General features: G+C 45.1%; 5 protein-coding genes across 8 annotated transcripts in view; 1 reads left to right on the plus strand and 4 right to left on the minus strand.

Annotated features, from left to right (window-relative positions):
- The window catches only part of LOC135509297 (otogelin-like protein), a 51739-nt gene extending 43859 nt beyond the window's left edge, over nucleotides 1–7880 (minus strand). The window contains exons 1-14 of the mRNA XM_064929830.1: nucleotides 7675–7880; nucleotides 5046–5088; nucleotides 4781–4826; nucleotides 4327–4405; nucleotides 4095–4187; nucleotides 3105–3381; nucleotides 2634–2839; nucleotides 1944–2068; nucleotides 1564–1670; nucleotides 823–929; nucleotides 607–732; nucleotides 418–526; nucleotides 295–341; nucleotides 1–78 (exon numbers count right to left, since the gene is read on the minus strand). The exon at nucleotides 1–78 is cut by the window's left edge and continues 65 nt beyond it. Coding sequence (XP_064785902.1) covers nucleotides 1–78; nucleotides 295–341; nucleotides 418–526; nucleotides 607–732; nucleotides 823–929; nucleotides 1564–1670; nucleotides 1944–2068; nucleotides 2634–2839; nucleotides 3105–3381; nucleotides 4095–4187; nucleotides 4327–4405; nucleotides 4781–4826; nucleotides 5046–5088; nucleotides 7675–7759 — 1528 coding nt within the window. The 5' untranslated portion in view covers nucleotides 7760–7880. The remainder of the gene's footprint in view (nucleotides 79–294; nucleotides 342–417; nucleotides 527–606; nucleotides 733–822; nucleotides 930–1563; nucleotides 1671–1943; nucleotides 2069–2633; nucleotides 2840–3104; nucleotides 3382–4094; nucleotides 4188–4326; nucleotides 4406–4780; nucleotides 4827–5045; nucleotides 5089–7674) is intronic.
- Nucleotides 7881–8311: 431 nt separating this feature from the next.
- Nucleotides 8312–12705, minus strand: LOC135509298 (synaptotagmin-1-like). Its single transcript, XM_064929831.1, has 9 exons — nucleotides 12641–12705; nucleotides 10735–10879; nucleotides 10376–10539; nucleotides 10089–10211; nucleotides 9713–9880; nucleotides 9442–9609; nucleotides 9097–9214; nucleotides 8888–9021; nucleotides 8312–8772 (listed from the first exon to the last, which is right to left on the minus strand). The coding sequence occupies exons 2-9, from the start codon at nucleotides 10877–10879 to the stop codon at nucleotides 8566–8568; spliced, it is 1227 nt and encodes a 408-aa protein (XP_064785903.1). The 5' UTR covers nucleotides 12641–12705; the 3' UTR covers nucleotides 8312–8565.
- Nucleotides 12706–15443: 2738 nt separating this feature from the next.
- LOC135509299 (calumenin-B-like) lies at nucleotides 15444–21154 on the minus strand. 2 transcript variants are annotated; one of them, XM_064929833.1, is made up of 8 exons: nucleotides 21044–21152; nucleotides 20861–20926; nucleotides 20339–20565; nucleotides 20036–20229; nucleotides 19758–19924; nucleotides 19586–19646; nucleotides 19278–19477; nucleotides 15444–19194 (listed from the first exon to the last, which is right to left on the minus strand). In XM_064929833.1, exons 3-8 carry the CDS (start codon nucleotides 20560–20562, stop codon nucleotides 19090–19092), a joined length of 951 nt encoding a protein of 316 aa, XP_064785905.1. In that variant the 5' UTR covers nucleotides 20563–20565; nucleotides 20861–20926; nucleotides 21044–21152; the 3' UTR covers nucleotides 15444–19089. The 2 variants fall into 2 exon arrangements, with proteins under 2 accessions (XP_064785905.1, XP_064785904.1); XM_064929832.1 differs by lacking the exon at nucleotides 20861–20926 and having other exon boundaries at nucleotides 21044–21154.
- A 444-nt stretch (nucleotides 21155–21598) lies between these two features.
- Nucleotides 21599–40474, minus strand: gtf3c6 (general transcription factor IIIC, polypeptide 6, alpha). Of its 3 annotated transcripts, none has more exons than XM_064929837.1 (6): nucleotides 40386–40474; nucleotides 22920–23000; nucleotides 22745–22808; nucleotides 22454–22498; nucleotides 22244–22366; nucleotides 21599–21847 (listed from the first exon to the last, which is right to left on the minus strand). In XM_064929837.1, exons 1-6 carry the CDS (start codon nucleotides 40386–40388, stop codon nucleotides 21711–21713), a joined length of 453 nt encoding a protein of 150 aa, XP_064785909.1. In that variant the 5' UTR covers nucleotides 40389–40474; the 3' UTR covers nucleotides 21599–21710. The 3 variants fall into 3 exon arrangements, with proteins under 3 accessions (XP_064785909.1, XP_064785908.1, XP_064785906.1); XM_064929836.1 differs by lacking the exon at nucleotides 40386–40474 and adding an exon at nucleotides 32596–32714 and having other exon boundaries at nucleotides 22256–22366; XM_064929834.1 differs by lacking the exon at nucleotides 40386–40474 and adding an exon at nucleotides 32596–32714.
- Nucleotides 40475–44734: 4260 nt separating this feature from the next.
- LOC135508812 (zinc finger homeobox protein 3-like) lies at nucleotides 44735–59328 on the plus strand. The gene is made up of 7 exons (XM_064929025.1): nucleotides 44735–45068; nucleotides 46361–48179; nucleotides 48326–48918; nucleotides 49088–49319; nucleotides 50226–50473; nucleotides 51373–55440; nucleotides 55544–59328. Exons 2-7 carry the CDS (start codon nucleotides 46397–46399, stop codon nucleotides 56396–56398), a joined length of 7779 nt encoding a protein of 2592 aa, XP_064785097.1. The 5' UTR covers nucleotides 44735–45068; nucleotides 46361–46396; the 3' UTR covers nucleotides 56399–59328.
- Nucleotides 59329–70152: the final 10824 nt, after the last annotated feature.

Consider the following 70152-nt stretch of genomic DNA (forward strand, 5'->3'; position numbering starts at 1 on the left):
ACTGACACGCTCCTGGCTGCAGGAACATCCTCCCATCGAACGATGTCACAAACACGTCACCCACTACTGAACACTCCGCTGAGAGAGAGAGAGAGAGAGAGAGAGGGGGGGGGGGAGAGGGTGAGAGTGAGAGAGAGAGAGAGGGAGTGAGAGGGAGAGAGACAGAGAGAGACAGAGACAGAGACAGAGAGAGAGAGAGAGAGAGAGAGAGAGAGAGAGAGAGAGAGAGTGTGTGACATTGTATCGTCCCACTAATGAGCTGTGATAATATACTGTATGACATGATCAGCTCACCTGTACAGTTGTTGTCCGTGCAGTTCCACACTCCCCCCATACACACACTGGAAACACACCACAGGTTAGTGACACACACACACACACACACACATACACACACACACACACACACACACTCACCAGACGCTGCAGCCCTGCTCCAGAGTGTGTCCCTGTGTGTATGAGGTGCCGTGGTAGACACAAGGACACTGAGACACAGCGATACACGTCCCATTCTGCAGAATCAACCCTGAGACAGACGGACACACAGAGCGTGAGAGGGAGTGTGTGTGCGTTTCTGTCTGTGTGTGTATGAGTGTATGAGCGTACCATCAGGGCAGTAGCATCCATCCAGACAGTGCAGGTTAGTTCCTAGACACTCCTTATCAAAGGTACATGTTGGAGGGCAGCAGCTGATACAGTCTCTATGGACAAAACTCTCCTCACAGCCATCATCTATGGAACAGTCAAATGAAAGACTGACTGTAGTAATAAGTTAGCTCTAGGTTAGTTGAAGGTTTGGGTTATTAGTGTAACATTACTGACTGCAGGAAGGGAAGCTGTCTCTCCACTCTCGGACAGGGTATCCTACATGGCTGCAGGCTCGTGTGTACTCCACCAGCGCACGGCAAAACGTCTCCTCCTCATCTGACCTAATAACAGCAGACAACAGTCAGACTACACTCAGATAAACCCCAGACGACAGTCAGACTACACTCAGATAAACCCCAGACGACAGTCAGACTACACTCAGATAACAGTCAGACAACACTCAGACAACACTCAGATAACAGTCAGACAACACTCAGATAACAGTCAGACAACACTCAGACAACACTCAGATAACAGTCAGACAACACTCAGATAACAGTCAGACAACACTCGGGTAACAGTCAGGCAACACTCAGATAACAGTCAGACAACACTCAGACAACACTCAGACTACACTCAGATAAACCCCAGACGACAGTCAGACAACACTCAGATAACAGTCAGACAACACTCAGATAACAGTCAGACAACACTCCGGTAACAGTCAGACAACACTCAGATAACAGTCAGACCACACTCGGATAAACCCCAGACAACAGTCAGACTACACTCAGATAACATTACATTTAAGTCATTTAGCAGACGCTCTTATCCAGAGCGACTTACAAACAGTCAGACAACATTCAGATAACCCCGAGACAACAGTCAGAGAACAGCCAGACAACACTCTGACGATATTGAGGAATCAAATACCCTCTGACTTATAGGACACATGAATACTCTGGAGTGACTTACACACAGAGGTCGGAGACACAGCTGGCCACGTAGGGGTTTGGGTCGATGTTCTCATGACAGGACAGGAAGGGGAAGAACAGGAGAGCACTGCACTTCTCTATGGCATCCTACACACACACACGCACACACGCACACACGCACACACGCACACACACACACACACACACACACACACACACACACACACACACACACACACACACACACACACACACACACACACACACACATTTTTACATCAACATATTACAATAAAACACAGAAATAAGCACACATAACACAGGTACTTGAACAAGCCAGGTTCAAGCAACAGGGTCCCAGACAGACAGACAGACAGACAGACAGACAGACAGACAGACAGACAGATAGACAGGTCTTACGTCCATGTCAGACTCAGAGTGGCAGGGTCCAGTGAAGTCTATGTCCACTAGAGGGCAGCCTCTTTCACGGGGCAGATCGACTGACCAGCTGTTAGCAAACACTGCTGGCTCCTCTGTCTGCACACCTACACACAGGCACGCACACACACAAAACACGTACACACGGTTAAGGTTCCTCCCTCTACATGCCTGACTATAATCCAATATAATAAAACAACTGTATATTAGAAGAACGACTCTCTCCTCTGGTTTCCTCTGTTCCATCTTTTCTCATTTACCTTCATGTCATTTAGCTGACGCTCTTATCCAGAATTATTTACAGGAGCAATTAGGGTTAAGTACCTTGCTCAAGGGCACATCTACAGATGTTGTACCTAGTCAGAAGTGGGATTCGAACCAGTTACCTTTCGGTTACTGGCCGAACGCTCTTAACCACTAAGCAACCTTCTGCCCATTTCTCTGCTCTCCTCTCCTCTCCTCTCAGGTTACAGGACTAGGGCCTCCCCCTCAGTAATAATAACTAGAATGGTTCCCTGTGGTGTTGAGAGGAGAAAGGTTGTGATGGAGGGATGATTGGGTGCTGAGAGAGAGGATAAGAGATGGATGGAGGAGGGAGGATAAGAGACTGGTTGGACCCGTCTGTCCAGTCTTACAGTGGGCTTTGATGAGGTGTGCGAGTGTGTGTCTCACCGCGGGCTGTGGTGAGGTCATCATTGGGCAGGTTGTTGTAGTTCCCACAAAGGCCACAGGGGGTGCCATGGTGCTGTTCAGACATCTTCAGATATACTCCGCTCCCCCCATCCCACGCCAGAGAGAAGCCAAACACGCTCTTCACCAGCAGGTAGTCAGCCAGACGCTCTATAAACACACCTCCTATTGTCTGGGGTAGGATTAGCCTACACACACACACAGATTATTCTGTTTTTTACGATGCTTTATTATACACCAGATACGTGCAGTGAAACATATATTGTTTTACAGGGTCAGCCATAGTAGTACGGCGCCCCTGGACATAATGAGGGTTAAGTGCCTGGCTCATGGGCACATCGACAGATTTTTCAACTCGTCAGCTTGGGTATTCAAACCAGCGACCAACGCTCTAACTGCTAGGCCACCTGCCGCCCTACACACACACACATTACGAAGCACAAGCACACACACCTGCGACCCCCCTGGTGGACTTGGTATCCAGAGATGTGGATCTCCTCCTCGTTGGGGAAGAAGAGACTGAGAGCCCTGGGACAGGAGTACACACTGCCCTCACACACACGGCTGTTATGGACCCACACTGTGTACTGTGGTGTGGCTGAGCGGCAGTCCTGGGCCAGTATGTAGGAGCAGGTTCCAGGGTAGAAGAAGTAGCTGCCATCGAACGTCTCATAGTGGTACTGACCCCAAGACCTGCATATCCCATCTCTGTCCTGGCCCTGGTTAGGAACTACACACACACACACACACACACACACACACACACACACACACACACACACACACACACACACACACACACACAGAGTTATGTATGCTTATCTCAACTCTGAATCAGCTTGCAGGTGCACTGGTCTGTCTTTGTGTGTAGGAGGCTATGGAGAGGTTGGTTGCTCACAGTGCCAGCTCACTAAAAGCTGCTCAGTTCCAGGAAACCCCTGTCTCTGCACTATTCCCAGACCTGCCAACTAGACCCACTGTGTAACAGTGGTGGTGATGTGGTGGTACTTTAACCAGGTAGGTATTTGGTTAACAGGAACACTGTGTAACAGTGGTGGTCCCTGTCTGCCATACCCGGGACAAGAACCCAACAGCAACATTTCATATTACCGTTGCGCCACCAAACCCACCAAAACCAACCATAGCTGGGCAAGGGAAACACTAATTAAATTCTCAGGCAAGCTACAAGTATAGAGGCTGTACTAGATCCAGTTCTGATGTAGTCTACAGAAACTCAACCCTAATCTTTCAGACTTAATAACACACTATATGGACTAGGGGTTGTTTGTGTGTATGTGTGTGTGTGTGTGGTTATTAATTTAATGCAGCTTATTAATGATTGTTGATTGACGTGTCAGTCTAACCCTCATGTCGACACACACACACACGCACTAAGCACACACAAAAATGAGACATGCATTGTGGAGTGTGTGTGTTACTCACTGATCTGGCAGCGGTCTCCGAGGGCCTGGAACTGTGCACAGTCACACACGCCCCCCTCCTGACACCAGCCCCCATTCAGACAGCCACAATACTCTGGTAAAACACACGCAATCTTTCCTCAATCTTCTCTGGAAAGACTTTTGAGAACAAATGATTCTTTACAAGACAGACTGCTTTTCAGTCTTTTCTGTAGCCGCGTTGACCCAACCTCACCCTGTGTGTGTGTGTCTACCTGAGGAGGCATCGCGGGCTGTGTAATTATGTAGAACACTGCGAGGGAGAGCTGCTTCAGAGAGAAGAGGACTGAATGTCTGGAGAGGAGAGAGCACTGGTGAGCACACACATACATACCTACCAGTCCCAGTTTGTGAATCTGTCACACTGTGTGTTTAGTGTGTGTAGTATGTGTGTATCCAATGGTGTAGTGGTAAAGAAATAGGTAGCCTGTCGCTGTGAAAAAAGAAACAATCTGTACTTTCAATGCTATTTTTCTGTAAAAGGTGGGTAACAACCGTGCAAAACAAAATGTGGCCTTTACCCTCCACTACACCGCTGTGTATCTCTAGCCCTGTTAGTGTAGTTGCCCTAGTGTGTGTGTGTGTGTGTGTTCTACAAAGGCATCTTTGTGCTGGTCAGTGTGTTGAGTGAGTCCTGACCTCTGGTTCTCTTAGGTGTAGTGTCCCTACCTCCTCCCCTAGGAGATCCCGTTTCCTCCGCAGTGCATTAGCCCTCCTGCGTGCACACACACACACACACACACACACACACACACACACACACACACACACACGGAGAGAAACGTACATTATGAAAAGAAACATGCAAACTGAAGTAAAATGTACTTAAGACCAGTTGAATACAGCCAAACACACACCAGCTTGGTCATGACATTGAATGAATAAATCCCCGGAGGGGATGAGTCTCTCTTTTTCTTTCATCCACTCATCTCACCTCTGTAGTCTTCCGTCTGTCTCTGTCAGTTGGCTCTGAGCTTCTAAACACAACAAAATGCCATCAATAAAACATCCCACACACTGTCACAATGTACAGGCTCACATATCACTATCACAATGTACAGGCTCACATATCACTATCACAATGTACAGGCTCACCATATCACCTCCACCCTACCTGACTCCCTAGACCCACTCCAATTTGCTTACCGCTCAAATAGGTCCACAGACGATGCAATCTCAACCACACTGCACACTGCCCTAACCCATCTGGACAAGAGGAATACCTATGTGAGAATGCTGTTCATCGACTACAGCTCGGCATTCAACACCATAGTACCCTCCAAGCTCGTCATCAAGCTCGAGACCCTGGGTCTCGACCCCGCCCTGTGCAACTGGGTACAGGACTTCCTGACGGGCCGCCCCCAGGTGGTGAGGGTAGGTAACAACATCTCCTCCCCGCTGATCCTCAACACTGGGGCCCCACAAGGGTGCGTTCTGAGCCCTCTCCTGTACTCCCTGTTCACCCACGACTGCGTGGCCACGCACGCCTCCAACTCAATCATCAAGTTTGCGGACGACACAACAGTGGTAGGCTTGATTACCAACAACGACGAGACGGCCTACAGGGAGGAGGTGAGGGCCCTCGGAGTGTGGTGTCAGGAAAATAACCTCACACTCAACGTCAACAAAACTAAGGAGATGATTGTGGACTTCAGGAAACAGCAGAGGGAACACCCCCCTATCCATATCGATGGAACAGTAGTGGAGAGAGTAGCAAGTTTTAAGTTCCTAGGCATACACATCACAGACAAACTGAATTGGTCCACTCACACAGACAGCATCGTGAAGAAGGCGCAGCAGCGCCTCTTCAACCTCAGGAGGCTGAAGAAATTCGGCTTGTCACCAAAAGCACTCACAAACTTCTACAGAGGCACAATCGAGAGCATCCTGGCGGGCTGTATCACCGCCTGGTACGGCAACTGCTCCGCCCTCACCTGTAAGGCTCTCCAGAGGGTAGTGAGGTCTGCACAACGCATCATCGGGGGCAAACTACCTGCCTTCCAGGACACCTACACCACCCGATGTTACAGGAAGGCCATAAAGATCATCAAGGACATCTACCACCCGAGCCACTGCCTGTTCACCCCGCTATCATCCAGAAGGCGAGGTCAGTACAGGTGCATCAAAGCTGGGACCGAGAGACTGAAAAACAGCTTCTATCTCAAGGCCATCAGACTGTTAAACAGCCACCACTAACATTGAGTGGCTGCTGCCTACACACTGACACAACTCCAGCCACTTTAATAATGGGAATTGATGGGAAATGTTGTAAATATATCACTAGCCACTTTAAACAATGCTACCTTATATAATGTTACTTACCCTACATTATTCATCTCATATGCATACCTATATACTGTACTCTATATCATCGACTGCATCCTTATGTAATACATGTATCACTAGCCACTTTAACTATGCCACTTTGTTTACATACTCATCTCACATGTATATACTGTACTCGATACCATCTACTGTATCTTGCCTATGCTGCTCTGTACCATCACTCATTCATATATCCTTATGTACATATTCTTTATCCCCTTACACTGTGTATAAGACAGTAGATTAGGAATTGTTAGTTAGATTACTTGTTGGTTATTACTGCATTGTCGGAACTAGAAGCACAAGCATTTCGCTACACTCGCATTAACATCTACTAACCATGTGTATGTGACAAATAAAATTTGATTTGATTTGATTTGATTTATCACAATGTACAGGCTCACATATCACTATCACAATGTACAGGCTCACATATCACTATCACAATGTACAGGCTCACATATCACTATCACAATGTACAGGCTCACATATCACTATCACAATGTACAGGCTCACATATCACTATCACAATGTACAGGCTCACATATCACTATCACAACGTACAGGCTCACATATCACTATCACAATGTACAGGCTCAAATATCACTATCACAATGTACAGGCTCACATATCACTATCACAATGTACAGGCTCACATATCACTATCACAATGTACAGGCTCACATATCACTATCACAATGTACAGGCTCACATATCACTATCACAATGTACAGGCTCACATATCACTATCACAATGTACAGGCTCACATATCACTATCACAATGTACAGGCTCACATATCACTATCACAATGTACAGGCTCACATATCACTGTCCCAATGTACAGGCTCACATATCACTATCACAACACATAACAAATATATCTACAACAACAGATATCTAATCTTCAAAATGCCATTCCAGAACCATTCCAGCATATCAGTAGAATCAGTATTGCACATATTTAAACAGCATAAATAACAAGTATTTACACAACTACAGTGTATGTTGATAATATTAACAGTAAAATGATCCGATATTTCATAATGTTCAAACGTCAATAAACTTTTTAAATCGAGATCACGGATATAGCGCAGATCCTAAATTGCTGGCCTCTGAAATTAAGTTAGTAGGCTATGGCACATTTAAAATGTCAAAAGTGCTGAAAGTATGGATAAATTAATCAGCTGTAAAAATTATGAAATTGGGATTATGCGCATGTGTCGTTGGGAGACCCACCTTGTGCTGTCAGCAGCTGGAGGACTGAATACCACGAAAGAAGAAACAGTTTGACTCTCCGCGGACCGTTCATCTCAGAGCTCATCCACCGGGATGTTAACGGAACATTTCACAGGACAGACTGGGGAGTAGTGATCTCTTTTCGTTAGCGAGTTTCCCGCGGTTGACATCCACGCGCACAGAGGAAGTTGAGCGAGCCCCTCAGATGGATGATGAGTGCACTTGCGCGCAGGTGTTGGGTGTGTGTGTGTGTGCATAGTTTTTGTACCAAACAGGTGACATCAAACCAACTGAAAGACGGAAGTACTGCAACTCTCTATGCACAGGAAAATAGTGGCCTAACTGAAGTAGATATATTATCTGAGATTAGGACATTACAAATGCAATAACTGAATAATGTAGGCCTACTTTTGATTATTTTTTAATTTAGTCCTACTTTAAGGTTCAATCTGTATGATTTTCAGTAATTCAACGTTAATTTTATTATAAATGAGATCGATCGTGTGTGTGTGTAACTGTGTGTGTGCGTTATATGTGTGTGTGTGTGTGTGTGTATGTGTGTGTGTGTAAGACTTTGACTCCCCCTGCTGGCCAGTGATGTGAATCTGATGTGAGTGAAGATTTACAGAGCAACAATCTTAGAATGTTTAATAACATAGTATAATGTACAAGTTTCACAGTATTATCATGATATATACATGCTAATGCCCCAGATAGTAATGTGTCTTAAATACTTTACACAGTAGAGGAGGGGGTTTGGGGGGGGGGGGGGGGTCATGAATGGTGGATGGGTATCAGGGTTTGGGAGATTATAAGTGGGTAGGAGTCGAAGGGCAAAGTAAGTATGCATCAATATAAAGTAGTCTTCTACAGAGAGCTGCCTAGGTGACATCACTTCCTGGCAGCCAGCTCAGCGTTGACTTCATCCTCTGCTTTGAGGCCATGCCATTGAGCAATGGGCCGGCGGGGGTTGGCCAGCATGTCTGACCAATGACGGAGCTCTGTGCCGCTGCTGGCTCCGCCTAGAAAAACCTTCCCGATAGCGTCATTCTTCCCAATCTTATCATAGTCCAACACTGTCACTGCTACCTGCACCTTCTAAACACACAAACACAGACACAAACCTATGTTCGAAGGGCCTCAATGAGGAAGGATTCATTGTATTAAGGGATGAGAGAGTTTGTGTGTGTTTTTGTGTGGCGAGAGAGCATACCTGTATCTGTTCGAAAGGCACCTCGAAGCTGAAGGACTCATTGTAGTAAGGGTTGAGAGTGTTCTTCTTGATGCTGGTTTTCTTCTTCTTCAGTCTCTTTCCATTCTGCAGAAGGTGTATCTTTACATAGGGGTCTGACAGAGGAGACAGAGATCAGCCTAACACACACACACACACACACACACACACTCACACACACAGAGCCTCACCTGATAGTCCTCCTACGTCCATCTTTTTTAGGTTTTTGGCCTCGAGGACGACAATGCTTAGTTTCCCTGCTGTAGGAACGTACCTCAGAGAAAGACAGATATCACCCAGATGCTCTGACTGGAGAGAGGGAGAAAGGGGAGTGGGGAAGGGAGAGGGAGAGCGAGGGTAAGAGGTATGGGAGGGGGAATACTGACATTTTTGTTTTCTTCCTTCTTTCTGTGAATTCTTTGTTTAATTTTGTGGGGTTAAATGATTTGTAACTTTTTGACTTTCTTTCCTATTTATATATATATATATCTTCAATCATTTTTTTTGTACTATATTCCTATTTTCTCCATTATCACCTCCTCTTTCTCTGCCTTCTTCAGTTCCCGCCACTCCTGTGTCATCTGACTGAAGTCCAGGCTGCTCATTGGTACTCGTAGCGCTCCAATAGCATCGTGTTTAGAGAAACGGTCAAAGTCATACACTGTCATCACCAGAGTCCTGCCACCCAGTTCACTATACGGTACCTACACACACACATACAGTATGCACACATACACACACAAACACTTTGTTGAATGTGGAGTCAGTGTTAGGGTTTAGAGGTCAGAGGTCAGGAATTATGTGTACCTTGAAGGTGAAAGTCTCATTGAAGGTTGGGTTGAGTGTCTTCCTGTGGACTTTAGTCTCAAACTTCCTCTTCTTGTCTGGCAAAAGGTAGAGCTTAACATACGGGTCTGAACTTCCCCCAACGTCCATGGCAGGAAGATCACAGGCCTGCAGGATACCTACTACCAACTACAGACAGGGAAGGGGGATAGAGGGTAGGGTGAGGAGACGGTGAGGAAAGAGGGAGGAAACAGGGAGAGGGAGAGAGAATTTACCCACATCTATATCATGTCTCTGATGGAGTGATTTGTTGTTCCTCAGACTGGTTAATCTGCTGTTCCACTTGGTTAGCTGAATCAGATGTGTTAGAGCAGGGATTGAAACAAGGAGTCTTCACCGTGTTCTCTGTGAAGTTGTAGTCCATTGAGAACTCCAGTCTGCCCAACTTCACTTCCTCTTTAGGCTCCTCCTCCTCCCTGCCAGTCAATCCGGTCTCTGTATCACCCTCATCCTTCAGGGGCTAAAGGACACACACATATACACACATAAATTAAACCTGATACTCAGTGACCAGCAGAGACATACATAGCCTCAGTTGTAATTAGCCGCGCTTTTTCTTAAACGTTTCTGTGCAGCGCTCCACAGGGAGTTGATACTCTGCTATGTGTGTGTGTGTATGTATACCTCAGAGGTGCCTCCCTCCAGCTCAGTGTCCATGTTCAAGCCCTTCTTCTCCTTCTCTGTGTCCTTGTCTTTCTTCTTCAGACATTTCCTCCAGACACACAAACAGCATGACAACACCAGACACACACTCACCACGCATAGAGCTCCTATAGCCCATGAGGGCACTACGTGCACACACACACACACACACACAGTTAATAATACATTAATAGCAAATGTTTTACATAACACAGGAGGGTTTCACTAGCTTGTGAGAGTATTTTATTTCTCAGTTGAGTACTTCAACTGCACTTGGTTCAAAAAATGAACTTAGTGCTACGAAGGCTCTAGAAACCCACCCCTGATTGGTGGTTACTCACTGTGGAGGGAGTGCAACTCGCTCATAAACTTTGTGGAGGTGTGGCCTCCGGGCCCAGGTTCTGGGGTAGCAGAGGCATTGGGGTTGATTAACAGGTGTGAGGGGCTGGGCTGTGCCGGGGTGGCCCTACGACTACTTGTCATCATCTAGAGAGAGAAAGACACAGAGAGAAGGAAAGTCTTTCAAAAAATGTCCCTTTTTGCATCCAAACTAGCTGTCTTTAAATTTGAGTGAGTGGTTAGATTTCCCAGCCCCATCCTTCAGAATGCCAAACCAAGTGACAGGGCAGGCTGTTTAAATTACAGATTGTTCATTTAACAGTAACTCACCGTACTGCAACATTCCAGATATCTGGACAAAAATGACAAACTTTTCAAATAGACACTTATTACAAAACTAGTGTGGAATACTGTATATTAATGATCAGCACCAAGTTTTGAGAAACATCCAGCCGTATGTGTTATAGAGTGGTCATAGTTGTGTGTGTGCGTGTGTGTGTCAGACGGCCTCTTGTGTTTCTGCTGGTCTGGCACTAAGGCCAGCTGTACATAAGATACACAACCCTGTCCCCTGTCAAACCTGCTGACAACACAACACATGGGGGGGAGGTGTGGAGGAAGAGAGGGGGACAGAGAAAGGACATCATGAGTGTCTGATCTCTGGAGAGAGGAGGTGAGAATGTTTTTAGTCCAGTGTAGGGATGGTTCCAATTCACATCCTACCCCTTCACCTTGATCCCTACCCCTTCACCTTGATCCCTACCCCTTCACCTTGATCCCTACCCCTTCACCTTGATCCCCACCCCTTCACCTTGATCCCCACCCCTTCACCTTGATCCCTACCCCTTCACCTTGATCCCTACCCCTTCACCTTGATCCCTACCCTTTCACCTTGATCCCCACCCCTTCACCTTGATCCCCACCCCTTCACCTTGATCCCTACCCCTTCACCTTGATCCCTACCCCTTCACCTTGATCCCCACCCCTTCACCTTGATCCCCACCCCTTCACCTTGATCCCTACCCCTTCACCTTAATCCCCACCCCTTCACCTTGATCCCCACCCCTTCACCTTGATCCCCACCCCTTCACCTTGATCCCCACCCCTTCACCTTGATCCCCACCCCTTCACCTTGATCCCCACCCCTTCACCTTGATCCCTACCCCTTCACCTTGATCCCTACCCCTTCTGTGTTTTTCAGATCTGAGTCTGGGAAACTGACTCAGCTCTTAACCTTCATCAATGTTAGCAGAAAATATTCAATGAAGACAGTCTAGCATTCTATAACTAGTGGAAAACAACACGTGACAATATATGTATATTTTTAAATGTAATACGCAATGACATTGATATCATCATGTCACTAGAGACACAACTACACTAATCACTGTTGCTAATCAGGAAGAAAATCACTTTGGATTTATTTAGGATGTTTTGCTTGTCTTCCGCATGCTATGCTACTAATAGGTAATACTACAAGTGCATGACAAGTCACTTCCATAGTGGATTGTCTTATAACGAGTTCGTTGGCTAAACTCTGTCACTCACTCTAACCCACTCTCTTAGGTCCTCACTATAAATACGAAGTTAGACCTGCCTGATTAAATAAAGAGTTAAGCTGAAGATAACATACTGTAACATACTGTAGATGGTTCGGATATCCCCCCATTTACAACCAAAACTGGAAATGACATTAACCCTGATCCAGTCAAATATCTAACAATAACCCAACATTGTAACCCTAACATATATCTATTTCTTAAACATCATTGTAACCCTGACCGACTGTAATCTAACATTTACCCAAAATTATAACCCTAACCCAACTACACCAGTCACCTCAACCACCATCACTGACCACACCTTGGGAGAGAAAGAGAGAGTTAGAGAGGCGAGAGGGAGTCTTACCTTTGTGTGTATGTCCTGGCCTTGGTTCTGACTGGCTGCAGGGTGGAGAGAGGTATGACTCTCAGGTACACACACAAAGAGAGAGAGAGAGAGAGAGAGAGAGAGAGAGAGATGACAGGATGAGGAGAGGATCAGGAAAGAGGACGGGAGGTGAGGAGGGGTGGCAGCTTCTTGTTGTTTTGTTTTAACCTTCTGTTCATTCAGCAGAGTCTCTGAGACAAGGAGCACAGGTATGAAGGGAAAGAGGGGAATGAGAGCAAGAGAGAAAGGAGAGAGGGCATCTCTGGTTGGCTGTGTGAACGTGTGTGTATTAGTATGGGGATATGTATGCTGTCCGATGGGGTGGGTCCCAGGGGGTTGAGTCCCTCTAATCTAAGCCCTGCTCCTTGTGACCTCTGCTGCGCCCTTACAGGTCACCTTCGCTGGGACATTGGACATGGATGAATATTCATGGTTTGGTGACATGGCTTTTTATAGGCTCGTTAGCATACTGAGACTTCAGCAGGAGAAAGCATCTACATTCCAACTGGACGACTGGTATGCCTGTGTGTAACTGTGCATGCATATACTACATATGCATTACTGTTTGTATGTGTGATTGCACATGTACATACATATACTGCAAACCGGTATGCATTGTGTGTGCGTGTGTGCTTCCAGAGGTCGATACTCTATGTGTAGATGCTGCTGCCTGAATTAGAACTGTAGGATGCGGTTTCTGCAGCAACGCTGGTATCAAGTTCCGGCCCCACCCAGTTCACCTTGACCAGAGATAAGAGATGCACCAATTGACGCACATACATTAACACACACATACGCAGAACTCAGACCTCTGTGAAGCAGTATGATGTCAAACCTGTTGTTCACCTTGCCGAGTATTGTGTAGACAGAGCCATTGTATTGATTGATGAATGTGTCCAAGGTGAAGATATTCAGTGATTGTAGGTGCTATATGAGGGTCATTAGTTTAGATAAGGTTCTAAGATTCCCCAACCGTATTCTTTTTCCAGGTTCATTTTTAAAATTACATTTACATTACATTTAAGTCATTTGGCAGACACTCTTATCCAGAGCGACTTACAAATTGGTGAATTCACCTTATGACATCCAGTGGAACAGCCACTTTACAATAGTGCATCTAAATCATTTAAGGGGGGGGGGTGAGAAGGATTACTTTATCCTATCCTAGGTATTCCTTGAAGAGGTGGGGTTTCAGGTGTCTCCGGAAGGTGGTGATTGACTCCGCTGTCCTGGCGTCGTGAGGGAGTTTGTTCCACCATTGGGGGGCCAGAGCAGCGAACAGTTTTGACTGGGCTGAGCGGGAACTGTACTTCCTCAGTGGTAGGGAGGCGAGCAGGCCAGAGGTGGATGAACGCAGTGCCCTTGTTTGGATGTAGGGCCTGATCAGAGCCTGGAGGTACTGCGGTGCCGTTCCCCTCACAGCTCCGTAGGCAAGCACCATGGTCTTGTAGTGGATGCGAGCTTCAACTGGAAGCCAGTGGAGAGAGCGGAGGAGCGGGGTGACGTGAGAGAACTTGGGAAGGTTGAACACCAGACGGGCTGCGGTGTTCTGGATGAGTTGTAGGGGTTTAATGGCACAGGCAGGGAGCCCAGCCAACAGCGAGTTGCAGTAATCCAGACGGGAGATGACAAGTGCCTGGATTAGGACCTGCGCCGCTTCCTGTGTGAGGCAGGGTCGTACTCTGCGGATGTTGTAGAGCATGAACCTACAGGAACGGGCCACCGCCTTGATGTTAGTTGAGAACGACAGGGTGTTGTCCAGGATCACGCCAAGGTTCTTAGCGCTCTGGGAGGAGGACACAATGGAGTTGTCAACCGTGATGGCGAGATCATGGAACGGGCAGTCCTTCCCCGGGAGGAAGAGCAGCTCCGCCTTGCCGAGGTTCAGCTTGAGGTGGTGATCCGTCATCCACACTGATATGTCTGCCAGACATGCAGAGATGCGATTCGCCACCTGGTCATCAGAAGGGGGAAAGGAGAAGATTAATTGTGTGTCGTCTGCATAGCAATGATAGGAGAGACCATGTGAGGTTATGACAGAGCCAAGTGACTTGGTGTATAGCGAGAATAGGAGAGGGCCTAGAACAGAGCCCTGGGGGACACCAGTGGTGAGAGCGCGTGGCGAGGAGACAGATTCTCGCCACGCCACCTGGTAGGAGCGACCTGTCAGGTAGGACGCAATCCAAGCGTGGGCCGCGCCGGAGATGCCCAACTCGGAGAGGGTGGAGAGGAGGATCTGATGGTTCACAGTATCGAAGGCAGCCGATAGGTCTAGAAGGATGAGAGCAGAGGAGAGAGAGTTAGCTTTAGCAGTGCGGAGCGCCTCCGTGATACAGAGAAAAGCAGTCTCAGTTGAATGACTAGTCTTGAAACCTGACTGATTTGGATCAAGAAGGTCATTCTGAGAGAGATAGCGGGAGAGCTGGCCAAGGACGGCACGTTCAAGAGTTTTGGAGAGAAAAGAAAGAAGGGATACTGGTCTGTAGTTGTTGACATCGGAGGGATCGAGTGTAGGTTTTTTCAGAAGGGGTGCAACTCTCGCTCTCTTGAAGACGGAAGGGACGTAGCCAGCGGTCAGGGATGAGTTGATGAGCGAGGTGAGGTAAGGGAGAATAGGGAAGGGAAAATAAACTGAATGGCGATTCAACCAAATGTCTAGGTTGGCCTCAAGGTTCTAGTCTTGGTTGTCACATATGTGGTAAAATAGATTTGATTCAGATTGGTGTAAAACTATCTGATAAGGGTAACATAGCACCCTTAGAATTAGAATGATTAGTTATACTTGTATAAAGCCTCCACAACATCCTTTTAATCAGAAAAACACTTCTCCACCTGATTGACAACAGCACACACTGTCAACAAGGCAACAGGTGACAGGGTATGTACAGGGTCATCACTACTGATAGGCATGGCGCTGGATTGATCATGTAAAAAACAGCTACATCATATACATTATAGCATATACATTATTATAACAGTATTTTTTATAAAGACAATGGAAACACTTTACTGGAAACCTCTGTCATAAGACCTACATAAATAACACTGTTGAAAACATGACATAACATGTCATAAAAAGTCCTACTTCTGGTGTCAGTTTATTAAAATTGACTTTGTACCAACAGTTATGACTGTTCATGTCATTATCATGTAGCCCTGATGGCAGCGGGATTAAGAGAAGTTGAACCAGATCAATAACAGTGGTTATAGAGGGTTATACACTAAATATCAGGTGTTATACAATTATTATACAGTCTGACAACTATAACTAAGGAAGAGGACTGGACAGGGGAAATATGACTTTCATAAGCCTCCAAACATATGTAGTGTGTGTGTGTAGTACAGAAGACTATTCAGTAGATACCAAAATAAAACTAAAGGAGGCACTCAGTGGAGGGACACACACAGAAAGAGAGAAAGAAAGGAGGAAAGAGGAGTCCTACAGTGTTTCGCAACTCTGGTCCTTGAGTGAAACACCAGGGTTTTGCATTTTTGTTCCAGCCCTGTACTAACACAGGGCTATAAATATGTTGTGCTAGTACAGGTACTAGATCAGAAATGTACGACCCAGGGGGTGCCCAGACTGAAGTAAATAATACAAAATAACTGATCTAACCCCTAATTGAGCCAAGCTCCTACACGCATGTAGGAACTAAAACCTGCACACAGGGGACACGGGGACCGCCATTGGCCGACACACACCCCAGTCCCTATGGTGGTGTTGTATTGCACGCGTCCAAACAGTCTTCATGAGGCTTTGATGAGGCCCACTCCATGAGCTACAACAGTGTTTCCCAACTGGTGGCAAGCGGCCTGAGTTTTCTGAGCCAAAAAAAACATTGTCATACATAAGACTGTAAAAACACTAGGAAATTAGGTCCAACTGACTTTGATTTAAGAAATCTGTTCCCAAGTATACCCATGCATAATAGACACGTGATCGTATACAAATGTAAGCAAGGTTTGAAATTATTATGTTTTAGTCAAATGTGTGTTTGGTCTTATTGCAGTCAATTTGCAGTCTACAAATTATTTGTAATTATAAACTGAGTGGTTCAAGCCCTGAATGCTGATTGGCTGACAGCTGTAGAATATCAGACCGTATACCGCAGTTATGACAAAACATTTATTTTTAGTTCTAATTACGTTGGTAACCAGTTGATAATGGTAATAAGGCACCGCAGGTTTGTGGTATTTGGCCAATATACCACAGCTAAGGACTGTATCCAGGCACTCTGCGCTGCGTCGTTGCATAATAACAGCCCTTAGCCGTGGTATATTGGCCATATACTACACCCCATCGGGCCTTATTGCTTAATTTTGTTCTGGCCCCTCGACCGTCCACTCAATAAAAAATATATTAAAAATCGTCCCACGGCTGAATCTAGTTGATGATCCCTGGGCTACAACCACTAACCCTAACCCTGGGAGGATTGGCCACATTTGGGGAGTGGTGGGATGAAGACACTGCTAGCCAATGAAATCAAAAGAGCAGTTTGTGGTAGTGGCTTATAGAGTGGACCGTGTTATAGTGCTCTCCACCAATATTGGCACCCTTAGTAAATATAAGCAAAACGGGCTGTGAAAAAAATACATTTACTGTTTATCCTCTTGGTCTTTCATTCCAAATATTCACAAAATGTAACTTTTAATTGAAGTAAAATTGAGGAAAAAAAAGTGAAATGAATATTTTTTGACAAAGCATGTGCCACAATTATTGGCACTCCTAGATATTCTTATAGGTAAAATCTAACTGAAGTATATTCACATTAATGTTTTACATTAAATTCACCTGAATGATTAGGAACACATAAGTGGTAAGCCATGAATTCCCGTTTCACTGGGGTATAAATATGAGGTGACACACAGGTCAAATTCCCATCATCAATCAATATGGGAAAGACCCGATGGTTGAAAATGCCCATTTCCACTATCAGGTCAATAATTAAGAAGTTTAAAGCAACTGGAGAGGAGATGTTAACAATCAGCCTGGAAGAGGACGTGTGTCTATATTGACCCCACGCAGTGAGGATGGCTCGAGTGGCCAAAAAAATCTTCAAGGATCACAGCTGGTGAATTGCAGACGTGAGTTGGGTCTTGGGGTCCGAAAGTCTCCAAAACTACAATCAGACGCACCTACATAACCACAAGTTGTTTGGGAGAGTTGCCAAAAAAAAGCCTTTGCTGTCAAACTCAAGTGCCTACATTTTTCAAAACTTTACTGGAGCTTTCAATGGAACTGGGTTCTATGGTCAGATGAGACCAAAATAGAGCTTTTTGGAAACAAACACCAGAGGTAGGTCTGGCATAGACAGAAAGATAGCCATGTAAAAAGTACCTCATCCCCACTGTGAAGTATGGTGGTGGATCTTTGATGTTATGGGGCTGTTTTTCTTCCAAAGGCCCTGGACAACTTGTTAGGAAAAATGGTATCATGGACAAGTACCAGCAGATATAAACTGGGCCATGGTTGGACCTTCCAGCAGTACATGATCCAAAGCACTCCTCAAAATCAACACAAAAATGGTTCACTGACACAGAATCAAGATTTTGCCATGGCCATCCCAGTCCCTTGGCCTAAACCCCATAGAAAATATGTGGGATGAGCTGAAGAGGAGAGTGGACCTCAGAATCTGAAGGATCTGGAGAGATTCTGTTTGGAGGAATGGTCTCAGATCCCTTGCCATGCGTTCTTCAACCTCATTAAGTATTATAGGAGTCTCAGAGCTGTTATCGTGACAAAGGGAGGTTGCACAAAGTATTGAATGAAGGGGAGCCAATAATTGTGGCATACAGAATTTTTTTTTGATTTTTATATTTTTTTCAAATGATTTTACTTTAATTAAAGGTTAGATTTATGTGAATATTTTGAAAGAAAGACCAAGAGGATAAACAAATACATTTTCTTTTCACAGCCCGTTTGCTCATATTCACCAAGGGTGCCAATAGTAGTAGAGGGCACTGTACACCTCCCCTTCATAGTCCAGTGCATAGCAGAACACACACCAGGGTTGGGATCAATTCACTTTTTACTCACTTCCTGAATTGAAACCTGAAATGACCACAACATGCAGAGTTCTGCCCTTCATTGCACGCCTGACACATTGCTCAAACAAGGCTACCAAAACAAACACTAACATCTGTATTCTGTCACTTTTTACAAAAACAAAGATCTGCAAACAAAGACAAAGGAAATGCTGTATATCCTTTCCATTATCCAGATTGGACGAGAGGATGGTGGAGGTGGAGCCAAACCAGGAGGTGTGTCTTGAAGTCCAAACTCGTACACTACTTAGTACACTAGTGTGAAACAGAGTGAAACGCTCCGTCTCAAACGTTCCCTATTCTCCATTCTCCATATAGTGTTTTTAATTGGGATTTCAACTCCATGACTGAATTGAGCCCAACCCTGTGTGGGAAGTGGAAGGTTAGAATTCATCATGTCTTGCCAAGGCTTCTCCAAAGTCAGTAGCCTGGCTGCCAACGAAGAGGTCATACTTCTCTACGATCTCTGCCTTGGTCAGATGTCCGTCCTACAGAGAGAGGGGGAGAAAAAACACAATCTTTGGTTAGATGCACTCTGTTTCGGTACACGCACGCACACACACACACACACCTTATCGTTATCTGACTCGTAGACCAGGTGTTTGGCTTCTGCCTCTGCATGGTCGTAATCTGAAGGGAGGATCCAGTCTCTGGTCTCCTCCTTGTCCATGCGGCCATCTTTGTTTTTATCTCTGAACTCAGTAAACTGTTCTCGTTCTGTCTTCACCCACTCTGGCTCTGAAGGATCACCCTCCTGGTTATACATGTCACCTAGAAGAGGGGAAGGAGGGAAGAGAAGAGGAAAAGAGAGATGCTGATATGTTATAACTATGTGTCCCCCATGTACTGTTTCAGGTGTTATTACAGGTTATAACTCACCTATGTACTCCTCCAGATCTATGAAGCCGTCTCCGTTTTTATCAATGTCCTCCATGGTCTCCTACAGGAGAAGATATTGGCACAAATATGTTACTGGCTGGCTTCCTTAGACAATAAAGAAATCGTGTTTGTATTACAAAATAAATACTGTGTGTTTGGGTGTGTGACCCACCAGTACAACTATATCCTTCATATGGTCGTACTCCTCAGGATGGAGGAAGGCTGTAAACTCCTCTTTATTGGCCTTAAGGTCAGCGTCCAGGTCGGCCATTTTGAATCTCCTCTCGTCACGTGACATCATCTGTCTGTAGCTGAAGCCATCTTCTGGGTCTGGATCATCTTAGGGGCACACATACCAATTAAAAAAGTTTAAGTCAGACCTTCCTGTAAAAAAGCACTTGTCAGGTGTCGTAAGTTACATTCTTATACTCGTTCAGTGTGTGCCCGTACCCAGTATGTATCCGTATGTGGCATTCTTGTACTCCTCCCAGGACACCAGTCCATCTCCGTTAAGGTCATGACCTTTCCACTGGCGGTCCACATCATCATAGATCCACCTCTTCTGACTGTGTTTGATCCACTTCTTCATCTCCTCTACTGACACATACCCATTCTTGTCCTCATCTATACGCTCTACCAACATACTGTAGGGAGAGAGATGAAGGGTGTAAAATCCATCTTTTCAATACAAATATATTTCTCTCGCTTCTAAACAAGATGCAGCATCTGTGTTTCTGTGTGTGGGTGTGTTACCCCAATCTCTCCTTGCTCTCTTCAGGTGTGAGCTGATCGAAGGTCTTGGCCTCATCCTGTCCAAGAAACGCTTCATGGTCATAATCAAAGTTATCTGCGTCGTCATGGTTGCGGTTGCTAAGCAGGTCGTCATGAATGACACGGTCCTTCTTGTCGATGGTGGGCTTACTGGAGGCGTGCACCACGCACAGCGCAAAGCACATGACCAACGGCCGCAGCGCCATACTCTGACACATACACACGACAGACAGATGCTTACAACAATATGATTGTGTCAGTGTATTTAGTTTACGACCATCTTTAGTTTAACCATACGAATAGGAACGGCCTTAGCAAGCTAGAAATCTAGCCGGATATCAACGTGATCAGTGACAATGTGTGATGAGGTAGCTAGTTCCACCAAAGATATAACAAACGCAGTTTCCCCTACTCATCTGTGGCTCCACCGTTTCTGGCTGAACTAGCTGTGTGTGGTTTTTTTAACATGACATGGATAGCTAGTTGGCTCTATGTTAGTCTTACCCTGCTGTGCAGCCAGTTAGCAAGCAAGCTAACGTTAGCAAATAAGCATGCTTGCTAGCTCGACATCTGTTGAAATAAATGCACTGTTCATGTCAGTGTATAACTTTAATGTTACAACAATTTAGCAGGATAAAACAGACGCACTGTGAATTTAGGTATGCGTAAAAGTGATATTTTACTCACCGGTCTTTCTGAAGTCTTTCGCTTTTGACCGTCAACGTCATCTACTCCGGATACACACCCATCGCCGAAGTAAAGTCGTTTCCTGTACTAAGATTAGCTTGTTTCATACCACTCGTCCATTACTCCACTTCTAGACAGCTTCGGCCTTTTGATTGGTTAATAACCGCCACGTCCTCACGTTATGAGCGTGTAATGTTTTTAAATATTTTCCCCATTCCCCCAAAAAAGAGCAGCACTTATCAAAACAACTTTCTAACATGGACTTTTATTTCTTGTTGTGACATTAGTGTTTTTTAACTGCATCACACCAAGTTTATTAGTAGGATATGCATGAGTGCATCCCCTCAAGCTGCATGCCCATTTCATCATCAATCATTGACATTCCAACTGAGTGGGGATATTCTGAAATGAAAGAATGAGGTGATGGCGATAAAATAGAGATTCAATCAGTTCTCAGTTCCAGGCTAAATCAGGAAATATCCCATCTATTAAGTACTAGAATACGGTAATATCCCATCTATTAAGTACTAGAATACGGTAATCAAAAACAACACGTCTAGAAAGCTTCATATTTATTTCAACAACATACACAATACAAAAATATAATTACAAATCAAGAGGTAAAACCTAATTAATGGAGTTGCTGACAGTGTCCTGCCTGACCCCTCTACCCGGTCTTCTGCCCCATTGTGTGTGCTCCCCCTGCTGGCTTGGAGGTCCTCTTTGGGTTCTGGATGAAGTGAGAGAGTGAGTCCAGTCTGGCTGGGGACATTCCGTCACTCAGTGGCTGAAACTGAAAGTCTCCTGCAACAGCAACAAACAGCAACATTCAAGCATCTTCATGTCGCATAAAAAAATAAAAAGAGCTCAATTCAAGCATCTCAAAGTTTGACTTCGGCTACAAAAGGTATTGTGCAGTAAAATTTGCATTGAATGGAGTCACTAGAAGCAAAAGTCAAACTCCGGCAAATTTAATTACATTAATTATGCCATTTGGCAGAAGCTTTTATCCAAAGCGACATTGAAATACACGCATACATTTTTTACGTTTGGGTGGTCCCAGGAATCAAACCAACTTTACAGTTGTTGCAAGCTCTATGCTCTAACAACTGAGCTCCAGAGGACCCCCGTATTGATCCAAAATAGAGAACATAGCACAACAGTATGTGTGTGTGTTGGTATGTGAGCGTGAGGGCTCACTGTGTGTGTAACCTGAGCTGTTGTCTCCTTCCTTTTTCTCAGCAAGGAAGGTTCTCTGCATCATCAGTCTCTTAACGGTGTGGCACTTATAGCTCAGCTCTGGACTGGCTTCAGGGTCTGCCCCTACAACAAACACACACGAGAGAGGAGAGAGAACTTAGAGTGAAGATCAGTTCATCTCTATGAAACTCACCACTCGTCAATACTCACCACTCGACTGTCCCTCCTCGAAGAGCACACAGGTGCCCAAGGCATCTGTCAGGAGATATGGGGGAGAGAAGAGAGCCAGAGAGGGGAGACTTAAACAGACACTCAGTCTGTAACTCAGTATCACAACAGGGCACTAATAACAACGCTACTCCTAAACATGTAGAACTACATGTACTTTACTGGAAAATCTAAAGTGTACATAGGGAGAAGGGACAAGGGGTTCATTATACATTCAGCAAATATGTTATCAGGCATAAGCAAATAGAATCCACCAATAATGAATACACTTACCGTCATACTCTCCCGCAAACACGTATCTTCCCACCTGCATCATTGGCTGCTCACTGTCAATGTCCTTCAATACAACAAATAAGAAAATCAACAGGAGGAGGAACGTAGAGGTTTTATTGAACGTTTGCTTTGCTATCTACTGTAGCGCGCGAGAAAGGCAAGCCAGATCACTCACCAGTATCTTGCAGGTTCCCTGACACTTGGTCAAAAAATCTGAGTTAATTATACCAGAGAGCTCAACCACAACCAACTGCTCCTAAAAGAGAGGGAGAAAGAGAGGGGCAGAACATTTAAGAAATTGTCTTCCGTCATTCTTCCATGATAGAGGGTGTATCTGATCACAACAAACACTAGATGTCATCGTCCACCATAAAATGTGTTGGCTACGACTTTCCAGAGGTCTCTAGAATACTGTAGGAGCCATTTCTACACTACAGGTGCATCCCAATACTCTCTTATTTCTCCCAAAGTGTGCACTTGTTAATTTCCCTTCACCGATAAAGGAAATGACGGGCTGGTATAAGAAATATGGTGAAAACTCCCTCCAGCCCGACCAATCCAATGCTTTTAGATTTGTGGGAAGTCTAAAACCTTCGGGGGAGTTTAAAGGCGGTAAAGGTGGTGAAGTGCACCAGTCCCTCCTGCAGCAAAGCACCCCCACAACATGATGCTGCCACCCCCGTGCTTCATGGTTGGGATGGTGTTCTTCGGGTTGCAAGCCTCCCCCTTTTTCCTCCAAACATAACGATGGTCATTATGGCCGAACAGTTCTATTTTTGTTTCATCAGACCAGAGGACATTTCTCCAAAAAGTACGATCTTTGTCCCCATGTGCAGTTGCAAATCGTAATCTGTTTTTTTTTTATGGCGGTTTTGAGCGGCCTTTCAGGCTGAGTGGCCTGGTACCTTCAGGCGTTTGGAAATTTCTCCCAAGGATGAACCAGACTTGTGGTCTACAATAGGTCTTGGCTGTTTTCTTTTGATTTTCCCATGGATGTGAAGCAAAGAGGCATGGAGTTTGAAGGTAGGCCTTGAAATACATCCACAGGTACACATCCAATTGACTCAAATGATGTCAATTAGCCTATCAGAAGCTTCTAAAGTCATGTCATTATTTTCTGGAATTCTCCAAGCTGCTTATAGGCACAGTCAACTTAGTGTATGTAAACTTCTGACCCACTGGAATTGTGATACAGTGAGTTAAGTGAAATAATCTGTCTGTAAACAATTGTTGGAAAAATTACTTGTGTCATGCACAAAGTAGATGTCCTAACCGACTTGCCAAAACTATAGTTTGTTAACAAGAAACAAGTTTTAATGACTCCAACCTAAGTGTATGTCAAACAGTGAGCCATCGTATTCATGAATATAAAAAAAATATGAAAGAAAAGCATTTTAAGTTAGAATTTTGTAAAGTTAGTTTGGGAGAGGTGGAAAAATTGTTATTGATCAACAATGACAAACCTGGCATTGACAATTTAGATGGAAGGCTACTGAGGATGGTAACTGAGTCTATAACCACTCCTATCCGTCATATATTTAATCAGAGTCTAGAGGAAGGTGTTTGTCCTCAGGCCTGGAGGGAAGCCAAAGTCATTCCGCATGGTGCATTTCTCTAGACCTTCTACTCTTTTCTATTTTTACCGATGACCTGCCAATGGCATTAAACAAAGCCTGTGTGTCCATGTATGTTGATGATTCAACCATATACTCATCAGCAACAGTTAATGAAGTCACTGAAACCCTTAACAAAGAGTTGCAGTCAGTTTTGGAATGGGTGGCCAGGAATAAATTGGTCCTGAACATCTCTAAAACTAAGAGCATTGTATTCGGTACAAATCATTCACTATGTTCTAGACCTCAGCTGAATCTGGTAATGAATGGGGTGGCTGTTGAACAAGTTGAGGAGACTAAATTACTTGGTGTTACCTAAGATTGTAAAATGTCATAGTCAAAACATATACAGTGCCTTGCAAAAGTATTGTTAGGAAAATTATGATTAAATGACTGAACAAATCATTTTTAATGTAACTGTAACTAAGTAAACTTATACTCTATTATATCTGATTAACAATATGAGTTCATAAGAAGGGATTGTGTGATATGGACAAGGAGTAATTAAAGTTAATGAACACCATTCCAACTAGGAAGAAAGGAATGGTTTGTGGATTAAGTAAACAGATAAGGTAGTTAACCTATGGTTGAACCGACAAAACTGAGCTCTGGGGTGTTTTAGATAAGGCTGTGAGTGCATTCCTAGGTTCTGTTAATTAGAACTGTCAGCTAAGTGGTGATCGATAATGGTGAGGAGTCAAACGTTAATTCAGCTGTGTTGTCCTGTGTATGTGCTAGGGGGTCAGAATGAACTCAGAATGAACTTTTAAAGTTCCCTTTGACCCGGTCTGGAGGAGGAGATTCATTTTAGGAGCAATGAAATGACGTCATGTTATTGTATATAAACTGTTGCTCGTGGTAACGTGGCAGCGCGCTCTGAGAATAAATTTTGTTACCTATTATTGATAAGGCTGGTCTCCGGTTATTTTATGCAAACAAGAATCTTAAATTCTCATGAAATAGATTAAGAGAATTCAATTAATGAAAACACATTGGTATAATTAAATTACAGTAACAAGTATTCACCCCCCATTGTGTGTTTCCTATTTTGTTGCATTACAACTAATTTAAATAGATTTTCATTTGGATTTCATGTAATGGACATACACAAAAGTCCAGATTGGTTGAAGGTATATGTTTCAAAAAATTCTCTAAAATTTGTTGTTTTTTTTAAATTAAAAAAGTGGTGGGTGCAGATGTATTCATCCCCTTTGCTATCAAGACCCCAAATAAGACCTGGTGCAGCCAATGACCTTCAGAAGTCACGTAGTTAGTAAAAAATAAATCCACCTGTGTGGATCTAATTGGCACATGATCTCAGTATATACACACCTGTTCTGAAAGGCCCCAGAGTCTGCAACACCACTAAGAAAGGAGCACCACTAAGAAAGGAGCACTATGAAGACCAAAGAGCTCTCCAAACAGGTCAGGGACCAAGTTGTGGAGAAGTACAGATCAGGGTTGGGCTATAAAAAAAATATCAGAAACTTTGAACATCCCACGCAGCACCATCAAATCCATTATTTATAAATGGAATGAATATGGCACAAAAACAAACCTGCCAAGAGAGGGCCACCCATCAAAACTCACAGACCAGGTCTCTTTGTTGCCTCTCATTAGTCAGAGGGACAACAAAGAGACCAAAGATAACCCTGAAGGAGCTGCAAAGCTCCACGGCGAGATCGGAGTATCTGTCCATAGGACCACTTTAAGCCGTACACTCCACAGAGCTGGGCTTTATAGAAGAGTGGCCAGAAAAAAAGCCATTGCTTAAAGAAAAAAATAAGCAAACACATTTGGTGTTCACCAAAAGGCATGTGGGAAACTCCCCAAACATATAGAAGGTGGTACTCTGGTCAGATGAGACTAAAATTGAGCTTTTTAGCCATAAAGGAAAACGCTATTTCTGGCGCAAACCCAACACCTCATCATCCCGAGAACACCATGTTCTTCCATCGGCAGGGACTGGGAAACTGGTCAGAACTGAAGGAATGATTGATGGCGCTAAATACAAGGAAATTCTTGAGGAAAACCTGTTTCAGTCTTCCAGAGATTTGAGACTGGGATGGAGGTTCACCTTCCAGCAGGACAATGAGCCTAAAGCAACACTTGAGTGGTTTAAGGGGAAACATTTACATGTCTTGAAATGGCCTAGTCAAAGCCCAGACCTCAATCCAAGTGAGAATCTGTAGTATGACTTAAAGATTACTGTACACCAGCGGAACCCATCCAACTTGAAGGAGCTGGAGCAGTTATGCCTTGAAGAATGGGCAAAAATCGCAGTGGCCAGATGTGCCAAGTTTATAGAGCCATACCCCAAGAGACTTGCAGCTGTAATTGCTGCAAAAGGTGGTTCTACAAAGTATTGACTTTGGGGGGGTGAATAGTTATGCATGCTCAAGTTCTGTTTGTCTTATTTCTTGTTTGTTTCACAAGAGAAAATATTTTGCATCTTCAAAGTGGTAGGCATGTTGTGTAAATCAAATGATACAACCCCCAAAAATCCATTTTAATTCCAGGTTGTAAGGCAACACAATAGGAAAACTGCCAACGGGGGTGAATACTTTCGCAAGCCACTGTAAAATCAATGGTTGTAAAGGTGGGGAGAGGTCTGTCCACCACACTCCACAAAGTAAGTCCTGCAGGCTCTACTTTTGTCTTATCTTTATTATTGTCCAGCCATCTGTTCAAGTGCTGCTAAGAAAGACCTAGTAAAGCTGCAGCTTGGCCTAGAACAGAGCGGCACATCTTGCTCTTCATTGTAATCTTAGGGCTATATGAATACTATGCATGCCAGTCTCTCTTGGCTTAGAGTTGAGGAGAGACTGACTGCATCTCTTCTTTTTATAAGAAACCTTAATGTGATGAAAATTCCAAATTGTTTGCAATATTCAACTTACACACAGCTAGGGATTCACATTTTGGGGAATATTCAGGTGGAAACGTTCCGTGTGAATTAACAGGAAAATATAGGAATATATGGGAATTAAAGGAAATATATGCAAATTAATATTTATACCATTTAAAATGTAGAGGTTTCTTGCATTGGATATATTTACCATATCATAGAGGCAGAAACATAAACCTTATCACAAGTAGAGGTCGACCGATTAAATCGGAATGGCTGATTAATTTGGGTCGATTTCAAGTTTTTATAGCAATTGGAAATCGGTATTTTTGGGCGCCGATTTGCCAATTTTTTTTTTTTTTTACACCTTTATTTAACTTGGCAAGTCAGTTAAGAACACATTCTTATTTTCAATGACGGCCTGGAAACGGTGGGTTAACTGCCTCGTTCAGGGGCAGAAAGACAGATTTTCACCTTGTCAGTTCGGGGATACAATCTTGCGACCTTACAGTTAACTAGTCCAACACAATAACGACCTGCCGCTCTCTCGTTAAACTCATGTTAAAAGGAACCACCAGCTTTCATATGTTCTCATGTTCTGAGCAAGGAACTGAAACGTTAGCTTTCTTACAAAGCACATATTGCACTTTCTTCTCCAACACTTTGTTTTTGCATTATTTAAACCAAACTGAACTTTTCATTATTTACTTGAGGCTAAATTGATTTTATTGATGTATTATATTAAGTTAAAATAAGTGTTCATTCAGTATTGTTGTAATTGTCATTATTACAAATACATTTATATAAAAAAAAGTTTTTTTTAATTATTATTATTTTTTTAAACGGCCGATTAATAGGTATCGGCTTTTTTGGTCCTCCAATAACGGTATCGGTATTGCCGTTGAAAAATCATAATCGGTCGACCTCTAATCACAAGTAGACATAATTGCAAATGATTAAATCCATCCAATAGAACAAAAACAAAAAAAACTATTTTGTTACGAATTGAACTTTAATTGAGTTGACTCTTGACATGGGATTTCACTGAATAACAAAAGAAAGGGAACATTGAATGATCCCAATGATCCATCGAATCTCACAAAAACATTTACCATTCATCTGTAAAATGATAGTCTAGAAACTAAAGCTTTGGTTGCCTTCCTCTCAGGCTTCCATGTCTTCTCCCTGGACCTCCTCATTGTCCACCTCTAGAACATCAGACTGTGAGGCCTCATCTTCACTGTCACTTTCCAACCTAGTTGAGGATGGCTTGTTGTCAAGCTCAAAAAGCCTCAAATTTGCCCGGATGGCCACAGATTTTTCAACCCTTGTATTGGTCAGCCTGTTGCGTGCTTTGGTGTGTGTGTTCCCAAACAAGGACCAGTTGCGCTCTGAGGAGGCTGATGTTGGTAGGATTTGGAGGATGATGGAGGCAACAGGGGAAAGAGCCTCAGTCCCTTCCATCAGGTGGCTGATGAGATATGTTGGCACGACTGCCATATTGCATCTCCAACATGTACGCTGCGGCGTGTATGGGCTTCAGGCAGAAGTCTACACGCTTTTTGATGCATTTCAGACTGCAGTTTCCACTGCTTGGAGCAACTTATTCACATACATCTGCAAGCAGAGTCTGAACATCAGACAGGATGGCATTGTCTCCCTCAATCCATGCAATGGCTAAGGTTTCAGGAGTTTCAGACTGCTTACCATTCTCTCCCAAAATACATCAACCAGGAGGATCCTCTTGATGAGGCTGTCCATATCGGCACACTGTGATATGGCTATATTTTGGAGAGACTCCTTCCCCTCCAGGAGACTGTCAAACATGATGACAACACCACCCCAACGGGTGTTGCCGGACAGCTTCAATGTGGTGCTCTTATTCTTCGCACTTTGGTTGGTGAGGTAGATTGCTGCTAAAACTTGATGACCGTTCACATACCTAACCATTTCCTTGGCTCTCTTGTATGATGTCCTTGATAAGCAGATTCATTGCATGAGCAGCACAGCCAATGGGTGTGATGTGAGGGTAGGACTCCTCCACTTTAGACCAAGCAGCCTTCATGTTCACAGCATTGTCTGTCACCAGTGCAAATACCATTCTGTGGTCCAAGTCATTGATGACTGTCTTCAGCTCATCTGCAATGTAGAGACCGGTGTGTCTGTTGTCCCTTGTGTCTGTGCTCTTGTAGAATACTGGTTGAGGGGTGGAGATGATGTCGTTAATTATTCCTTGCCCACAAATATTCGACCACCCATCAGAGATGATTGCAATCCAGTCTGCTTTCTCTATGATTTGCTTGACCTTCCCTTGAACTCTGCATCAGCAAATTAGTAGATAAAGCATGTCTGGTTGGAGGGTGTATGCAGGGAGAAGAACATTCAGAAATCTCTTCCAATACACATTGCCTGTGAGCATCAGAGGTGAACCAGTTGCATACACAGTTCGAGCAAGACATTCATCAGCATTTCTCTGACCAAGTTGCTCCATTGAGTGAAAAAAGCTTATGATTGCAGAAGGACCATGAGCTGTTGCTATCGATAAGGTGTCTGATTCATCATTTTCACCTTGAATAGAAGTAGAGAGACTTTTGTCAGAGGTTGCTTGTTGTGAGCACTGAGGGATCTTTATGCACTTGGCCAGATGATTTTGCATCTTTGTTGCATTCTTCACATATGATTTGCCACAGTATTTGCAAATGTACATACACAGCGTTTCCTACATTAGCTGCAGTGAAATGTCTCCACACACTGATAGCGCCCGTGGCATTTTCCTATTAAGATTAGAAAAAAATGAGTAAAGAAAAACAAATACAATTCCATGTACAGATAAATAGTTAAGCAGTTTGATTAAACAACTCCTTTGTAATAAGTTTTAAAAAGAAACATGTATGGAAACAGGTGAATTAACACTCCTCAGTTAGCAGGCTCAAGCAAGCTAAAACCCGCATGGTAGCAAAAACTAACTAGCAGAAAAATTGTTAACAAGTTAAAAATGATTTAAACACACTGCTGTAGGTTACTATTTACTAGTTAACAAAAAAAGGTCAAATAAAATATATTCACCCCAACCAGTATTGTAAACAAAACTTACCAGAAAGCATGTAGTCCTTGGCTCAGACAGTGTAGTAGTGTGGACTTAATAGCATCTTCTTAGTGTGCAAGATCTTGAGAATCAGCTGTACATGTGATGGAAGAATGCACTGTGCATGCAGAGGGTTACAATTCCATTGAATTGGGGATAGTTTAACCAAAATATTCCACAAGACCTAGAATTGCCTTGTGTATCCCACAAAAAAAGGTTCCCTGTTATAAGCTAACCTTTTTGATGAATTCAAGCAAAATTCCCAGGATTAACTTCCCATGGAAAATTTCCCGGAAAGTTTGCAACCCTAGCTCCGACACACACACCTACCAGAGCAGACATGCCATCAGGGGTCTTTTCATAGTCCCCAAATCCAGAACGAATTCAAGAAAGCGTACAGTATTATATAGAGCCATTATTGCATGGAACTCCCTTCCATCTCATATTTCTCAAATGAACAGCAAACCTTGTTTCAAAAAACAGAAAGCAGTGGCTTTCGCAACAGCTAATGGTGATCCTAATAAAACACCAAAATGTTGCATTACCACCCCCAACTGGACTATAGTATAAATCCATTATACCTTCTGAAAAATTAAATAACAATCATTTAAAACCCTTCCAACTAACCCTACAGTCATTAAAAACCAACTACCCTATTCAATTTTCTGTGATTTACATTTCATTCTGCAGTACAGTTACTAACTATTGCTATGAATGCTAAGAAGCCAACCTTACTAAAGCATAGATCACTCATTGGCCTATCCCTATGTGCTGGCACAAATCTACTACTCACAGGGATCCCTCACCCTTAAACCATCCTCCTCTACTCTCTTCACTGCCTCAGCATACAACACTTTCTGCACTGCTCTGAGACTGACCACCTCAACCTGCCTCACTCGCACGGGACACTTCCAATCCCCTGCAACATGGGAACCCCTACAGTTGACACATAACTTCATCCACTTAAACGACATAATCCTCTGTCCTATACCCTCCAGCACACTTCCCACATCTTGGAATCTCCCTCCTAAAAACTGCTGCGACAATAAACATGGCACCTGAAACATCACAGTGGATTCTACACAACAGCTCTAACAGGATAACTGATATATCCTAACATGACTTTTTCAAGTAGAGAATCAAAAAGTCACTGTGACACCTCTGTTTCACCACACTCCACACTGGGTCTGCAGCGCACCAAACAACAGCCATCACAAACACCAGGAATGTTCAACGGCTTCACCTCCACACTTAACACTACCCCAAACATCACAGATTTCAATGATGCCCTGCTACTAAGAGGAAAGCAAGAAACAGATCTTAACCTAACTTGCGTGACAATGAGTGCCGACTCCATCTGGGCGGAAGTAACACAAAAAACGATCAGTCCACTACGGGTTACCTTCACTGATTCAACAACACCTAACTTGTTTCCCACCCACTCTGAAACCACAACTAGATCTGGCAAAGAGCAAGGATCCACTCTCTCCCAGAAATGTACTCCTACTGGACCAGATTCTTCTTTATCACGTCCATCAACGCAAGGGTCGGACTCCGAGCTCTTCACCACACCTTCCACGTCACTTAATTGGCCCTTATTAATTTCACCGCCAGAACTCAGTATGACATACGGCTCACTCTGTTTGTACTTGACAACAATCTTCTTCGACACAATATCTCTTTCTTTTCTGCCATCTTCAGATTCAACCTCAGCCTCTCATCCTCTTTTTCCCTCCATTCCTCTTCCTGAAATCCTATTAAAACGACTCCTAGAATAGAAACCGCTTTCTTGCCTCCTTGAGGGACGCCATCTATCAAAAAGCTGCATTCCCCTTCCTGAATCCCTGTTCAGCCTGACAATGTCATGTGGAACACACTGGTAGAGGAGAGGCGGCGTGCAAGAAAAAACATTAAGCATTTGTGGGAAGTAGTGAACACTTCATGAGGTAGGATAGATTATTGAGCGGCACCATTGGGGATGGGGCACTCATATGTACCCACGTGAACAGGAAGTGTTAGCTCACAGGTTGAAGGAGAGAGCATATGGTTCTTACCTTCTCACTAGATCAGCTTTGTAATTACACCTCTCTGCACATTTGTTCGGTAAATCAAATGGATTGCTAATTTTTATTTTATATCCGGCAATAAATGGTTACACCACCCAACCAAAGATCTCCGTCTGGAATGCCAATTCTATGTGTCGGTTCACAAACTGCTCTCATTCTGTGCCAGTGGCGTTTCATAGGGAATCAGAGACGAATAAGCAAAGTCACTATCTGTTACGACAACTACTCTTTGATCTTACCTCCTCCTCCCATTCGTCTTCCATATTCACGATGCTTGATAAGAAACTGCCGGGAATAATAAACAAAGACCCACACCGCTGTGAAACTGGCAATAATAACTAAGTACTTCCTGGTCACGGATTTTGGTAAACCTTCAGAATATAAGTCCTTTCCAGTTTAATGAATGGTTACGGCGAAAATGTGCATAAATGTCGATATATGTTATACTAGTTACCATACAAAGAACAATCGAAATATTTTTTAAAGGTTGCCTTTTTTAATCTTAAAAAAGCCAATGTTTTTTGTGTCTGTACTCCTATCATTTATTGCACAGGTTCAACATTATCTGTACTTGTGTCGCAGTAAAAGGTGGGTCCATTTTCCGCTGGAGCACTTTTATATTTCCAAATGCACAGAGTACATCAAGTGGAGCTTCGCTGCTCATTTGGTGGCCATTATAGTGGCCAATCAGCTTAAATCCAATCGTTTTTCCATATTGCACCGTACACTATTTTCTGTACGTTGTGTCGCTGTAAAAGGGAGCACTTCAACTTTCCAGAGTTTACACCCCCAGCAGTGGCACTGCTAATTTTGCAGCCACATTTCATACACAATATTCTGTACATTACATTTAAATTAGCAAAAGTTTAAATTCCATAGATTTGTGCCAGTTTTCAATGTAAGACTAGTAATTCTATAAATTGAATTGTGTTTATTTCAAATTGTTTGTGCTTTTGTACTTGTCTAATGACTCACCTTTTTATGGATGTTTTCCAGCAGTTTGTGATTTGTTAGTATTTTGTATCAGGGTTGGCTTCATGTTCAAGTCCCATTCTACCACACCTGATTCTACTATTTTTTTTACCTTTATTTTACTCAGCCAGTCAGTTAAGTTAAGAACAAATTCTTATTTTGAATGACAGCCTAGGAACAGTGGGTTAACTGCCTGTTCAGGGGCAGAACGGCAGATTTGTACCTTGTCAGCTTGGGGATTCAAAATTGCAACCTTCCGGTTACTAGTCCAACGCTCTAACCGCTAGGCTACCCTGCCGCCCTACTAATAATCAGCTTATTAGTAGAAACACTATGGCAGAACTCACAGGTGGACAGGCTCTTAGTAATGACAGAATAATGGGAATGGTATCAAACGTGTTTCATTCCATTCCATTGACTCTATTCCAACTATTATTATGAGCTGTCCTCCCTTCAGCAGCCTCCTGTGGTAGAACTGCTCTTGAACAAAGGCATGCACACCATGTGGGTCTTTAAGAGCAGGTTGGACCTCAGATTTTACTGAGTTACAGTTCATATAAGAACATTGGTCAATGTAAATAAATAAATTAGGCCCTAATCTATGGATTTCACATGACCGGGAAAACAGATATGCATCCGTTAGTCACAGATACTTAAAAAAAAAGAAAAGGTAGGGGTGTGGTGCGTGGATCAGAAAACCAGTCAGTATCTGGTATGACCACCATTTGCCTCACGCAACAAGACACATCTCTTTCACAGAGTTGATCAGGCTGTTGATTGAGGCCTGTGGAATGTTGTCCCATTCCTCTTCAATGGCTGTGGGAAGTTGTTGGATATTGGCAGGAACTGGGAACACACTATCATACACGTCGATCCAGAGCATCCCAAACAATGGGTGACATGTCTGGTGAGTATGCAGGTAATGGAAGAACTGGGACATTTTCAACTTCTAGGAATTGTGTACAGATCCTTGCGATATGGGGCTGTGCATTATCATACTGAAACATGAGGTGACGGTGGCGGATGAATGGCACAATGATGGGCCTCAGGATCTCCTCACAGTATCTCTGTGCATTCAAAATGCCATCGATAAAATGCAATTGTGTTCGTTGTCTGTAGCCTGCGCCTGCCCATACCATAACCCCCCCCCCACCGTCTGCCTGCTATAAAGTTGAAACTGGGATTAATCCATTAAGAGCACACTTCTCCAGCTTGCCAGTGGCCATCGAAAGTGAGCATTTGCCCACTGAAGTTGTTACGATGCCGAACTGCAGTCAGGTAAGACCCTGGTGAGGATGAAGAGCACACATATGAGCTTCCCTGAGACGGTCTCTGACAGTTTGTGCAGAAATTCTTCAGATGTGTAGACCCACAGTTTCTTCAGCTCTCCGGGTGGCTAGTTTCAGAGGATCCTGCAGGTGAAGAAGCCGAATGTGGAGGTCCTGGGCTGGCGTGGTCTGCGGTTGTGAGGCCGGTTGGACGTACTGCCAAATTCTCGAAAACACCATTGGAGGCGGCTGATGGTAGAGGAATTAACATAAAATTCTCTGGCAACAGCTCTGGTGGACATTCCTGCAGTCAGCACGCCAATTGCACGCTCCCTCAAAACTTGAGACATATTTGGCACACATAAGATCTCCAGTGCACCTCCCGAGCCCGGTACGTCATGTGCCGGTTCCCTGCATTTGCCCTAAAGAGCAAGAAACCATTCGGAGGCGATGGAGAAGTTAGGAGAGAGTGAGAGGAGAGATGTTGTGCAAGTGTGTTCTGCTCAACATTCGACCAGAGGATCCGGTTAGCTGTCTCGTGAAACCTGCGCCGGCTTCACACATCTGGACTCCAGTGCGCCTCCCCAGTCCGGTACGTCCTGTGCCTCGTCCCCGCACTCACCCTGAAGTGCGTGTCACCAGTCCGCTGCTACCTGTACCGGCTCCACGCACTAGGCCTCCAGTGCGCATTCACAGTCCAGAGCTTCCGGCGACGGTTCCCGGTGCGGAACCTGCAGCGACGGTCCACGGCCCGGAACCTCCAACAACGGTCCACGGTCCGGAACCTCCAGCGACGGTCCATGGTTCGGAACCTCCAGCGACGTTCAACGGTCCGGAGCTTCCAGGCAAGGCGTCCAGTCCTGCTCCAGGGCAGGAGCCTTCCTCTGTGCTGGTGGCCAGTCCAGGCACGGTGTCCAGTCCCGCTCCAAGGCAAGAGCCTTCCTCTGCGCCAGTGCCCCGTCCAGGCACGGTGTCCAGTCCCGCTCCAAGGCAAGAGCCTACCTCTGCGCCAGTGCCCCGTCCAGGCAAGGCGTCCAGTCCCGCTCCATGGCAGGAGCCTTCCTCTGCACCGGTGCCCAGTCCAGACACGGCGTTCAACCCAGCTCCATGGCCGGAGCCTTCCGCTGCACCGGTGCCCAGTCCAGGCACGGCGTCCAGCCCAGCTCCATGGCCGGATCCGTGGTTAGGGCAGGGGCATAGAGAGCCCTTGGATTATCTATAGTGGTTTAGGTCAGGGTGTGACTAGGGGGGTGTTCTAGAATGTGTATTTCTATGTTGGTGGTTTTGTATGGTTCCCAATTAGAGGCAGCTAGTAATCGTTGCCTCAAATTGGGGTTCATATTTAGGAAGCCCTATCTCCCACCTGCTTTGTGGGATATTGTTTTGTGTTTGTGCACCACTTCTTCACGTTTCGTTATTGGTTTATTGTTTTTTCTGTAAAGTTTCACCAAAATAAAGATGTGGAACTTCAATCACGCTGCTCTTGCGTCCGCTCATTTTGAAGTTCGTGACAACTAGGATCAATGGAGACACTCAAGTTTTTTAGTACTTTATCTCTTGACACATTGATGAAAATAATCATTGCCTCTAAAACTTCAAGCTGCATACTGTCCTCATGCTTCTAGACCTTAGTGCTGCTTTTGATACCATCGATCACCACTTTCTTTTAGAGAAATTGGTCTACATGTTCTGGCCTGGTTTAGATGTTATCTGTCGGAAAGATATCAGTTTGTATCTGTGGATGGTTTGTCCTGTTGACAAATAAACTGTATATTTCGGTGTTCATCAAGGCTCCTTTTTAGGACCACTATTGTTTTCACTATATATTTTACCTCTTGGTGATGTCATTCAGAAACATAATGTTAACTTTCACTGCTATGCGGATGACACACAGCTGTATATTTCAATGAAACGTGGTGAAGCCCCAAAATTCCCTCCCTGGAAGCCTGTGTTTCAGACATAAGGAAGTGGATAGTGGCAAATGTTCTACTTTTAAGCTCGGACAAAACAGAGGTGCTTGTTCTAGGTCCCAAGAAACAAAGATATCTTCTGTTGAATCTGACAATAAATCTTGATGGTTGTACAGTCTTCTCAATAAAACTGTGAAGGACTTTGGCATACTCTGAACCCTGATCTTTCTTTTGGCAAACATATCAAGACTGTTTCAAGGACAGATTTTTTTCATCTACGCAACATTGCAAAAATCAGAAACTTTCTGTCCAAAAATGATGCAGAAAAATGATTCCATGCTTTTGTCACGTCTAGGTTCTACTACTGCAATGCTCTACTTTCCGGATACCCGGATACCCGGATACTGACTTGCCTAGTTAAATAAAGGTAAAATAAAAAATAAAGCACTAAATAAACTTCAGTTAGTGCTAAACATGGCTGCTAGAATCTTGGCTAGACCCCAAAAATGTTATCATATTACTCCAGTGCTAGCCTCTCTACACTGGCTTCCTGTTAAGGCAAGGGCTGACTTCAAGGTTTTACTGCTAATCTACAAAGCATTACATGGGCTTCCTCCTACCAATCTTTCTGATTTGGTCCTGCCGTACATACCTACACGTACGCTACGGTCACAAGATGGCCTCCTTACTGTCCCTAGAATTTCTAAGCAAACAGCTGGAGGCAGGACATTCTCCTATAGAGCTCCATTTTTATGGAATGGTCTGCCTATCCATGTGAAAGATGCAGACTCGGTCTCGACCTTTAAGTCTTTATTGAAGACTCATCTCTTCAGTAGGTCCAATGATTGAGTGTAGTCTGGCCCAGGAGTGTGAAGGTGAACGGAAAGGCACTGGATCAACGAACTGCCCTTGCTGTCTCTACCTGGCCAGTTCCCCTCTCTCCACTGGCTTACTGGTGCTCTTCCATGCCATCCCTGGTAGGGGTGCGTCACTTCAGTGGGTTGAGTCACTGACATGATCTTCCTGTCCGGGTTGGTTCCCCCCCTTGGGTTGTGCCGTGGCGGAGATCTTTGTGGGCTATACTCGGCCTTGTCTCAGGATGGTAAGTTGGTGGTTGAAGATATCCCTCTAGTGGTGTGGGGGCTGTGCTTTGGCAAAGTGGACGGGGTTATATTCTGCCTGTTTGGCCCTGTCCGGGGGTATCGTCGGGCGGGGCCACAGTGTCTCTCGACCCCTCTTGTCTCAGCCTAGGGTCAGTCTGTCACATAGTTTTTCTCCTGTCTTATCCGGTGTCCTGTGAGAATTTAAGTATGTTCTCTCTCTAATTCTCATTTCTCTCTCTCTCTCTCTCTCTCTCTCTCTCTCTCTCTCTCTCTCTCTCTCTCTCCCCCTCCCTCCCTCCCTCCCTCCCTCCCTGCTGGTCATCTATGAACATTTGAACATCTTGACCACGTTCTGTTATAATCTCCACCCGGCACAGCCAGAAGAGGACTGGCCACCCCTCATAGCCTGGTTCCTCTCTAGGTTTCTTCCTAGGTTCTGGCCTTTCTAAGGAATTTCTCGGCTGGGTTTCTGTACAGCACTTTATGACATCAGCTGTAAGAAGGGCTTTATAAATACATTTGACTGAAATTTGATTGATTATCTTGCCAATGGATAAAATGCTCACTAACAGGGATGTAAACAAATTTGTATACAACATTTTTGAGACAATGTGTATTTGGTTTTTAATTTGTATATTTCATTTCAGCTCATGAAACATGGGACCAGCACTTTATGGGACCAGCTATGGCAAATTGTAACTACATTACTATTTGAATTACATGTAGTTCACTAATCCCCAACACTGACGTCTAAGCTAAATTTCACAAGTTTGAACATCACAGTACAGTACGGCAGAGTTCTGTACAGTAGAGCACAGTAGAACAAAGAGTACAGTACAGTATTGGACAGAACAGAGTTGTATTCAGTAGAGTAAAGTACAGTAGAGTACAGTACAGTATAGTTTTATTCAGTAGAGTAAAGTACAGTAGAGTACAGTACAGTATAGTTTAATTCAGTAGAGTACAGTAGAGGTTAATTTAGTAGAGTACAGTAGAGGTTAATTTAGTAGAGTACACTGCACTTCGGCGCCCGAGTGGAGCAGCGGTCTAAGGCACTGCATCTCACTGCAAGAGACGTCACTACAGACCCTGGTTCTATTCCAAGCTGTATCACAACCCGTCGGTGACTGGGAATCACATAGGGCGGCGCACAATTGGCCCAGCGTCGTCCGTGTCATTGTAAATAAGAATTTGTTCTTAACTGACTTGCCTAGTTAAATAAAGGTTCTATTAAAAGGTGTTTTTAATTTAAATACACTGCAGTAAAATATAGTTTAATTTAGTAGAGTACAGTACAGTAGAGTTTTATTCAGTAGAGCACAGTAGAGTACAGTACATTTTAATCCAGTAGAGTACGGTACAGTTTAGTTCAGTAGAGTAAACTAAGGTACAATACAGTACACTCTACTTTAATTGTCTTTACTTTACTGTACTCTAGTGTGCTCCACTGTACTGTACTGTACTCTACTGTATTATACTCTACTTTTCTTTAGTGTACTGTGTACTGTAATGTACTGTACTTTGCTATGCTCTACTGTACTCTATGCACTGTGCTGTCCAAATTTGTGAAACATAGATGTCTATGATTGTTGGCTGGGTGGTAGCCTAGCAGTTAGGAGGTTGGGCCAGTAACCAAAAGGTAAGTCGCTCTGGATAAGACCATCTGCTAAATGACTAAAATGTCAAATGTAATTGGTTCAGATTTGGTCCGGTCTGGACCAATTACAGATGTCTATGTTTGGGCTATGTTTGAATGTCTATATTTGGCCTGTACGGACCGGACGTCTATGTATGTGTATGATTGGTTCAGAATTGGTCCATGTCCGTGGACGTTGAAACAAAGGCCGGTCCAGACCGCACCAAAATAAGACGGAAGACCAAAAAAATGAGCTGGTTACAGGAGACACTAGTTTCTCCTGAAATGATCTTTAGTCTGGCTAAGGAAGAAATAGTGAGGAGTAGTTCATATTTATGTGTGGTGTTAAAACAACAAGTCTTATTACCCCTGTTCACTGGAAAAGTTGATTGGTGGTCCCATAGACCGTTCACTCTTCATAGACAAACAACTGGCTACATGAGACACTGATTGCTCCTGATGGACCATGCCAAAAACCAAGGAGATCATCTTTAGCCTGACCGAGGAAGAAATAGTAAATTGTTGTTGAGGAGTACTCAGATATCTGTATCAGAGTGTGGTTAAAAAATAAGTATTATTACTCCTGTTCACTGGACAAGGGTTCTTCTTTACTGAAGTTATAAGGATCCATTGACATGTCACTCTTTATTGACACACAGCCGGGTACTCGAGACACTGGTCTCTCCTCTTTCTCAAGAGAGTCAATCTTTATTGAGAAAGTGTTCCCCTCGTCTCCCGCCGCAGAAAGACTCGTTTTAGATGTTGTTACTCCCTTCTCAGGAGCAGACAAATACTGTCCTCTGACCTCGATCAGCCCTGTGAACAGGCACACCCACACCGAGAGAGAGAGTTCGGTGAAAAAATACCAAATGCCCTTATGTTGATTACTTTTTTCAAATCCAATGAGTTTTCCACGTTGATGCAGTGACCAAGATTAGTGGAATTTAAATGAATGAGGTGGTCCTTTCTGTAAATATTCCCTTGTTTAATAAATGTATCTGGTTACAGTTGTCAAGCAGGACAAACAGTTCAAGTAGGCTATTCCTTTAGTCTCGCCTTTCCCCCAACTGCTCTATTCTTCTCCTTCAATAACTTTCCTTTTTCTTGTAGCAAGAAACAGAAACAGGCTATAATGCTTACCATGTTTTTTTCTCACTGAGATGGGTTCTTCAGTGTGAGAATGTTTCTGTGGGCTGTAGCTTCTTTGTGTTGGTTTTTCAAAGGAGAGAAGGGAGGAAGGAAAGGTGGGTAAGCCAGGGCAGGAACATTATATGGGAACTTGATAGCTAGATTAACTACAGTTGCCTGGTAGGTTGATGCTCTGCCTTTCCCTTCTCAAACAGGAAGACATTTATGATAGATGCATGTGCAACCTTGTGGAACAGCCTGTTTTAAAACCTGGAATAAAATGGATTAAAGGTGGATTAACAAATCAAATGTATTTGTCACATACACATGGTTAGCAGATGTTAATGCGAGTGTAGCAAAATTCTTGTGCTTCTAGTTCCGACAATGCAGTAATAACCAACGAGTAATCTAGCTAACAATTCCAAAACTACTACCTTATACACACAAGTGTAAAGGGATAAATAATATGTACATAAAGATATATGAATGAGTGATGGTACAGAGCGGCATAGGCAAGATGCAGTAGATGGTATCGATTACAGTATATACATATGAGATGAGTATGTAAACAAAGTGGCATAGTTTAAAGTGGCTAGTGATACATGTATTACATAAAGATGCAATAGATGATATAGAGTACAGTATATACGTATACATATGAGATGAATAATGTAGGGTATGTAAACATTATATTAAGTAGCATTGTTTAAAGTGGCTAGTGATATATTTTACATCAATTCCCATCATTAAAGTGGCTGGAGTTGAGTCAGTGTGTTGGCAGCAGCCACTCAATGTTAGTGGTGGCTGTTTAACAGTCTGATGGCCTTGAGATAGAAGCTGTTTTTCAGTCTCTTGGTCCCGGCTTTGGTCCCGGCTTTGATGCACCTGTACTGACCTCGCCTTCTGGATGATAGCGGGGTGAACAGGCAGTGGCTCGGGCGGTTGTTGTCTTTGATGATCTTTATGGCCTTCCTGTGACATCAGGTGGTGTAGGTGTCCTGGAGGGCAGGTAGTTTGCCCCCGGTGATGCGTTGTGCAGACCTCACTACCCTCTGGAGAGCCTTACGGTTGTGGGCGGAGCAGTTGCCGTACCAGGCGGTGATACAGCCCGACAGGATGCTCTCGATTGTGAATCTGTAGAAGATTGTGAGTGCTTTTGGTGACAAGCCAAATTTCTTCAGCCTCCTGAGGTTGAAGATGCGCTGCTGCGAGTGACCCAGTGTGGAGTAAAAACAAACAGAGCCACTACTGTGATCAAACAATTGAACATCAGATGAGGAAGGAAATATCTTTGCTGATATATTTAGATACTTTAGCCTACAGGGAGGGTCTATATTATCCGCATGACCATCAGATAATGTTTTGTCTGTGCAGCTCCATGTAACAGTTTCTCTCCAGCAGAGAGTGCTGTTGTTTAGTGAATGGTGAGGTATGTTACCCAAGCTCCTCAATCTGCAAACCTGACTACCAACTACCCTTTTTACTTGCCCTCTCACTACATTGCTCTTTTTCAATTTCTCTCTTTCTTTCCTTCTCACTTTCTCTCTCTCTCTCTGCCTGTCTGTCTGTCTCTCTCTCACTGTGCACCATTTTTGCTGGACCTGAGTGGGGTTGCCAGGTCGACCAGAAAGGATGTTACCATAGCAATGGCTCATTTAGGTAGGATACCTTTGGATACCATGGGTTGGAGAGAAGAGTGTTGGATGAGTCTCCCTTCCCAATTTATTCCCCCCCTCCTCCCCCTGCTGTACCCAAAGACATATGCATGTTATATAGGGTCTGGGGAAGGTGGGGGTTGGAGGTTTGGGTTCATGGGAAGAGGCTGGGGGTGCTGGGGATCTTGTTATGCCCAGGGGGCAGGACGGGCAGGGAGTGTACCAGTGGTTACTGGCCCATTAGCAGGAACAGGGTAAATCTTGCCCGGGGGCAAAGGGAGGGGGGACTGGCACCAGGCCAGGAGTGTGTGTATAATGTTGGGTTGGTTGCACTGATGGTTGTTTTATTGATCGAGACTGCACACGTGTGTTTAGCTTCTGACCGTCCACTAGATTGTCTCTGTGTGAATATATAATGGCTGATTTTGACTCAGTCAAAGGATTAAAGACACACGCATATTCCCCTGAGATATCTCTTCACGCGCAGCGCCTGACATAAAATCGTAGAAAAACACAGTGGTACATTCTGTTTTATTTTGATTTTGAATTCCTCTGTATAATATATTATTATAAATATGATCTAAATTTGATGAATTTATGTTTTAATAATGTTACAGTAGACTTTAATAAGATAGGAATGCGTTCACATACATGATCTCTGTGCAGAAGAGTGTCATCAAATGTTGATCATAATATAGTGTAGGCCTACAGAAATACACCATCATTTACATTCAAAAGTTGACCAATATAAACGTAAATAAACAACACATTTTCAGATGGAGAGAAAGAAAATAAGTAACCTATTGTTCCGAGTATTTAAAATGGCGAACTCATAAACCTTTCCAGCATATTTGGGATCCACTTTCTGCTATGCAAAATAATAAGATTTATTCAGCATATTGAATTTATATCAACAACAGCGACAACATCAACTAATACATGTGATAATAGGTCAATAAAAAGTATTTAATTATGAATATATTCTAGGTTAATTCTGGAAATGCTATAGGTCATGTTGCCTTATAGCCTTTCACCGGATATAAGCAACAACAGTGGTGCAGAGGACAATTTCAATATTTGAATCCCAGTACAACATGCCTTTAAATTCTGTGTCAGAAAAGGGTAGGCTACAGCAGTTTTTATTGAAGATTTAAAATTGGTTTGCAATGAGTAAGTTATAGCCTACCTTACGTTTTCGTTTAATGAAAAATGAAAAGTAGAACATTCATAGCAAAGCGTCTTGAAATACCCCCCCCCACACACACACACACACACACACACACACACACGCACACACACACACACGCACACACACACACAAGAGGTCATGATGTTGAATAATACATTATGTGGAATGAATATAATATAACAGCCTGAGACCTGGTTAAGAAGCAGAGCAAAACAAGTATTTCCTTTGTGTTATATTTTAAAAAATAAAATGAAAAAATTATAATTTTCTATTAAACTTGAGTGCATATCGAATATAGAAGCAAAGGTGGTGGAATTGTCTAGAGAATTTTCTATGCAGATGTTTCTCGTATCATCGTATCACATAGTAAGTAAGCTTACTTTAATATTGTAACGCATTATTTCACAATAACCATCTCTATGTTTAATGCACGATATACAAGGTTTTAGGAAGATGCCCTGGAAGTGAAAAAGTCCCAGCATAGGCCTATTATTTACACAGATAATACGCATTTCTCTAAAATATAATCATTACAAATCAGAACAAATTAAAATGTTCATGAATTCTGTATTGTAATTGCATATTCTATCAGATATGTAATTTCAGCATGTGATTTATGAAAATAATAATTCTGAAATTATTATATATTATATTAATTGTACTCGGCTGTATTATAATATATTCGCCTATATTATATTAGCCTGGATTATTATGAACAATTATAATAAGCCTATCATAACAATTATTCAGATTCTGTTAAACAATTATTTGTTTATGTTTTTAAGGGTGAAAAAAAATAAAGATTTTAATTATACAATCACGGTTGGTTTATGGAATATTGTCGTGAAGACGCAAGGTTATTGTACGTAAAGTCTGTTGAGCCTCGAGAGACCGACAGATTGTGAAATCCACAATTAAATTATCATGACAATAGACGGGAGGAAAGAGAGAGAGCTTATGTAAGAAAAAGCGGAAAGATTCATAAATAAATATGTAGGCCTTAGCCATTTATGACCAAAAATAGAAGACATTTTACAATTCGTTGTTTCTCCTTTTAGTCATAATGTGGCTGGTGTTGGCCTACTTCTCCGATGCACGGCAGATATAGCCTAACGCTGATAAAATGTATTATACAATATTATTTAATAATGTAGCAGATGTCTAGTTTTGTGTGGATTGAAATAATAAATACTTGTCAAATAATGTGTCATAGCATGCGACTATGAAGGTGTATGGGATATAGGCGATATACCTACCACTCAACTATATTTGCCCTATACATCTACATTTCACTTTAACAATTTGTGACAAAATTATTATTCCAATTATTCCAACCCTTTCTTACATTATCAACATTACAATGATAATTCCTTTACTTCACTATTTTCTCCGACTATCTGTATCCTCTTTAGTCTTGTACATAGTCCCTCTTCGGTCCCTCTCCCCCTCTCTTCCCTCCCTTTCTCCTTCGCCGCATCCCATTGATGCTGCCAGCGCAATTTTGCACATGCGCAGTGGGGTAGTCTCAGCCATCTGCAGGAAACCAATTAGCAGGAATAAAGAGCTAAGTGTTTTTCTCTCCTCTATGTTCAGACCTCACTCTACCTCTCCCCCGCTCACACCCCTCCGTCTCTCTGTTTACTGTAGATATAGCTTTAAGAAGACGATTTTAGGAACACAGGGAGGAGGACTGTGATATGCTGCTCTCTCTGCGGCTGTCCTCTCCTGTACGCTCTCTCTGGTCCAAAGGGAATATGTGGATGTTCAGTAGACCCGCTATTTGACTGGATTACTACAGATACAGATACAGTCCAAGGAGTCCAGAGACGCCGCCGCCACAGCCGCACAGATGTGAGTCTGCGTTTGTTTCTAACTGTCGGCGATATCCCTCAAACTGCTGGGGGATATCGCGGATATTGGCTGTGCTGTTGAATGGAAAGAAGAGCTTTGTGCCGTTATAGGCTGTTGCGGTTTTTATCTCTTTTGAGTAGGCTAAACAAAGACAGAAGTACGCTACAGTAATATAAACATCGTCATAGTCACCATTCCAGTTAAATAACGTCTGTATCAGCTGGTGTAGCCTATATTGGTTAACATCAGCAGTTGCAGGCTACTGTCAGCGATAGTTCCTCGGTTTGTGAGTTTTTCCCGCGCTGACAATGCACACAAACGTAATCGTCTACGTTTCCTGTCGGTTCAATATTTTCAGCTCAGTTGGTGAAGGGAGGTAGGCCCTATTTTTTTATCAGGGTAGGATATAATTCTTTCTCTAAAGCGCGACTCATTCAGTCGAATTCCCGTTTACCAGTATGCCCCCACCTCTCTCTGTCAGTCTCTCTCTCTCTCTCTCACACACACACACACACACACACACACACACACACACACACACACACACACACACACACACACACACACACACACACACACACACACACACACACACACACACACACTTTCCTTAAGTGATAGTTTCCGATACTAGATAGACATATAGTGGGGAATAATTGTGTAAATAATTTTAGATTTGTTATCGATAGACTAGGCTATTGATCTGTGTAAATGAAAACCTTTAGAGCCAAGGCCAGTGGTAGAAGTTCACCTGACAAAGACTATTGTTTATTGTGTTGCAGTAATTAACACTCAGTGCTATGTGCATGCATTTCTTCCTTTAAATTCTTCTCTCTTCCCCCCCCCCTCTCTCTCTCTCTCTCTCTCTTCCTCTCCCTCTACCTCTCTCTCGCTCTCCCTCTCTCCCTCTCTCTCTCTCTCTCTCCCTCTCTCTCTCCCCCTCTCTCTCTCCATCTCTCTTTCTTCCCCTCTCTCTCTCTCCCTCTCTCTCTCCATCTCTCTTTCTCCCTCTCTCCCTCCCTCTCCCTCTCTCTCTCTCTCTCCCCTCTCTCTCTCTCTCTCTCTCTCTCTCTCTCCCTCTCTCTCTCTCTCACTCTCGCTCTCCATCTCTCCCTCTCTCTCCCTCTCTCTCTCTCTCCCTCCATCTCTCTCTCTCTCTCCCTCCATCTCTCCCTCTCTCTCCCTCTCTCTCCCTCTCTCTCCCCCCCCCCCTCTCTCTCTCTCTCCATCTCTCCCTCTCTCTCTCTCCCTCTCTCTCCCCCTCTCTCTCCCTTTCTCCATCTCTCTCTCAGGTGGGGTAGTGATGCGTGGCTGCTGTAGGAGCCATTATGGACATCGGTGAGGGAGGGAGAGGAAGGGATGGAGGGAGAGAGGGAGGAGAACCTGACATCAGCACCAAGCCGTTATCTCATCCTCTCCTGACCCCGGAAGTGGTTCCTTTTAAGGGGTCGCCCTCTCGTACCTCAGCCCCGGCCCCTGCCAAAGAGCCCTCCAACCTGACCCAGACAGTGCAAGGGGGTGCAGAGGGGACCGCAGGCAGAGAGGAGACCCCAGAAGGGGAGCGGGGTATATACTCACAGAATAATGGTGTGACACTGAAAGAAGAGCAAGAGAAGGAAGAGAAGCTAAATGAGAAGGAGAAAGAAAGATTGTTACTGGTGGACAACAGAGAGGAAACGGGAAGAAAAAACCTTGCACCAGCCCTCAGCAGCAAAGACAGAGGAGAAGAGGAAAAAGAGAAGGAAGAGGAAGAGGAGAGAGAAGAGGCCATCTCAAACCAAAGCCAAACCAAATCCAAATGTAGTCTATTACCTCGACAGAGCCAGCACAGCTCTGCTTCCAGCACTGTTATGGCCAGTGGCACATTGAACAGCAACATCCACATCACTGCTTCCAATTCTCCAAAGCACTCTACCTCTCCTTCTACCTGTCCAAAGCTCTCATTATCACCTTCCAATTCTCCAAAGCACTCTACCTCTCCTTCCACCTCTCCAAAGCGCTCCAGCTTTTCCCCCTCCTCTCCTTATCCTCAGAATGAGACAGAGGTGAGAGACACAGGAGAAGTGCAGGGCAATAGTCCTTGCTTTCCTCTGAGCTTTAAACCCCAGCAGTCTGCTCTGTCTAAGTCCACCAGCCCACCCGCTAAGGATGATGGTAGGGCAGATGCCACTCACACTTCCCTTATTGCCAATGGAGACATCGCCAAAGTTCCAAAACCAAACAACAACCCAGAAGTGAGAGATGGAGATAGAGAGATGGAAATAGAAAGAGATGATGATGAGGGAAATGGAGAGAAGGAAAGAGAGGGAGATGAGAACATAGAGACTGTATCTAAGTACCTCCACTCTTCTCCCTCCTCTTCCTCCTCACCCTCCTCTCCCGTCTCACTGAACAGTCACATGGCATTAATGCACTCCCGGAACTCCTGCAAGACACTTAAATGCCCCAAATGTAACTGGCATTACAAATCCCAGCAGACACTGCAAGTCCACCTCAGAGAAAAACACTCAGAGTCTGGGGGCTCATGTGTGTGTGGGAGCTTGGGGGAGAATTGCGTTTGTGGAGGGTCAAGGGGTGTGTGTCTGTACTGTAGCACAGGGAAGGCCCATCCTCGTCTATCCCGAGGGGAGAGTTATGTCTGTGGGTACAAGCCCTATCGCTGTGGTGTGTGTGATTACGCCACGTCCTCGAAAGGAAACCTCAGCATACACATGCAGTCAGACAAACACCTCAGCAACGTACAGACAGCGGGACAAACACAACATGCGCACAGCACACACACACACTCCACACACAGCGCGGGCTCCACTGTCAGAGACACGGCAGGCGGTCAGGTGTACGGACACACACACCCCGAAGTCACACAGCCCCCTGAAAACACACCGCCCTACCCCAGCCATCCCTCCTCCCAGGGTAAGAGGTGGCGGTGTGAGGTGTGTGATTATGAGACCAGCATTGCGCGGAACCTGCGCATACACACCACCAGCGAGAAACACACACAAAATGTGCTGCGCCTGAAACACACACACAACGTACTGCAGCTGCAGAGAAGCTACTACCTGGCCCACTGCAGGAGTCTGCCTCCTCAACTCACACTGCTACACAGCACAGGTGAGAGACTACACACACACTGACACATACTTAACTACTGTTCTGTTGGGCTCTGTTCATTGGCACATCAAGTTAGGTTGATACTTGATTATATCCATGCTTATATGTATCGGCCTGTCTGTGTTCTCTGTGTGTGTGTGTTCTAGGTGGGGAGCAGTCTTTGGATATTCATCAACTAACAGCAGAGGAGCCAGTTGCCCCAGATTCAACCCTGACCCCCTCCCCCTCTCCTCCTCCCTCCTCCTCACCATCCCCCTCTCCCCCTTCTCCCCTGTCTCTCTCCCCCTCTCCCCCTCCTCCCCTGTCTCTCTCCTCCTCATCTCCCCTCTACCGTGGTGTGTTCCGGTGCCTGGTGTGTTTCAGTTTCTCCTCTGACAGTCTGGAGTCTCTTGGGTCTCACCTGAGTGCCTCCCGCTCCCTGCCCCAGTCTGAGTGGCGTTGTCTGGTGGCCGGAGGCTGCTATTGCAGGCTGTGTGGCTACAGCACCCCCCTCACAGCTAACTTCACCTTGCACTGCCAGACAGACAGACACAGGGCCCGCTACCAGCTGGCTGCCCACCTCTGGGAGAGAGGGGAGAAGGGGGAGGCTGTGGACTGGGAGGAAGTTGGGAAGTTGGTTGCTACAGGCAACCTGGTCCAGCTGAAGTGTAACGTGTGTGACTTCCAGACCACCAGCTTGGAGAAACTGAGAATACACAGCGTCAACTCCCAACACCAGGCCAGCCTCAGAGTCTACATGGTCAGTACAAACACAATAATTGCTGTTTTTGGGCTATACAATTGTTTCGAAATATTTGGCATATAGACAACAAATAAAACACAGAGACCAGATTTATTTTGTACATATTTCTTTTTATCACACCGTGTATAACTCCAACTTCCCCCTCTCTCTTTCCCTCACTCTCTAGTTCTTAGAGCAGTATGACAGTGCAGTAGCTGGAGGCTCCTGGTCGTTCCACTGTGTCTTGTGTAATTACTCCTCCCGCTCTAAACTCCACCTACTGAGACACACCCACTCCACGGGTCATCATAAGAGGGAGGAGCTTCACCGCTTGCAGCTTGTGAAAAGGAGGAGCCTGAATAAAGGAGAGGATCTAGCTGCCATCTTCAGCATCAGGAAGTGTACCAGTCCTGAGATAGGTAAGAAATTCAGGTCGTCTTTTCCCATTCCCTTCTCTCTGAAGTGTGCACTTTTTAATTTCTCCTGAGGAATTTAAAAGTATGGGATTATTGTAGACATTGGCAAGAGGGAATTTCGACCATATTTTGAACATCAGTCCAGAACAAATGTATAAATAGGATAGAGAAAATTAACTGCAGGCCTAGGATAAGTCAACGGAGAGAAGAAATTAGAAGAAACTTGGAGAGATGGAGCAAGGTGAAGAGAGAGTGATTGAGAGAAAAGGAATGATTGATTATGGTCAGGGGTCAATTGGGTTAATTGATTTGTCGATACACATGCTCGTTACATCCCCTATCACCCCGACAATGCTAACGAGCACCTACCGACTCACTGCTATTGAACTGAAGGGTGGCAGGTAGCCTAGCGGTTAAGCGCTTTGGACCAGTAACCGAAAAGTTGCTGGTCCGAATTCCAGAACTGACGAGGTGAACAAAAATCTGACGTTGTGCCCTTGAGCAAGGGATTTAACCCTAATTGCTCCTGTAAGTCACTCTGGATAAGAGCATCTGTTAAATGACTGTAATATTCCAGAATAGAACTTTCAGGTCAGTTACCCAGACACTGTCAATAGAGATTCTCCATTCGAGCATGCTTTTTAGTCCATGACTAGGCTTAGTGAGGGTCAGAAACTAGACTTCTGAGTACCGTTCTAAGGACTCCTACTGTACTCTGTTCTATCTCTGTCTGGTCTAAAACTGGTCTAACTCTGTCTGCTACTCTGTATTAAACAGTCAATAGCAGGTATTTGGTCTGAAGGAACTGGTCTGAATCCCAGGAGGCTCTTTAATAGAAAATCAATAATGGATCAATCAGTGTGTGTGTGTGTGTGTTGCTGTGTATTAACATATGTGTTATCTTTCTAGATGAAAGCAGTGAGGAGGGGGAGAGGAGAGATTCCTTATCCCCAGCCAAGCGATCATTCTCTTGGCTGGAGGAGACACAGAGCCCCCTCTCTCCCAAATGCCCCAGAACCGACAAGCACACCACTGACCAACATACTACTGCCAAGTGCCCACTGTGCCAGGACACACTGATACACACACACCTGAGACGTCACCTCACACTCATTCATAGTGTGGCCCAGGACTGTGTGGAGAAGCTCATGAGCACTGTAAGTGTGTGTGTGGGTGGGTGTGCTCTAGCTACCTTTCATAAGCAGAAGTGCAATCAAGCTGAAGGAGTTTGCTTTTAGTGTCTCTAGCAAACAAAGAGTGCTCATCTCTCCACATCACCAACCTCCATTACTTTACCCAGCATGCTAAGTGCTCTTTGTCTCCCTCTCTGACTTCACTTGACTGCCTTCTTCCTTTTAGTCTTCCTGTTTTTCCCCTCATCCCTCTCTCACCCCTCCCTCTCCTCATCTCTCTTACCCTCTCCTCTCTCCCTTTTTTCTCTCACTCCCTTTTCATCTCTCATTCTTCACTCCACCCGTCTTCTTTCTCTCCATCTTTTTCTCTGCACCCCTTGTTCTCTCTCGTCCCCCCTCTCCACCCCCCCTCTCTCCATCTTTCTCTCTGCGCCTCCCCTTTCTCTCACCCCCTCTCAACCACTCCTCTCTCTCTCTCTCCGTCTCTCTGCCACCACAGCCCTCATTTTCCACCCCTCTCCCTCTCTCTCTGATAGTAGTGTAGGTTCATTAATTCAGTCTGGGGTGATGATGGCCATTATGTTCCTCGCTTTCCAATTACTCTCTCAAGATTAAGCCTGACCTTCACTCTCTCACTGCTGCACCCGCATATGTGTATGTGTGTCTTCTTTCTGTGTGTGTGGTTGATATAAAAACACTCTTCATTCTATTTCCCTCCGTCTCGTATTATTATTCATTGATTTAGAAGTAAAGTGTGTAATGGGAGAATGAGGTGATGTAGACAATACAGGAGCATCACTATTATTATTCCGTCTGCACTATCAAACAGGAAAGACACAGTTTTGACTGACTATAAAGGCAATCAGTCATCTGGATAGATTCAGACTAACGTTCAAAACCTTTGTTGTTGGATTCTTTTCCAGGTGGCAGTGGATCTGCCAGAGATTCTACAGAAAGAGCCACTGCAGAGGGATTCCCATTCAAGCGACTCCAACACAAACGAATATCAAACAAACGATTCCAACACAATCGACTTTTACGCAAAGGAGTCCCTCAGAAATGAGTCTCAATCAAACGACTCCCATATAAATGAAGAAGAAGTGATACCAGCCAAAGATGTCCCTGCTCTGCCCACCCGTCCTTGTGAGGACCAGCATCTAGCAGAGGACAACACCTCTCACCTCCCAGAGTCCCCCAGCTCCCCCACCCCCCTCCCCACTCCTCCCTCTCCCTCCCTCAGCCATCTCCCTTCATCCGCCTTACCTCCCTCTCCTCCCAGCGATGCCCCACCCTCCTCTGATCGTCATTGTTACAGGTTCCGCTGTGGCAGGTGCAGTCTAGCATTCCGGACACAGGAGAAGCTGAAACTGCACTGGCAGTACCATGCCATGAGGGCGGCGACAGAGTGCCACCTCTGCCCCAGACGCTGCCGCAGCCAAGAGGCCCTGCAGAGACACCTGCTCAACACACACCTACAGGACCTACACCTACAGGGTACACACCCTGACCAGATTGGAGCACACATCCAACGACCAACCAGCCTGGAGGGGGAGGAAGAGGAGGGGGAGAGTATGAGTGAAGAAGATGAGGAGGAGGGAAATGAAGGAGAGGAGGATGAAAAGGATGACCCAGATGAGGAGGAGAGGCCCAGTCCAGGGGTTAGTAATAGTGACAAGGGTTCAGGGCAGCAGGAGGAGGAGGCAGGGTCAGAACCCAGCCCCCTCATCAAGGGCTCGAACTCGACTCTGGAGCGGTTCCTTGACCCGGCTCGGCCCTACAAGTGTTCAGTCTGCTGTGAGTCCTTCACTCAGAGAACCATCCTGCTGGTCCACTATAACTCTGTGTCCCACCTCCACCGAGCCAAAGCCAGACGGGCCCTGCATGACTCCAGCCCCAGTCATGCTGACACCCCCCAGGGCCTGGAACCAAGCCCCTACCGCTGCAGCCTGGCCCCTGACCCCAGGCCCTACCGCTGCAGAATGTGTGGGGTGGCCTACAGCCAGAGCTCCACCCTGGACATCCACCTCCGTTCTGTACTGCACCAGACACGAGCCCGTGCAGCTCGGACCCAGCTACCACTGAACCCCCACACCCACCAAACTCCAGCCTCAGCCTCAACCCAGGCTTCCCACACCCCAGTCCCATCCTTGATCCAAACTCAGACCCCTGCCTCCAGCCCTTCGCCTGGAGGAGGAGAGGCATCTACCAGGGGAAACCCCCCAGCAGCCACCAGACCAGCCCCTGCCCCCCCAAGTCCCTGTTCCTCCCTGAGTGAAGCCCAGCTGAGTGTGGGTGTCTCTGGGCAGGTTAAGGGTCAACAGGCTAAGAGGAGGAGAGTAGAGGACCTGACCGCTTCCGCTGGACAGCAGGACCTGATGTTACTCCAACAGCAATTAGCCCAGGCCCAGATACTACAGCAGCAACAGGAGTTAGCCCAAGCCCAGATACAGCAACACACAGCCCTCCTCCAGCCCCAGCTCTTTAGTCCAACACTGCTCCCACACCTCCCCTTACTGCAACAGAACCTCCTAAAGCAGCACCTCCCTTCAGCAGCAGAGATTCTCCAACACGGGAACCTCTTCCCTCCTCTCCCCTTATCCCCAGACAGCCTATTCTCTCTACAGCAGCAGCTGCTCCTGTCCTTCTACCTTTCTGGAGGGTTGCATCTCAACCCCAACACAACCCTTATGAACCAGACCACCTCAGCTGTCTCCCCTCAGACCACCTCAGCTGTCTCCCCTCAGACCACCTCAGCTGTCTCCCCTCAGACCACCTCAGCTGTCTCCCCTCAGACCACCTCAGCTGTCTCCCCTCAGACCACCTCAGCTGTCTCCCCTCAGACCACCTCGGACCAACAACCCCAGATAGAGAGGCTTGAACCTCCCTCCCCACAGCCAGAGACGAATGGAATCCAGTTTCCAGCCCATGCCCCGAAATGTGAAACCCAGGCTGAGACCGCTGGCAGTGACTCCCCCCTCCACCAGACAGAGAAAGAGTTCAACCCATCCTCCCCTCCTGAGGGAGATGGAGAGAAGAATGGAGAGATGCAGGAGAGTGAGAAGAAGGAGAGAGCAGAGAAGGCCCTCAGAGTTCTGTTGGAAAGATACGGCTGGGAGCTGGCCCTACAAAGCACTCAGAGCAGACAGAGACAGCAGAACAGAGAGATGGAGGGATGCCTGGAGGAGGAGAAGCAATGTGGAGAATGTGGGAAGCTGTTCTCTGACTCTCTGATCCTGAAGAGCCACCAGGAGTTTGTTCACCGCCAGATGATCCCTCCTGTAGTGTTGGAGATGTTCTCCAGACAATACAGGCTGCAGTACGACCGCCTTTACCCCCTCAGACCCTTCACACCAGGGGAAACTGAGACTACTGATGTTGCACCCCTAACTCCAGCTTCAGCACCTGCACTTGCACCTTTACCCCCAGCACCAGCCTCAGATTCAACCCTCGACCAAGCCCAATCCCTCGCCGCCTCCCAAACCTCAGTCCCAGCCCTTACCCCAGCTGCAACCCTAACAACCATAGACACAGACCCAGCTGTTCCCACACCACCAGCACCAGCATCCGTATCTGTAACCCTGTCCCCAGACCAAGCCCCAGTTAATTCCCTCTTCCCAGTTCATGCCAGAGCCTCACCAACACCCTCTCCTCCTCCACCCCCCCGCCAACCACAACCACTTTCAGAGCAGGATAGTACCACAACGACAAACACCCCTTGCCCTGACCCCTCTCAAACTATCATACACAAGCCCAAACTCTCCATACCCCCTCTCCCCTTACCCCAACTCCCCCTGCCCCGTCTTCCTTTATCTAACCTCTCCTCTCTTCCCTTCCCCATAGACCCCTCTCTCCTCCCCCTTGGTCTAATACAGCCCATAGCCCTCCAGTCTATGCTTCAGTACCAGTCCCTGTTATCGTCCTGCCACCAACCACCCTTATCCCCATACACTTCCACCCACTCTGCTCCTAGCCTAGCCCTGCCCTCATATACTACCACCCACTGTGCTACTAGCCCAGCTCTACCCCCATATACTACCACCCACTCTGCTTCTTGCCCAGCTCTACCCCCATACACTACCACCCCCTCTGCTCCTAGCCTAGCCCTGCCCCCATATACTACCACCCACTCTGCTCCTAGCCTAGCCCTGCCCCCATATACTACCACCCACTGTGCTCCTAGCCCAGCCCTGCCCCCATATACTACCACCCACTGTGCTCCTAGCCCAGCCCTGCCCCCATACACTACCACCCACTCTGCTCCTTGCCCAGCTCTACCCCCATACCCTACCACCCACTCTGCTCCTAGCCCAGCCCTGCCCCCATACACTACCACCCACTCTGCTCCTAGCCCAGTTCTACCCCCATACCCTACCACCCACTCTGCTCCTAGCCCAGCCCTGCCCCCATACACTACCACCCACTCTGCTCCTAGCCCAGCCCTGCCCCCATACACTACCACCCACTCTGCTCCTAGCCCAGCCCTGCCCCCATACACCACCACCCACTCTGCTCCTAGCCCAGCCCTGCCCCCATACACCACCACCCACTCTGCTCCTAGCCCAGCCCTGCCCCCATACACCACCACCCACTCTGCTCCTTGCCCAGCTCTACCCCCATACACCACCACCCACTCTGCTCCTAGCCCAGCCCTGCCCCCATACACCACCACCCACTCTGCTCCTTGCCCAGCTCTACCCCCATACACCACCACCCACTCTGCTCCTAGCCCAGCCCTGCCTTCTCTGAAGCGTAGGCTGGTGGAAGGGACAGAGGTTAGGCCTATGAGTGATGTGATGGCCGGTGATGGAGAGGAAGGGGGAGAGAGGGAGGGAGAGGGGGATGAGCAGAGGAGGGATAGGCGCCAGAGGACCACCATCAGTGCAGAGCAGCTAGAGGTTCTATACCAGCGCTACAGTCTGAACTCCAACCCAACCCGCTCTGCACTGGAGGGCATCACCAGGGACACAGGGCTGAAGAAACGTGTGGTGCAGGTACTTTATCATTCTCATAGTAGCATTTCTTTAATTCTGTAATGCTGAATCATCTTTTGTGTTATAACATGTAATAATGCTGTGGTTGTCTGTCCTTCCTCAGGTATGGTTCCAGAACACCAGGGCTCGTCAGAGGAAGGGCCAGCTCCAGACCCTGGGGAGAGGAGGTTTAGGTGTGGGTCTGGGTGACAACCACAGGCGCTGTCCGTTCTGTAGGGCTTTGTTCAAGGCTCAAAGTGCCCTGGACGCCCATGTTAGGGCCCGCCACTGGTCCCAAACTGACAGACCTGCCTATGGCCTGTCTCATCAGATAGGTTCCGCTGATGACTTCAGCTTTTCTCACAACCACGGATCCTGCAGAGACAGGGAGGGTCCCCCACTCTCCCTCCAGCCTTCTCCCTCTCTCTCCCACCATCCTTCTCTCCCTACCTCCCTCCATCCCTCCCCGAACCCCTTTCATCCCTCTCCAAGCCCCGGGGTCATCCCCACTGAGAGAAAATACATTTCTGGGAAAACAGATTTGACCTTTGACCTGAACGAACCCGATATGGAAGAGGAGGAAGAGGAAGAAGGTCTGTCAGTAAAAATATTCCCTTCGTCTGACCAGGCTCATGAGGGTAACCATAGCAATCTGTTGTCTCTGGGATACAAATATGGGATGGCAAGCTTCAACGTTCAAGACTGTGACCAGAATTCCAGTCCAAGTCTGTCTGAGAGTGTGGATAGGCATGGACCGAGACAGCAGCAGCAGCAGAGGCAGCGTACACAGATGACCCCCCAGCAGGTGGCCAAGCTCAGAGCCTGTTACAGGGAGCACCCCACCCCCAGCCCCCTGCAGTGTGAGGGCCTGGGACGGCAGCTGGGGCTCCCACGCAGGGTGGTGCAGGTGTGGTTTCAGAATGGCCGGGCCAAGGAGAAGAGGGCAAGGAGCCTCAGAGTTGACCCCACCACAGGATAGAGGGAAAGGCAGCAGAGGACAGGGGAGAGAACGCACACAGCCATGAACTAAGTGCATGTCACTCACAACAATAAACCAACCAGATGCCACAGAAGCCAAAGAGCATTCTACCAGTGTACCTCACCCCTTACTCAGCCCCAAAACATCACAGGGCAGACCTCCTCTAGAGCTTTAAGACACCACTCCTCTGTTCCTCTGTCTTGCCTTTCCCCTCCTCTCCTGTCCTCCAACCGATACCTCAGGAGTTAACCCCTCCATGCCAACAGATGTCCCTGTTCTGACAATAGAATCTGGAGAACCAGGACACAGTATGTGCCCCTCCCACTTCTGTTTAAAGACTTTACAAGTGCAAGTATCAAACTGTTAGACGTTTTAGTGTATAGAACGTTCTTTCAAAGTATAAGAAAACTGAAAGACACACAAGCAGCTACGGAAAACAAAAATGTAAAATATTCTTTACAAAGAGCATCTGCAAAGACTGGCTTGGATTCCAAAGCTCGTAACCAAAACCTTACATGTCTGTGGATTGTGTTGTCAACATGGTGGTTTTAATTTCCAAACCACAGTACAAACCATACAGTGAAGAGTAGAACTGAGACTGGTGCGTATCAATAGACTGACTAGTCTACGTGGTGCTGAAGCAGACCTCAACCTTCTCAAGCCAATGATGACTCTACTGCACATGTACTGAACGCTCCTTATGTGGATAATAGGCCAAATAGCACTGAGCTAAGTCCACTTTGTCCTTTGTGAGAGGTCATATAAGAAGCTATTTTGATAACGTTCGACCAATATATGTCACAACTTTAACCAAACACTACACAACATTGTCTGTGTTTAGTAAATGTTAATTAATATGAATATTATGGATTAGCGGTCGTTGTTATGCTTCGATAAGACACGTGTAATATTGTGGTGTATGAGAACATAATGTAGGCGTTATGATGTGGAGTTGCCTTTTCTTAGTTAAGTAAATACCAATGTGTTGTGTAATATAATTCCATGTCTACTATACTCAGGCCAACTGAACTGTTTTTTATTTGGTCGTAGTAATGTACTAGTTTCTCTTCTGTTCCTAATGCCAGACACAAAGTCTGTTTTGAAACCTTATGATGTAAATATTGACTGTTGATATGAAGTTCCTATAATGGTAGTTCAAAAGAAACCTCTCTGGATTTGAGAGATCTGAGCTTTCTGACCGATAATTGATAGTTCCATTATTACATTATTACAATGTTAAATGGTGTAAGGGGTAAATTAATGTACAGTATGTAGCTTTTATATGGTCGACTCAGTCTCCCCTGAGACGGCCTCTGTTCTGACGAACCATACTCACTGAGAGTTACTGACGTTATACTGATGACAACTTCGGATGTTGAGTTATACTGATGACAACTTTAGATGTTGTGTGCACTTAACTCTCACACACTCTAACCATTTTTTCTCTCGCTCTCTTTCTCATCTCTCCTCTTTTTGCTCTCTAAATGTAATAATATTACTGTAGTAGCAGTAATAACTATGATCATATCGAATGCTTTAAAACACAACCCAAAGACAATAACACTGTAAACATCGATGCATAAATCCCACAAAAAACAACTTCAAAAGTTGACTTGATAATGTAACATTGATTGTTGGGAAGAAAGAGTGATGGTATCAGAACTGCTGTATCTGTCTTCACCAGGCCACTGGTGAGTGTTACACTGTCACCACCAGATAAACCAAAACCTGTTATTATACTAGGATGGAGGAGCACTTCTCAAAGCCCTCCCCCCAGCTACTAGTGCACTCAGTAAGAGTGTACTCAGTAGGGAACCAAACCCCAGCCCCTAGTGTACCATACTCAGTAGGGAACTACTTCAGAGCCATTGCAGTGTGTAGAGTGGTTGAAATGTTTTCCTCCTCAATGTCAATGTCTTTTTAACCAGATGGAAGAATCTATCTCAGTCTTTGAGGATGTCCAGTTGGCTGCTAACGTATTTTTTAAAATACTTTAATAACAACAAACTGTTATAACACACATGACGCTGTTCATAACCTGACCTTTTATTCTGATGTTAACAAAGAGATACTTGGGGCGGCAGTATTTACTCAGTAATGTATCACTATGTGGACAGTGGTTTCTGAACAAAGATACAAAGAAGTTACAATGACACTATAAAGATAAGATACTTCTATACTTAAGATCCTGCATAGCTATTCTATGGCAGGTTGTATTGTATCGAGCCCAAACCTTCCACAGGTCTGTGTACCAGTATATTTCTGATCTTGTGTCGCTGGCTTGTTTAGCCATGTTTGTTTCTGCTTTAGGCCAACAATGTAGCCTTGTAGCTATGTAGCCATGCTTGTCTCTGCTATAGGCCAGGCAACAATGTAGCCATGTAGTGACATAGACACGTATCCCATGTACCTGGGTAGCCACGAAGTCATGTAGCCACACAGATTGTAGCCATGTAGTGACATAGACACGTATCCCATGTACCTGGGTAGCCACGAAGTCATGTAGCCACACAGATTGTAGCCATGCAGTGATACTGAACACAGAAACAGTCATCCAGGCTAACCTTCCAAAGGATTCTAACTCTGTTTACCCATAGCTCTATATCTGACCAATGTTTACCACAATACCAATGATCTTTCTTCTGTACTGAAATTCCAAATACTGTACCACATGGCAGTTGTTATGTACATATTGTTGTTTTATTCCTTTTGCTTATTTTCTGAATAACTGTAAGATGTAAATATGGTGTCGTTCCTGGAAGCTGTTGCCGTAGTGATAACCAAAAGATACCTGTGTTGTGCACCTGTCCCAGTCTCTTGCTCCAGTGGTTAACTGTGTTCCTTCTCCCCAGTTTTCGAATGGATGTCTGTTTTCTCCCCTCCCCTTTCCATAGCCACTGAGGTAAATAAAGTCTGGTTTGGTGGACATATTTGCCCAATGTGTGTGTGTGTGTGTGTGTGTGTGTGTGTGTGTGTGTGTGTGTGTGTGTGTGTGTGTGTGTGTGTGTTGTGGGTCGATCCCTGGACCCAGAGGTCAGTTCATTAATTACGTCAGTGACATCCAGCCAGATTACTTTCCTTTGTGACAAAATTATATGATGAATATTAATAACCTCGCATGAATTATACTGCTGCTGCTGTTGATGATGCTGGTAGTGGGGCTGGGGGAGGGGGGTTGAAGGTAGGGGAGAGTGTATGTGTGAGTAGGGGATATAATGCTATTGCCTACTCGTGTACATATTCTTAATGCTGTTGGGGGGACAGGGGTACAGGGGAGGTGACTTTAAGGAGGGATAGTGGGTTGTAATGTCATACACTAGAGCATCAGTGAGGGGGGGGGGGCAGAAGGGTTATAATGTCATTGGTATTGGTGTGTATGTAGGCTCATTTAGATTTAGATTGGTTCTGTGTGAGCAGAGGAACAAGTTCATGTTTATTCATGAGTCCTTCAGCGCAGCCACCAGTTAAAGAGACAGGACTCTGTTTTCACTGATAACACCCCCACCCCAGCCTCAACCCCTCTTCTGGCAGATGCTTTTCCATGATTTCTCTCAGTGTGTGTGTGTTTCACATTATCAGTGTATGTTTTTATTCACTACTAGTAATCCCAGTACAGACACAGTCCTGATGTGAAACTGATTGCTGGAATACTATACTGCAATAGTCATATCACTAATGGAGTACAGTATTAATAGTACACACACACACACACACTGTAGGGCAGTAATCAGTGAATGTCATTGAGGAAGAGTTTGTTCAGTGGTTCATCAGGTATAGAGCGGTTTTTATTAGAAGATGTGCTCTCTATCCATCTTCTTAATGATTTTATAATGGTCGCCAGGCTGTTCTAATCAATCATATGGGAGAGAGAGCCTGGTAAAAGTCTATTTACAATGTGAATGTTCTGGAACACATTCTCCCCGCAGTATGTGAAGGCTCTATATTGCCAGAATTGTCTGCTTTTAGGAGCATCTTAAATGGGTTAGTTCACTCAAATAGTTCACACAAATATGTAATTTTGTTATTTTATACTTTTTTCTTATGTCTACATTTGATCTATCTATGCCTTTTTTTCATTGTTATGCCCCACCCCCAACACACATACCCCTCTCCTAGGTAGCTAGCTACTTTACATCCATTATGAGATTTGAATGCTCAACAGCAGGACAGTGAGTTCAGCACGCGTCACCGTGGCTGTTACACAGACTCACCCTGCATTATGCTAATCCTGATACACTCTGCCCACAGACAACACCACATGCTGCCCATGATAGGGGGTGGGTCATGGGGGTGTGTGTGTGTGTCAGGTTTGAGCAATTGTCATGCTGTCAAACTGATCTGCATGCAAAAAGATCAGCTGTCTAATTACATCGCTTATAGTAAAGAGTGTTTTACGCATAAACATACACGCACGCACACACTCACGCACGCACACACACACTCACGCACACACACACACTCTCACGCACACACACGCACGCACGCACGCACACACTCACGCACGCACGCACACACTCACGCACGCACGCACACACTCACGCACGCACGCACGCACACACACACTCACGCATGCACACAAACACACACACACACAGACACACTCACACACAGTGCTAACTACATTGTGGCATCATTGAGATAGACATCTGACTCTTTATGTGTGTTTCACCTCTTTCCACAGTTCAGAGAAGGGAAACTGGAAAGGCAATCGTAATGTAAACCACATACCACAGGAGGCTGCTGAGGGGAGGACGGCTCATATTAATGGCTGGAACGGCCTTAATGGAATGGCATCAAACACATGAAAATATATGTTTGATGTATTTGATACCATTCCACCTATTCCGCTCCTCTCATTAATACGAGCCTGTTCTCCCCAATTAAGGTGCCACCAACTTCCTGTGCCACATACAGTATACTGGCTGTGTTATGGGGAAATATACTTTTACGCTCCATACACAGGTTCCTTTCCAGTATCAAGTGTTCTTCCAGATTGAGATGCTGGTAATATCCTTGTTAGAATGATTGATTGTCTCTGACACATTTTGATTACAGCCAAATTAAATGGATTGGCTGGCGGACTATAAAACATTGCTGTTTAATAACGAGATGCTTTTTTTCTTCATCCAACCCCATTCCTGCTGGCCGCTCCAAATGAGTCTCACCGTTTAATGATATGCAAATGAAATTCGCATGAACCCTATGATCCTGTGTGATGATTAAACGAAGATGGCGTTGGCTGCTGAGCTTCTGCAAGTATTACATATATTCCTTGTGTGCTTGAAGCAGAATAGGCCAGAATAGGTCTGGGGAGAGCAGGTGCTTGATGGAGAGATGACACTATAGTCTTGTGTTCTGCTATAAACATGTACCAATCCTTTATCAGAACATGTTCTTTGGTATTGGTGAGATCATACTGTAGGTAAAACCAGATTTGCATCCCCTTTCCATCTCTCCCTCCCCCACCTCTCCCTCCATTAGACTGTGTCTAGCTCCTCCTCTCCTGTCGTTTATTGCACTGTATTTGCATAATGAAGGCTGCGATTAATTAAGATCCCACAGGAGTCTGGAGGGAGGGAAAGATGGCGGGAGTAAAATGAGTGGTAGGGAGGGGATAGAAGGAGGGAGGGGATGAAGAGAGGGAAGAGGTTGATCCACTGCTCGTTAGTCTCCAGATAATCTCTGTGCACCCATAAATAAAATCTCAGGTAATTGGGTCAGCTGCAATGCGATTCACTTCTGTGCACATACATGTTAGAAATTGAGTTCTGGCAAAAATGAAGTCTCCACCCTCTCAAAACGAAACTCTCAGCCAAAGCCCCCCCCCCACACACACACACACACACAAACTAGCTAAGGTGAAGCAGTTTAAGCCCGTATTCAACCAATCATGATTCATCCAAATAACCGGTGAAGAAAAACCAAAAAACGGAACTACTGCTGCGTGATCTCACACTGTCACACATCCCTTTTAGTCCTGGCAGATTCTCTCTGTCTACACGCACAATCTCCAGACATTAGCATATCCAGTCACGTCCAACCATGTGGCACGGTTTAGGGGTGTGAGTTGGGGTGAGGTGGTGGGAAGCAGGGTGAGGAAAATGTTGCAGAGCGATTAAATCACTAATTATGATTGGCTGTTGAAATTAGTCCGTCACTGTTCATTATCAACAGAGGAGATAACCAGACACACATACAGCAGCGCCTACTGCCTGGTTCTGCTTGTGTCTGTGATCTGGCCTTTGGACTGCAGCAATCTGGCTGGTACGGAAATAACACACATGGTGAATCCCAAAATCCATCTTCTCATTGATTCCTCCATCCTTGTTTTCTCTGTGAACTTGAAATCCATAACAGGCCACCATATTTAAGACGATCTCATTATTCTTCTGTTGTAAATGTTCCCTCAGTCTGATGCACCATACACTCTTAGAACCTAAAAGGAAGCCTAGAACCTAAAAGGTGTCTTTGGCTGTCCCCATAGGAGAACCCTTTGAAGAATCTTATTGGTTCCAGGTAAAACCCTTTTGGTTGCAGGTGTAACCCTTTTGGGTATCATGTAGAACCCTCTGTAGAAAGGAACTAAAAAGGATTCTCCGATGGAGACAGCCGAGAACCCTTATGGAACCCTTTTTTCTAAGAGTGTAGGAGATGCCATTTCCAACACAGGGGTTCAGTGTTTGCTGCTTAGCGGTGCAGATACTGAGAGAAGAGAGGGAGGTACTAGTACAGAGAAAGTTGCAGTCTCATCCCTCTCCTTGTTGCTGTACTCCTGGATTCGTGAGCATATTGTGCCCCCCCATGCCTTTGCCACTCACTGGTTGTTGGTTGTTGTTGACATTTCGATCCCGTCTGAAGAGTTGCATTGACTTAGCGGACTAAAACGTTTGAATCCCGTCTGAAGAGTTGCATTGACTTAGCGGACTAAAACGTTTGATCTCGTCTGAAGAGTTGCATTGACTTAGCGGACTAAAACGTTTGATCCCGTCTGAAGAGCTGCATTGACTTAGCGGACTAAGACGTTTGATCCCGTCTGAAGAGCTGCATTGACTTAGCGGACTAAAACGTTTGATCCCGTCTGAAGAGCTGCATTGACTTAGCGGACTAAAACGTTTGATCCCGTCTGAAGAGCTGCATTGACTTAGCGGACTAAGACGTTTGATCCCGTCTGAAGAGCTGCATTGACTTAGCGGACTAAAACGTTTGATCCCCAGGTTCGAACCCGTTGGTCACATAAGCATGTGAAAGCTCTTTCTTTAGTATTTAACCAGCCTGTTAGCAGCCGTAAGCATCTGTTGTGTTGTGTTGTGTTTGGTGCAGTGCCAACGCTCTGTCTTTCTCCCCTGGTGTAGTGCCAACTCTTGGTCTGCCTCCTCCGCTGAAAGATGCCATCGCTGGGAAGCTGTCAACCATTGCCCTGGCACTCCTGGCCAGATTTGTCCAAACAATCCAACAAACAAACAAACATTGAATAGCGATGAACCCTCTCTAGTGAATCTCCTCTCTCCGAACGAGACATTTCTCTGCTGCTAGCTCCGTTGTTTTCGAGCGTGTCACAGCAGCTGGCTGGCATGTCATCCACTAGCTGGCACAGGGAGGAGAGAGCGATGGATGCAGAGAAAGAGAGGAGGATGGAGGGAGTGGAGACTGTTGATGGTATGGTGCCTGTCCTCTGAATGCCAGCTGCCATTGATGTGCCTCTCAAATCGCCCAGCAGAGTCCATGTTCTTCATCGTCCTCCTTTTCCTCCCTCCGTCCTCACCCTAATTTCTGTACTTCCTCTCCTCATCCTCCTGGATCTAGTCGTCTTGTTTCGGCTACCCTCCAGGGGTCTCAAGGGCTCTTCCTTATGTCCTCCTTCATCCTCTGCATCTCCTCTTTATCTTTTTTTAACCTTCATTTACACAGGTATGTCAATTGCAAACATTTTTTTTGCAATGACGACCTCTACATCTGAGTATCTTGTCTGTCTTTGGGCATTGGTGTAGCAATGTGAAAGAGTCTCTCTGTTCCTTATCCTGGCCCCTTTACACCACCCTCCCCATGCCAGTGTGTGGGAACCAGCCCTGAGTGGATGGCACCGTGCCAACCTCATTCGCAGCTCCTCTATCCACCGCCCTCTTTCCCTCCCTCCCTCAATATCTCCCTGCCTCTTTCTCTCTCTCCCTCTATATATATATCTGTCTCTCTGTGTGTCTCTCTGTCTGCCTCTGTTTTTCTGTCTCCATCTGTCTCTGTCTGTCTCTATGTCTCTCTCTTCCCAGCTCCCTGTGTGTTGAGTTCAGCTGAAGCCCTGAAGGTAGTTTGATTACCCCCTCCCTCTGGGGTATATATAACGCACAGCACACAATAAACACATGCACCAGGAATCCAGGAATGGAATCCCAGATCACACACACAGACACACACGCGCACATGCAGACACGCACACACACATACCCACACACACGCGCGCACCCGCTCACAAAGATACCCCCACACACATACGCATGCACACACACACACACACACACTTCCTCGTGTTGTTCCCTTCCTCATATTGTTTTTCCTTTAAACTATCCTTTATCGTCAAACAAAGCTTACTATAATAGATGGTTATTATGCTAATGAATATCATGTATGTAGTCATGTAGTGAAAGTAGTGAATATGCAAATGAAATGTGTAATTTATGCAAGGCTGGAGGGGGAGGAATTCTATCTTCTGTTCTATCCTTCAGTATTCCACACCTACATTCTCTCTCTCCTTTCCGTCAGCCTCTCTCTTTTCCAACCTCCATCCTCTCTCTCCTTTCCTTCATCCTCCATCCTCTCTCTCCTTTCCTTCATCCTCCATCCTCTCTCTCCTTTCCTTCATCCTCTCTCTCCTTTCCTTCATCCTCCATCCTCTCTCCTTTCCTTCATCCTTCATCCTCTCTCTCCTTTCCTTCATCCTCCATCCTCTCCCTCATTTCCTTCATCCTCTCTCTCTTCTAATTTATCTTCTTTTCTCTCCCCTCCATTTTATCACACACACCTCCTTTACCATTCTCCTTTTCTCAAGCCTCTGTATTATCTTCATAGCCGCAGGAAGTAGTGCTGCAGCACCTCCTGACAAACTGAAAATAATAATAATAATAATGAAAAAAATAGATAAGTCTTGTGTGAACTAGGGCTTTATTAATCCTGTTTGAGTGGACAAAATACCCCCCACCCCTAAACATTTTCTGCAGCTATGACTATCTTCCTTTATTCTCTCTTTCTCTTCCTGTCCCCTCCACCCCTTCCTTCTCTCAAAGCTTCCAGAAGGGGATGGTCTCTCATATCCAACCTCTGTTCTCCTCACCTCTCCTCTATTTTCATTTCCTCTCCCTCCTCTCTTCCTCTCTCTATTTCTGCTCTCTAAACATCCCTACAGTGATCCACAAAACCAACAGCTGAGTGTTTGATCAGGCTCTGGAATATGAACCAAACCTCCACTGTGTGTTTCTGTGTGTGTACAGTATGTTAATGTTTCTGCTTCTGACGGTGTGTGTACAGTATGTTAATGTTTCTGCTTCTGACGGTGTGTGTACAGTATGTTAATGTTTCTGCTTCTGACGGTGTGTGTACAGTATGTTAATGTTTCTGCTTCTGACGGTGTGTGTACAGTATGTTAATGTTTCTGCTTCTGACGGTGTGTGTACAGTATGTTAATGTTTCTGCTTCTGACGGTGTGTGTACAGTATGTTAATGTTTCTGCTTCTGACGGTGTGTGTACAGTATGTTAATGTTTCTGCTTCTGATGGTGTGTGTACAGTATGTTAATGTTTCTGCTTCTGATGGTGTGTGTACAGTATGTTAATGTTTCTGCTACTGATGGTGTGTGTACAGTATGTTAATGTTTCTGCTTCTGATGGTGTGTGTACAGTATGTTAATGTTTCTGCTACAGTATGATGGTGTGTGTACAGTATGTTAATGTTTCTGCTTCTGACGGTGTGTGTACAGTATGTTAATGTTTCTGCTTCTGTGTGTACAGTATGTTAATGTTTCTGCTTCTGACGGTGTGTGTACAGTATGTTAATGTTTCTGCTTCTGACGGTGTGTGTACAGTATGTTAATGTTTCTGCTTCTGACGGTGTGTGTACAGTATGTTAATGTTTCTGCTACTGATGGTGTGTGTACAGTATGTTAATGTTTCTGCTTCTGATGGTGTGTGTACAGTATGTTAATGTTTCTTCTGATGTTTCTGCTTCTGACGGTGTGTGTACAGTATGTTAATGTTTCTGCTTCTGATGGTGTGTGTACAGTATGTTAATGTTTCTGCTTCGGTGTGTGTACAGTATGTTAATCTTATGTGTACAGTATGTTATGCTGTTCACGTGTAGTATGTTAATGTTTCTTTCTGATGGTGTGTGTACAGTATGTTAATGTTTCTGCTTCTGACGGTGTGTGTACAGTATGTTAATGTTTCTGCTTCTGATGGTGTGTGTAGTATGTTAATGGCAGAGTGTGTTGCTATATGTTAATGTTTCTGCGGTAGATGGCTATAGGGCTAGGTGGTCCCGTCGAGCATACATCACAGCTAGACTTCTTCTCTGATACCTGGCAATGAAGTGATGTGTTCTCCCCATTTTATAGCTAGACTCCAGCTCTGATACCTGGCAATGAAGTGATGTGTTCTCCCCATTTTATAGCTAGACTTCAGCTTTGATACCTGGCAATGAAGTGATGTGTTCTCCCCGTTTTATAGCTAGACTTCAGCTTTGATACCTGGCAATGAAGTGATGTGTTCTCCCCGTTTTATAGCTAGACTTCAGCTTTGATACCTGGCAATGAAGTGATGTGTTCTCCCCGTTTTATAGCTAGACTTCAGCTCTGATACCTGGCAATGAAGTGATGTACCGTTTTATAGCTAGACTTCAGCTCTGATACCTGGCAATGAAGTGATGTGTTCTCCCCGTTTTATAGCTAGACTTCAGCTCTGATACCTGGCAATGACGATATGTGTTCTCCCTGTTTTATAGCTAGACTTCAGCTCTGATACCTGGCAATGAAGTGATGTGTTCTTCATGTTTCTCTTCACCTCCATTAACCCCTCAGCATCTCTCTGTCCTCCTGCTTACCTACATTAACCCCTCAGCCTCTCTCTGTCCTCCTGCTTACCTACATTAACCCCTCAGCCTCTCTCTGTCCTCCTGCTTACCTACATTAACCCCTCAGCCTCTCTCTGTCCTCCTGCTTACCTACATTAAGCCTCTCTCTGTCCTCCCCCTCATCAGCCTCTCTCTGTCCTCCTGCTTACCTACATTAACCACTCATCCTCTCTCTGTCCTCCTGCTTACCTACATTAATCCCTCAGCATCTCTCTGTCCTCCTGCTTACTTACATTAACCCCTCAGCATCTCTCTGTTCTTCTGCTTACATACATTAACCCCTCATCCTCTCTCTGTTCTTCTGCTTACCTACATTAACCCCTCAGCCACTTTCTGTCCTCCTGCTTACCTACATTAACCCCTCAGCCTCTCTCTGTCCTCCTGCTTACCTACATTAACCCCTCAGCCTCTCTCTGTCCTCCTGCTTACCTACATTAATCCCTCAGCATATTTCTGTCCTCCTGCTTACTTACATTAACCCCTCAGCATCTCTCTGTTCTTCTGCTTACCTACATTAACCCCTCATCCTCTCTCTGTTCTTCTGCTTACCTACATTAACCCCTCATCCTCTCTCTGTCCTCCTGCTTACCTACATTAACCCCTCAGCATCTCTCTGTCCTCCTGCTTACCTACATTAACCCCTCATCCTCTCTCTGTCCTCCTGCTTACTTACATTAACCCCTCATCCTCTCTCTGTTCTTCTGCTTACCTACATTAACCCCTCATCCTCTCTCTGTTCTTCTGCTTACCTACATTAACCCCTCATCCTCTCTCTGTTCTTCTGCTTACCTACATTAACCCCTCAGCATCTCTCTGTCCTCCTGTTCTCCACCAGCTGATTCACTCAATGCTTCTAAAGAGCTATCGACCACTGTGGGAAAACAGAGGAGAGACGGAGCGATAGAGAGAGGAGAAAGGGTGAGAGAGAACAAGAGAGAGGATAGGTGAAATGGGAAAGTCTTTGCTATCATGGACCAAGTGCCGAATTGGGATGTCATGGTTCAGGTTATGTGTTTATGTACTGTAACCATGGTTATGGTTATGGTGAAGAAATACAAATATTCCTCCTGCTGTGGGAGGAGGATGCAATCGTGTGTATCTGTATGTGTGTTTGGTCCCCTCCCCTCCCCCCTGTGTTTCTACATGGCAGACCTCCCTAATGTGATAACTGTGTCTGCATGTCTGATTTACACCAAGAGAGAGTACATAGCCAGTGTTTAATTACTGTGTGTGTGTGTGCGTGCGTACGCGCCTGTGTGTCAGAATGATTTATGAGTTGCAAATAGCTATTCCAGTGGCCCGTTTCTCCTCACTTAGTTTTTAATCTGTCTTTACATGAACTGTCCTGGAGATGTTATGGTGATTTTATAGGGGCGTGCACGTGTGTACCTGTGTGTTAAGGAGTCAGAGCTGTGGACATGTGCCTTGTTGGCAGGACAAAGACTTGGAGGTACAGCGCAACACTATTGTCTGCTCATTTACTCGTTATCTCTCTCCCTTCCCTCTCTCTTACGCTCCTCTCATCTCCCGTCCTCACCTCCTCTCTTCTCCTTTCACCTTTCTCTCTGTCTCTCTCTTTGATCTCTTAGGTATGCATTCAAAACAGATCTTTATTGATAGCACGAGGACAGAAGACTGAAACAGCAGGTCAATGTGTTTAGCCTGAGGGCAGATTGGTCCATTCACTGATCTGTCTGTTAGTAGGAAACTGAGAGAGAAGCCAGCTAATCTCCCCCTGTTCTCTATTGATCACACACTTAGAGACTACATACCCTGTCTAAACACTATTGATCTCTCTCTTCCACTCTCTCTCCCCCGCATCCTTTCAGTATAGTATGAGGATCAAGAGAATAAATGAAGGTTATGAAAGTTGGTGGGAGAGGTTGTAGGATGGCTAGACTGGACGATGATGATAATTATGATGATTTGATTTATCTTTAGTGTGAAGGGAGCTGAGGGGTGCTCCGGAGCACCATGAGCGTAGAAAATGACTCATGGCTGTCATATTTTAGACTTGTGTGCTCTCTACTGGTCAAAATGTTGCATTGCATCACATCAGATTACAAAATAGTGTTGGACTGTGTTTGTTTACCCTCCTGTTGTGTTCATTTCATGTTAATTAATTCTGTGTTCCCGGTTCAAAATGACCAACCCCATTATAGCTGATTAAAAATCCACAATAATACATGTATTATCACCTAATGTTGTGTTCGATTTACATATAAACTTAAGTTTTTGTGAACATTACACGTTTTGAACTTCTATTTGCTATTTATGGCCTGCAGGCCTCATTGACCTGAGCTCATACAACTAGTTTTTGAGTAAAACAAGCATAATGTATGTATTATTTTGACTATAACAAATATTCAGAGGAAACATATTGTGCTATTTATCACAGACTACGTTTTGTCAAAGTTTCACAAGGACTCTCTCCTCCTCACCAGTGTCATGATCAAAGATATGATCAAGAGCCTCACATACAGTATACCATTTGGTCATTGTGCTGCCACAGAATGAATTGTGAGCAAGGCCTCAAAAAAGCTTTATATCCCAGAGCTGAGAGAAAAGTTTTATATATTAGTTGAAACAATGTTGCGATTGTTTGTGAGAATGCCAACAGGTGTGGTTCCCGTGGGGGAAAG

Source organism: Oncorhynchus masou, chromosome 22, assembly GCF_036934945.1.
Source record: "Oncorhynchus masou masou isolate Uvic2021 chromosome 22, UVic_Omas_1.1, whole genome shotgun sequence".
NCBI lineage: Eukaryota > Metazoa > Chordata > Actinopteri > Salmoniformes > Salmonidae > Oncorhynchus > Oncorhynchus masou.

What these genes read in the sequence shown, in the direction of transcription:
- LOC135509298 (XM_064929831.1), bottom strand. Translation starts at nt 10,879, where the DNA reads ATGATGACAAGTAGTCGTAGGGCCACCCCGGCACAGCCCAGCCCCTCA. An exon ending in GGACGTAGGAGGACTATCAG is followed by an intron (nt 9,022 to 9,096) that starts GTGAGGCTCTGT and finishes CTCCTCTGTCAG; the next exon opens with ACCCCTATGTAAAGATACAC. An exon ending in TGCCTTTCGAACAGATACAG is followed by an intron (nt 8,773 to 8,887) that starts GTATGCTCTCTC and finishes TTGTGTGTTTAG; the next exon opens with AAGGTGCAGGTAGCAGTGAC.
- LOC135509299 (XM_064929832.1), bottom strand. Translation starts at nt 20,562, where the DNA reads ATGGCGCTGCGGCCGTTGGTCATGTGCTTTGCGCTGTGCGTGGTGCAC. An exon ending in TGAAGGATATAGTTGTACTG is followed by an intron (nt 19,647 to 19,757) that starts GTGGGTCACACA and finishes CTTCTCCTGTAG; the next exon opens with GAGACCATGGAGGACATTGA. An exon ending in AGATCTGGAGGAGTACATAG is followed by an intron (nt 19,478 to 19,585) that starts GTGAGTTATAAC and finishes CCCCTCTTCTAG; the next exon opens with GTGACATGTATAACCAGGAG.
- gtf3c6 (XM_064929834.1), bottom strand. Translation starts at nt 32,619, where the DNA reads ATGGAAGACGAATGGGAGGAGGAG. An exon ending in AGGGAACCTGCAAGATACTG is followed by an intron (nt 22,809 to 22,919) that starts GTGAGTGATCTG and finishes GTTGTATTGAAG; the next exon opens with GACATTGACAGTGAGCAGCC. An exon ending in CGAGGAGGGACAGTCGAGTG is followed by an intron (nt 22,367 to 22,453) that starts GTGAGTATTGAC and finishes TGTTTGTTGTAG; the next exon opens with GGGCAGACCCTGAAGCCAGT.
- LOC135508812 (XM_064929025.1), top strand. Translation starts at nt 46,397, where the DNA reads ATGGACATCGGTGAGGGAGGGAGAGGAAGGGATGGAGGGAGAGAGGGA. An exon ending in GTGTACCAGTCCTGAGATAG is followed by an intron (nt 49,320 to 50,225) that starts GTAAGAAATTCA and finishes TTATCTTTCTAG; the next exon opens with ATGAAAGCAGTGAGGAGGGG. An exon ending in TGGAGAAGCTCATGAGCACT is followed by an intron (nt 50,474 to 51,372) that starts GTAAGTGTGTGT and finishes ATTCTTTTCCAG; the next exon opens with GTGGCAGTGGATCTGCCAGA.